Here is a 72,089-nt window from a genome sequence, read left to right as displayed (position 1 = left end):
GAAAAATTATATGGGCTTATTTGATTTCCTAATGACTCCTATTACTAAAATTTTTCAACTTCGTCATTTATCTCTATTTTGAAATTTCATTGAGAATCTATACGAAGGTACGTAAATAGCTTTATGTTTGTCCTTAGACCGTATTTTGTTTTCAATGACATCCGTTTTTCTCCCAGAGATCACTCGCTAGTGGAGAAACTTCCTGGTATTCAGGTAAAAGATAAAAAAAAGTTTCTGCTGAATCACCTCTGCTTGAATGACTACGGATATTACTTTAGATAGATTATCAGAGAGATTCATCTACGACTGGTTGGGGGGATTAAAAATTAGCAACAATAAAAAATGCGATATTTATAACTTCCGTATCCACGATATGTATACTTTTAGGGCTTTGTTCGCGGAAATCGTTATATTTCAGAGTGTCGGGAAGGATTAAAATTTCATTTCCCAGCAAAGTCTTTTTACACGCACTAAGACATTCGAGGGTGCATGCTTCTCGAGATTTTGCGTGCAAAGTACGACTGCGGTTGTGGGAGAATTCTGTTGGGTCATTTGAACAATGTTACGATTTATGAGACAAATGTTCATAGTTTCCTCTATATGTAAGTTATTATTTGATTAACTGTCTCTTTTTTGTTCAACGGATTTTAATATGTTTGAAGGTTTATAGGATTTTCCTTTGATAAACACGCCTTATTTTGCAGGATGTAAGATAATATTTTGTATACCCCTAGATGGATCTTACAATTACACTACATACAGATCAATGTTTTTTATAACTATAGAGGTATCTGTAAGCGCTCGCTTCTCCGGACTTCTCATTAGGGAAGTTCGAACAACAGACGGTGAGTCCGTAAATACAGGATATTACGTGTACTAAAGGAATAAACAAGATATTCTAATTTTTACGGCGCGTACAGTCGGGCTTTATCCACCACTACTTATAATAACTTAGGTATTAAAAAAAAAATGATAACCTGCTCTGATTACTTTATACGGTCGTGTGTTTCACAGGAAAAATCCTTTTTAATTCAAAAAGATATCGGTATGTATGATCCAACATCGCTTTTCCCCACTCTGCTAGAGTCGCTTATTGTGTGGAATTTGCTTTGCTTTGAAAACTTCGGCAGTTTTGACTGACCTTGACCGCTTGACTAGGTGACACAGTCACCGAGTTTGCTTGTTTGATTCTGAACGGGCTACTGTTTCTATTTCTTTTTGTAATAATTAGGATCCTTCTCTTTATTACCATCGGCAACGTATTGTGTGTTTTTAGCATTATGTTGCTGGTTACGTATAAAGCAATGAATGACGAACTATTAGGAACTGAGCGATTACTAATAAGACAAGTTATCACTACTGCATTCAATATTAACTGTTTGTACTTCATTCTTTGCTAAAATTTGAAATAGTGAGGGATCCTGGTCAGCGCATTTAGCCTGATGAAAGTTTTTTACAGACATGTTATTCCTTGCAATCCAGCCATATTTTTAAAGTTAAGTTGAGTCATTGAGGTTCGATATTTTATATAACTCAAAAAACTCAAGGCTAAAACTGCGATCGGGACTTTGCAAAGGAGCATTTATTGTCATGACCCGAAATAGTGTTACCTCTAATTTATATAGATTTGTACGGGTGTTCCACTTGTTTTTTTGTGTGTTTTCTAATCACTACGGTGCTTAACGACCCTATCCATGCATCTGTATAAATACAGACGTCCACTGCGTAAACGCATATTCACTGTTTAATAGGATTTGTTACGTAAAGGATTAATAATCACCCAAAATGATAAAATTAACATAGTATATGATTATGATATTTCAGTAGAACTTCTGGAAACAGACACTCAAAGATAAAAAACTCGCAGTAGCGAAATCTCAATGATGTAGATAATTTCTGTAAAAAAGTAAGATTAAGAATGTCTCGTAACTTCAGCCACAGGAATAACGAAATTCGACCTGCAAAGGAAACACTCAAAGTTACTCCAAATGAATAAAAAATTGTACTTAGCTTGCTTTTGTGGGAAGTCGCGGTGTTCCGATAACGACACACGGCCTTGGTCCTCCTTCTCTATTTAGCGGATGACCTGGTTTGGCTTCAGTTTCCCCCGTGCGCGTTGTTTCGATGATTCGAGCCCTTGAAAGATCCGATGCTGCAGACGCGTTCGGTTTGTTTCTTGGAGTGCCGGAAACGCTCACTAACGATGTTTTCTTGAATGATTCTAATGAGAGACGAAGCTTCCGTTGCCGTAGGAAAAGGACACGTCGGTTTTGTTTCTTGAAGTTATTCACTAAACGATGATACTAAGTTGCTTGACGAATCTTGTTGTTTTCTGAAGTTGCTCACTAACGATGATACTAGGTTGCTTGAAGAATCTGCTGCTTCCGTCGTCGTTGACTTCTTATGATACATGATTTATTATTCTGGTTTTTCTTCGTAGGACGTTGTAGAGTTCTTCTGGTACGCTGGCCACCAATATTAGGGCTTGTGCCTTGTATGATAAGGCGCCCTATGAGGTAATGTTAGACTTGCGATAATCTATACGCTAAGTCGGTTGGTATTGCACTTCCATCTTCAATGGAGTGTCTGGGGGTTTGTAGATCACTTACGAAGTTGGTATTATCTTGTTAGTTATTACGACGATGTGTTAAACTCATGGTGAGGAGGTTCTTGTAGGAAACACGAAATATAAAAATATATGTATTCTTCTGAAGTTTTACATGCTGAAGATCAGATATGATTGTACAAGTCTTCTAATAACGATAGCTTGATCGCTTCTGCCAATGATGATGGCTAATCCTATTCCTCTACATGATAAAGCTTAGGTAAAGAGGTACAGGTCTTCTAATGACGATAGCTAACTCTGTTCTGCCCGTCTACCATCTCTGTTACAAGTTATGAAGGAACAGACAGTAGTTCGAACATATGAACATACATACAAATGACATAGTTTCATACGAACACACAATCAAAATGAGACACGCTACAGATCACGTAGGCCGTTTGAATCATAGGTCGGGGTAGTTGTCTCAAGCAGGGAGCTTGGACTGTTTCAAAACAAATGAATGACCGCAGATGATGACATGTCAACTTAGCCTACATACTTATTGTATACGTCATCTTTAGCGTCTCTAGTCTGATCACATTCCTGCAAGCAATCTTTTATATATATGGACTAACATTCCATATTTTTATTATGTAAACACTTACACTAATACACTTGAAAGTTTTATTTACTCCCAAATGTCCTTGCTCATCATGTGCTAACTTCAAAACTAGTTCACGAAGCTTCCTAGGAACTACTAATTGTTCTGTGACTTCCCCTTTACTACCTGACTTCGGTCGAACATAACGACACAAAACTTCGTCCTTTAAACAAAAAGTTTCCTTACACACATCATCGAGATCATCATCCAGCTCACATTCAAAAATTCGGGTTAGTGTCTCATCCTCTCTCTGCAACTTGACTAGCTCATCCTTATCCAAAACGTTAGAGCCTAATTCATCACCGTAACTAGAACTAGATACCGGTACATTTACTACGTTACTCTCGACAGCTACGCCTTCTGTTTGGCTCTCACTGGAGGTCCTCCAGCAGGCTGTGAAGTTTCTTGAATATACTGCAGCTCCCGTAGTTTGATTCTCAGGATCTACAGTGCCATCAGTGTAGTATGTTTGTGCCCCTATGGTCTCAGTGTTTCTGATTGCTTCATAGGCTGCCGCTCTTAGCTCTTCTGTGCAGTCCTCTTTTGCTCTTGGCAGGCTTGTGTATTTGTATATTGCAGTGTCCTTCTTCCAGGGTGGTAGTTGTTGTGTGCCCTGTGTTGTGTCTGGACCTAGTTGCAGCAATGTTTCTGCCATGCCTAGACTCTTGATGTTGTCAACTTGTCACTTTGGTCCTTACCATAGGAACTCGAAGTTTGAATCTCTGGGTGTTTGGCAAGTTCCTCTCTTGCTCTTTTCTTAGAGATGGAGTCTCTTTCTGAGAAGAACATCTTGGCCATTGTGTTTGCATTTCGCTGTGCAATCCTTTCCTCTAGTTTTGGCAAGTTAGTTTCAAGCCTGAGGTTGCACAGCCTTGTCCATGTAGGTGCTCCTAGCATGAGCCTCATTGCATTGTTTTGAATGACCTCCAGTGATTTTTTCTGAGCCTCTGTCAGCCTCATTAGAGCGTACGCAAGTTGAAGGTTTTAGAATGGACACAGATTGATCTATTTATATACTAGGTACGAGGATTACTATGCAATATTATAGACCTCACATTGAATATTTTTAGATTAGTACAAGACTTATTAAAGATAATAATAAATGCATCTTGATCAACTACTAAAAATACTTTATATATTAATTTCTCTCCATTACATCATTTTCATAATGTATTGTCTTCCAAAGGAATGCCACATTGGTAGATCTAAGCGCGTATTCCGTGACGATCTAGACTGTGGCAGTTGACGTTTTTCTACATAATTTTACCTCCTGAACGAGAATTTTAAGTAACATTTTTTCTGCCGGCTGTAATTAACCTGTAATTTACCTTTGAACACTATTCTACTGTAAGGGGGACCCAATGTGAATGCGGGTTTTTGGGTGGGGTAAATCACTTGGAGAATTATGTCCTACAACTCTACCCTACGGTAAGGGGGACCGATGGGAATACAGGGTTATGGGTGGGGTAAAACACTTGGGGGAAGGTTTTGCCGTGTTATTGTGTTATTTCCTCTTATTTATGACATTTGCAACACGAAATACAAGCTGAAATATCAATTACCCCCACAAAGTTTGCTACAAAGGCACTACCATCCTGAATCCTAGCTATTGTGCTACCCCCCTTACTAAGAATCCCATTTCCTATATCTACGCTTACATCATGCATCCTCAAAAAATCCATCTCTATCAAAAAGCAAGCTGGCATATAATTTTCTCCCATGGTTATAATATTATGTGCAACTTCCAAATCTCCTAACCTAACCTTTAACTGCACCTCGTCCCACACCAAAACACTTCCTTGTCCCAACCCATGCATCCTCACACTTGTACACCGTCTTTTCACTTCCCAATCGCATGTCTCCAGTTCACTTACCACTGACCCACTCACCAAGGAAGCTTGTGCCCCTGTATCAACCAAACCACAGTATTCACTATCATTTATTCTGACCATCGCCACCATTTTCCCTCGAGTCCCATGCACACACACATTCACTGCCAAATCCTCCTGGTTATCCACATCACAATCATCCTCACCACATTCATCCTCAGCCACCTCCCCACTTCCGTACTCCTGATTCAAAACCCCTTCATAGTCCCCTTTCCTTACCAACCAATTACAACTGTTTTCCCGGCACTGAATCCACAAAACCCCAAGCTCACTACCTGTACTTATCCTCCCTCGATACTTGACCAGTCTGTCCCATCCAAAATACAAAAACACCTTTATTCTAAACTACTGCTAACACCAATTTACGAAACATTTCCTCTTCCCCACCTTGTTCCTCCGCATATGCCACTCCTTTTGCACTTCACTCATCAACCTCACTTGCAACTCATTTGCACTACCAGGTACCTCTTCAACCAGACCTCTCCCTTGAAAATCTTGCAATGCTGAAAACAAACATTCACACACTCTGTCACCCCATTCAAACCTCTCTTTTACAACCAAACCCTTAGGCACCACATTCAGACCCCAGTCACCCTTCACGACACCATTACCCCTACCATGCATCCTAGACATTGCATCAGCAATCACATTTTTACTCCCTGGCACATATTCTAACCTAAAATGAAACTCACTAAAATCTTAAATCGTCCTTGCGATCCTAGCATTCACACTCTCCTTCATGATCATATACACTAATGGCCGATGGTCCGTCCGGATAACAAATTTTACCCCACACAAAAACACTTGCAATGTTTTCACACAAAACCTTATTGCTGCAAGCTCTTTCTCAACCACCGAATACTTCCACTCGGCCTTATTAAAAGCTTTACTTACATACACAATTACTCTCAACTGTTCTTCCCCATTCACTTCTTGCATCTGCGCTAAACACCCTCCCATTACTAACCTCGTTCGCATCAGTATACAGCTCAAGCTCCCTCGCATCCTCACTATAGTCTGGAAAAGCCAAGGTTACATCTCTAGCAGCCTCCTCTTTCAATCTCTGAAATGCTCCCACCATTCGCTCATCCCACTTTAGATAGTACAATTTTCCTTTCCTGTCCATTCAGTCAACGGCTTCCCTATACCCGAACAATCCCTAACAAACTTCCTCCAAAACTCAATCAAACCCAAAAAACCCTTAAAATCGTGCACGGTCCGGAAGACTTTTCACTCTTCCTTACGCCACTAGCACTCACCTTATGACCAAGAAATTCCGCTTCCCCAGCCAACCACATACACTTATCCAGCTTCACTTTCACTCCAACCTCTTCCAACCGCTCTAACACCTTCTCAAGCTGCTCCATATTCTCCTCAATAGTTTTGCTTACAATCAAAATATCTATAAACACAGTCACCTTCCTTCTATCAAACCCAGCCAAAATCCCATTCACTGCCCTTTGGAAGGCAGCAGGCGCATTAGCCAACCCAAAACTCAACCGTTTAAACTGGTAGTGGCAACTACCACTTGAAAAAGCAGTAACAGGCCTTGCTCTTACCAACTTGTTCGCATCCACACCCTCAACCACATATACACAGTTGTCACCTTTGACAATCTGAAGACTGTCCGGCCACGCAACTTTCACACTAACAACTTCTCCTACTTCTTGCAGCACCTTTACACTCTCCTCTGCAATTAACGGCACCCCCTTCCATATTTTACTGGTTACCTCACCATTCCTACCTAAGTACAATTCTCCACGTACGTTCTCCTTCATGTCACACTTCCTCAAGAACCCATACCCTAACAAAATATACTTATCACTCACTCCCTCAATCACATAAAAGTAACTTTCATCCACCACTACCCCTCCAATTTCTACATTTTCACGCACCACTCCCAACACAGGCATACCTAAATTTCCTACCTTGTACCTCCCCATTACACTCCATGATTTCACACTTATTCTGCAATTGTTACATCCATTCTTAAAAAGAACATGGACACTGCAACTGGTATTAATTAAAGCAACCAAACACACCCCTTTGCATCTCATTTTTACACTCACACATTCATGAGCTCTATCCCCAAACCCCTTTTCATGTAACAATCCTTCACGCAGATGCATCACTCTTACTACTCGCATACCAGAGGACCCACCCCTCTGGATCCCCTTTTCACTTAGTTTTCCAAATTCCCAACCGGACTCATCCTCTTTTGCCTACACACACTTGCCACATGACCTTCCATTCCACATTCAACACATTTTGCATGCTGTTCTTTACACATCTTAGCATAATCCCCATTCTTCCTGCAGTTGCCGCAAACCACGTTCATACGGGTACCCGAACGTCCACTAACTATGTGCCCTGTCCACACTTGTAACATTTAATATCCCTATCTTTTTTACACTCACTCACCAAGTGCACCATTTGCTCACACCTAAAGCACGCTTCTAAAGCCCACCAACATTCATTCTTCTTGTGTCCTGGCTTACCACATCTGTAACGCTGCAGTTCTTGCTCACAACTAACTGACCCTACTCTTCCCACACTCATACTCCTATTGCTTTTAGGGCTAACTCACTCACGTTACTTGCTCTAACGTTCCTATCAACCACTCACTCTGCCATTCGCCTTGGCCCTTCTAAAACTGCCTCCCTATAGCTCTTAAACTATGGCATAACCTCAGCTACTTCAGTCCTAACACTAACACTTCTACTCTCTTTCATACACCTATCTAGCTCATAATCCTCTACTATTTCTTAGATGTCGTTCCACATTAACCTTTCATTCATCCACCGCATTTTCTCCTTATATTTTAGATTTATATACTCATATACATTCTCTGGTATAGTTGCCAACAACTTTTGCACTAACTCCTTACATTCATTTATCCCTTCGTCCCCAAACTTTTTTCTAGCTAATTTTTCTAACCTACAGACATACAGTGACAATGACTCACCAACATTCATTCATGCCTCTTCAAAATCTTGTTTTCTCCTATATCTAACACTACTCTTTATCCTCTTTGCCTGTTCTACAATCCTGGTTTTCACACTCTCATACGGCACATTCCCTACACTCATTACCCCATACATACTCAACTAAAATCCTGTCAAAAAGCTACCTAACTCTCTTGTCCAAACTCTCTTGTTATCCCCATACTTAGCTTCACAATACTTCTCGTATTCCTTAAAAAAATCCCCTGTGTCCCTACTACTGTATTCCTCGTATTGTGCACATCAGGGTACCTCTCTCATATACACAGCCTTTCGTACTTCCCGCTCACTCTCACTCTCACTTTCGCTGCTTCCATTCTGACCCTTCTTTCCCTCTTCCGAATACAGCGAGTCCACTTCCACACTCACGTCCATACTCTTGACTACGCTCTTCTTACCCTTCTTCTTTCTACCTACCTGTTTCCACTCACTGCTATCCAAATCACTCTCAGCCCTTTCCCCAATGTATTCCATCCTAATCTCATCCTGTCCGTCACCCTTACTAGCCTTTTTTCCATTAGTCTTCTTCTTTTCCTCAGCCCCCTTCTTATTCTTGTCCTCAGGTTTATCCTTATCCTGTCTTCCCCTTCTTTCCCTTACCTATCACAACCAAATCACCTTTGTCACTCGTACTTTCATCCACTCACTCTTCCATGAATCCCTTCATCATCTGGATTCATCATTACCCCAAATTTTTTGTCCATTTTCTCAACTATTCTCTCTTCCGCTTCTTTCACCTCTTATTTCATTTGCACTCTTTAGCATTCCTTTCATTTCCTCTAACTCACTCTTCAGCTCCTCACACTCCACCCTCAACCTCTCATTCTCTACTTCCAAATTTTTGTTAGCTTCCCTCGCCAACCGCAACTCACCCTTCAGCCTCTCCATCTCCTTCAACCATTCCATCCTCACTTTCTCCACTAATCACACAACTCAGTACCCCAGTTGTTCTGCAGTTGCTGCACCAACAGTCCCTATTCGGGCTCCAAAATATAATGTGGTGGGATCACAAATATGAAGGTTACCATACTAACCTAGCCCAACTTGTAGGCCGTGTTACGCCGGGGATTGGCGACTGGACCCACTTTCCTGAAAAGAAACCTAATATAAACGTTACTGTGAGGTGTGGACAAAGAGGCAGGTAGAAGTGTACTGACTTCATTACAGGTAAGGGAAATTCAAATATACAGCATGTGGGTGGAAATGTGGTATCCGACCCGAGAGAGAGTAAAAGTGGGTCGGTGAGAGCCGATTTGTGTTTCTTGCGAGACATATAACATAGAATATAAAAGTACATAAAATATGATCATACAAGACGATTGTTGAATTATATAAAGAGAAAATTGAGATAAGGCGTTGTCCTTACATTACCATACCTAACCCACCTAACCTAACCCAACTCGTGGGCCAAGTTACCTAGCTAGTGGGGTGAAGGGAAACCTAATATAAAGATTACCATATTAACCTAACCCACCTAACCTAACCTAACCTAGCAGGAATTGTTACGTGGCCAGATCCCCATTAAAGGAAACCTAAAATAAAGGTTATCATACGAAAAGTAAATAAAGATCATCAGGAAATACAGATGGTGATTTACCAAATCTGAAACGTTTGTATCAAGAATGTGTTGTAAAATGGTGTAACAAAAATAGATGGACGGAAATAATGGAAAGAGAAGGGGGTGACTTGCGTACAAATCATGTATGAAATACCCCCAAAACACTCCTCAATTTGATGTCACTGACAGAAATGTATTAATAATAATAATAATAATAATAATAATAATAATAATAATAATAATAATAATAATATGCTTTTTTTCAGCTCAGGGCCATATACATGGAATATACAAAATACAGACAGTAACATACACAATCTAGATACATGAGGCAACATGATAAAAAAAAGAAAATGAATAATAGGGACTCATCCACAAAATAGCTGAGGTAGCATAAAAGCTAGTAATCATAATACTGGTAATAACAGTAATAATATTGGTGAGAAAAAAAATATGCATTGAGAGTAATAACAGTTAGTGCACATATTATATAACTTAAATTTCAACTAGAGACCTTAGGTGGTTACAGTAATCAGGTCCAGAGGACTAAATACAAAAATTGAATGTAAAAAAAAACTTTAACTTGATAGTAATCACAGTAATAATGAAAAATTAAAATATCAGCAATAAATGTAATAATGACAAAATCTGCAGATGACATCTTGCAAATACAGAGATTAAGTCCTTTAGGGGACAAAGGCCTCATTTTCATATCTTTCCCACAATTTAGATCTTCTTGCTTCACTCCTTAGGATGCTTTGTGTGAGGTTATTTGTTTCCACTACAGGGATTCCTGTAGTCCTTTGATTACGTCCCAGATTCTTGATAATTTATCATTTGTCTCCTCAATTTTTTCCGAGTTTTTTCCAATTATTTCTGAGAGAGATTTTGCTGTTTGGAAGGCATTTTCTGCGGTGTAGTACACAGCAGGTAGGCTTAGGTCAGCAGGACCCTTTGGAGGCAGATTGTAAGGGTCATAGGCGTATTTTTCCACCAAGCAGGTCCTTAGGGACTTAGTGATATATGATATTTTCTTGTGAGAGAACAAGTTCTTCGTGGATTGCTCCTTGAGAATGCTTTCTGGTATCAGATCTTTGCATTTTGTATATGCAACGTTGATTTCCTCATCGGAGAAGGCATCACTGACAGATTGTATAGCGGACTCGACGCCGGAATGGTTCGATTGGTATTGTATAAAGTAAAGACACTTATTCTTGAGTACGGAACTTGTATGTGGGGCACAGTGTCAGGGTCACTTGCGCACCGGTTGGAGGTTGGTCAGATGACATTTTTGTGGTAAGGGAAGGGTCAAGCACTAACACATACATTGCATTCTTTTACCCATTTCCCAGGACCAATAGGCCTTGAGTAGCTGTGATTTGAAAGATTTCTAAGGCACTGATTGGAGCAGAAAGAATATTAGTATATCTGCCGGGTATTACATGGCGACACTATTAACACATTGCTTACTATAAGAGGTATAATCACCAAGGGCGAAAAACCCTTCTTTTCTGTGAAGAAACGCGAGAGAGACCTCCAACACGTCCGCCCCCACACACTAACACGCAGTAAGCATCTTCTCCTCCCAGCCCATAGGCATTCTTCAGGGGCCTGTCCTTAATTGTAAAGTAATGTTGGAAGATATATAGGGCTAAATTATAAAGTGACAACATGTCAATGCATGAATTAAGCAAAAACTTGTAAAAGGAAGAGGAGGATATTTGCTTCTATAAACTAGTCAAAGAAAATAGATAGTTACTCTAAAAAGTGTCTTACTTGTATCAGCTGCCCAGTCCAGCATGTAATGATGTAAGGTCCGTGTACTCTCTGCTCAGAAGGAAAGCGTAGGATGAAGGAGATGATGGAGAGCCAGTCACTCCACAGTCATACTCATTCATACCGAAGCAACGAGGTGAGATGCAACCTTGTCCAGTTAAAGGAGCTAGTTAAACTACATAACTTGTTGAGCAGCCACCACCGGTCCTGAGGAAAAAGTGTCCAAGGACTTGTGGGAAATATCCTGAAGGTAATGAGAGGGGAAAGTGGTCTGGTGTGCCCAGACCTCCTGCCTTCAAAACCTGATGAAATGACAGGTTCTTATGGAATGCAAGGGACGGGGCAATGCCCCTGACCTCGTGAGCTCTCGGACAAAGTGTATTGGTGTTGTCTACACCAGCAGCCGAGTACGCCTTCCTGATCGTCTGATGAAGCTAGGAAAAGACACTGTTCTTGGACAATTCTTTCTTAGAACTTGTGGTGCTAATGAAGAGTCATCAACACTTAGACTAGAGATGTCGAGTTGTCTTCTGATAGTGCCTTAGCACTCTAATGGGACAAAGCAGCATCTCTTCTGAATTATTGCCAACAAAGTCACTTAGGGAGGGGATGGTGGAAGACTTGAATCTAGGTGTCAGGGACCAATGGATTCTGAGTCTTCACTACGAAATCCAGGACAAAATCGAATGTAACTGATCCCCATTCCCTTGAGTGTTTTACATCAAAAGAAAGATCACGAAGTTCGCCAACTCTCCAACGATGCCAGGGCTAGCAGAAAGACGGTCTTGAGGGTATAAGGACTCTCAAAGGGGATTGTACAGTGCATGAGTCAGGCTCTGTAACACGAGAGTCACATCTCACACAGGAGGCCTGAGATCCCTGAGTGGGTAAGGCTTCTCAAAGCTCCTCATGAGAAATGATATCTTGAAGGAGGAAGAGAATCGATACCCTTCAGCTTCAAGACTAGGCCCAGCATGGCCCTATAGTCTTTCACAGCTGAAACAGAGAGGAGTTTCTCTCAACGAAGGAAGAAGAGGAAGTCTGCAACCTGCCGAAGAGTGGCGCCGACTGGGGAGATACGTCATCTATGACACCAACTACAGAAGACGACCCACTTTCCCTGGTATACTGCTGCAGAGGACTGTCTGAGGTATCCTGCCATCTCTGTTGCTGCTCAGCGAGATAAGCCTCTTGCTCCTGAGAGATGGCAGATAACCTCCAGCTGTGAGGACACAGGGAAGTCACTGCCTGATGGTACCTTCTATGTGCAGTTGTCACAGAAGGTTGTGCCACAGAGGAATCTCTCTTTGTGCCCTAGACAGAAGAGCCAGAAGGTTGGGATACCAAATGGTGGATGCCCCCTAGAATCATCTGAAGATTTGAGGTGGTCAACACTGTTGATCACCATGTGAATAAAAATGGGGGAAAGGTGTATACCTCGAGGTTGTCCTACGGGTGCTGGAATGAATCTTCTGCAGCTGCTCATGGGTCCAGTACAAAGGAGCAGAAGGTCTCCAGCTGTCTGTTGTACTGAGTGGCGAAAAAATCTACAACTGCTGGATGCCTCCATAGGCTGAACAACCTTTCTGCCCCATCTTGTTGCAGGGACCACTTGGTTTCTATCACCTGATTCTGGTGTCCGAGCTTGTTTTCCACTACATTCCTCTTGCCTGGAATGTATCTGGCTGACAGCTCTACTGAATGGGCTATTGCCGACTCGTGCACCTGAACTGTCAATTGGTGAAGCAAGAGAGGCAAATCCTCTTTGCTTGTTGACGTATGCCACTACTGTGGTATTGTTGCTCACCAGTGCCAGCAAGTGTCTCTTATGACCCTGAAATTCTTGAAGAGCATGGAAGCCTGGCTTGAGTTCCAGGAGTTGATGTGAAGGTGCTTGTCATAATGGTTCCACACTCCTGCAATCAGTAACTCCTCCAGGTGTGTGCCCCATCCCTCAGTCAATGCATCTGAGAACAGAAGCATGTCTGGAGGGGAAGTGCAAAGATCCATTCCTGTTCCTGTCATTGACCCACCAGTCCAAGTCCTCTCTCACCTCCTGCGAGAGGGGGGACAGGAGAGGACTAAGGGTTGTGGGAGAGTGACTAGTACTCTCTCAGTCTCCACTGGAGAGACCAAAGGTGAAGATGCTCATGAGGGACCAGCTTTTCCAGAGATGACAGGCAACCTATCACGACTTGCTATTGCCAAGCAGACTGCTCCTGCCTAGACAGGAACAGCTATGCTGACTCTCTGAACCTGCTGATACGAGAGTCTGAGGGGAAGGCTCTGACTCTTCCTGCTACCGTGTCGATCAGCATGCCCAGATACTTTGTCCCCTGCTTGGGCTCGAGATCGGACTTCTTGAGATTTATCACTATCCCTAGATCGTGACAAAACTTGAGAAGACGATTTTGTCCTGTAGCATCTGCAAGTGAGAATTTGCCAGGACCAGCCAATTGTCAAGATACCTCAACAGACATATCCTATGCAAAAGGTACCCAAGCTGAGACCAGGGTGAATACTCTCGTGAACACCTGGGGAGCTGTTGAAAACCCAAAACAGAGTGGTCTGGACTGGCAAACCGTCTCCCTGAGGACGAAGCAAAGATGCATGTGGGAAGACTGATGGATAGGTATCTGGAAATACTCATCCTTCAGGTCCACTGTGAGCATGAAAGCGTTCTCCCTGATAGAGGCAAGCACAGTTTGCTCTCTCTCCATCTTGAACCAAGTCTGGGGAATGAATCGGTTTATGGGAGAGAGGTCTATGACTGGTCTCCATCCCATTGATGCCTTCTCTACAGAAAGACTTGGCTGTAAAACCCTGGAGACCAGCCTGACAAGGTTTCTAAAGTGTCCTTGTTTAGCATCTTCTGCACCTTTTGCAACAGTGTTAGGTGTTTCTGTGATCCTTCGAGGTAGGATTGCAGACGGACCAGGTGGTTGGTGAGAGGTGGCAGAGGCTAACCATTCAGAAGGTTTGAAACAGGGCTTGCTTTGTGGGTAAAGTTCTGTATTTTTATATTTTGTTTTTAGCTAACCAGGGAGAAGTGTTGGGTCAGGACTTGCCTTGCAATTGACTAAAGTAATGTTTTACTGTATTCTGCTGTAAGCTAACCAAGCAGAAGTGTTGACACAAGACTTGCTTTGTAAGTGACTGAAATATTGTATTACTGTATTCTGTTGCAAGCTAACCAGGCAGAAGTGTTGAAACAGGACTTGCTTTGTAAGTTACTGAAATACTGTATTATTGTATTCTGTTTTAAGCTAAGGAGGCAGAAGTATTGAAACAGGACTTGCTTTGTAATTGACTAAAGTAATGTTTTACAGTATTTTGTTGTAAGCACCAGTATCAGCTATCAAGAGATGATCTAGTTAATGGACAGCATCAACCATCAAACAAGCGTCAGTTCCATGTGGCACCTCACCAACAGGATTGTGAAGAAGAAACCCCCAAGTGTCCTCCACCACAGCCCTGCTCAATATGCACAGGACCTCAATAATGAGTGGTCAACACAGTCACAAATCATCAACCTTCCTGCTCATATACAAGACTCTCTCTCCACACAAGAAAACCACTGTGCCCTCCATCTCAGTAGTGCCTTACTGAGGACTGATGAAGAGGACGATGTACCCATTATTGAGGAAGAGTTACGATGTGCCTTAAGCAAGGAATAAGAAGTCAGCTCCTGGTGATGATAGCATCACCTATACAGTACTTTGCATGCTCATAAAAATACCTGGCAACCCTCTCCCCCAGCTCTACAACCTCTGCCTCAGCCTAGGATATGTGCCAAAAGCGTGGACTCATAGTACAATTGTGGCAGTCCCCAAGCCTGGCACTGATAATATCCGGCCTATCTCCCTCACCTCCTGTTTCTGCAAAGTATTCGAATGTATTCTCCTCTCACTCCTTATGTTCCGACTGCAAGAGAAGCTTTCTCCCAGACTATATGGCTTCCTACCCCAACAAGCAACGCATTATTGTCTTATGGAGCTCTACGCTCGTCTCTTCCCGACCAGTGCTGTAGCCTTCATTGATTTGAACAGTGCATTTGATGTCACAAATAGAGACATCATTCTAGACCAGCTCATTGATTTTGGAATCAAAGGAAACCTTTTGAGATGGATACGTGGTTATCTACAAAATAGAATCTCTCATGTGCTGTTTAAGGGAGCAATGAGCACTGCAAAGGAACTTGAACTCGGTACTCCACACTGTGGAGTACTTAGTCCATTTCTGTTTAATATTCTCCATCATCGACTTCTTTCCCTACTTCCTGACACTGATCACACAACCATCACTTGCTATGCAGACAATATATGCATTCACTCAGGATCTCCAGATCACTTGCAACCCTTCCTCTCCTGCTTCTACAAATCAGCATCCTCCTGTGGTCTCATTATCTCCCCAGAAAAAAGTAGAATCTTCTCCCCCAAGTCAGCAAGGTATCTGCCAGAATTTACCATGGGGAACGATGTTATACCTCTGTGCATGCAGCATCTTTACTTGGGAGCGCCATTGCGGATAACACCTTCCATTCCAGCAAGACAGTGGGTACATCCCATGGCTCAAGATCTGCTGGCCAGGTTACAGCGACGCCTGACTCCTGTCAAATGGCTTACCAATTATTCTACAGGAGTATCTATCCTAGTCACCAGAACCATATACATTACCCTAATCCTCTCAGTGGTAGATTATCTTTCCCCTGCACTATGTCAGCTCTCCAGATCAACTCTACAGCCTCTCGAAAAATTCCAGAACCAAGCAATGAGTCTCATCCTAGGCTGTCCAGCCTCCCTAGAATTGTAAATATGCAACATGAACTCCGTCTCCCACTACTTGTTGAGAGAATATACTTTAATGTCACCTATTGCAGTATCAAATGCTTGTATTACCCTCACCTTTCTCCCCACTACTCTCACATCATCAAGACTTCTCTGGATCTAGATGCACCTCGTCCACAACTATGCCAGGAAGACGTATACTAGTCAGTACAGTCTGTTCAAGCATTCAGAAGCTTAACATCAACATCAATCTCTTACACTCCTGTTTCCAAGACTAACTTGCCTCAACTTCAACGACAACGTGCATTGGAGACCATCAGCAGACTGTCCTCGTCCCTCAGCATAACCCACCATTACTACAGAGACGGTTCCCTGCAGCAGGACGGCAGTGCTGGTTGTGCTGTTTTCTCCCCAACCTTAGAACCCTCGCAAGAGGGCTGGACAGGCCGTCGCCTCCCAAAGTCATCAAGCTCCACATATAGTGAACTACACAGACTTCTAGATGCAGTTACTTTAAATCACCCGGAGCAGAAACAACAGCTTGATTATTTGTGACTCGCAGCCAGCGCTCCAAGCCCTCTCATCACACAAACCAGCATACCAACACCTGATTACCCAAATATTCAAACTAGACACAGCCAATATGAGCTCATTGGTAGTACACTTCCTGTGGAATCCCTCTCACGTAGGACTTCTGGCTAACAGCACCATTGACCACATGGAAAGCAGTTTCTTTAGTTCAAGATTGTTTGAGGTTGGCATCCTCGACATCCAGTGGCCTCTGGATGTAAAAAGTTGGGTGTCTGTTGCGAAAAAGGATGGATACCCCTTTTAGCGACAAACCTGCTGCAACGTCAGGTTAATTTGAGTGAGAAGAAGAATGAATGATGAGTGTGGGCGGCTATGTGAATTTACTCATGGATGTATAAAAAAATGTAGCTAATCCTTATGAAACTGTGTGGAGGAGGAAAGTGAATAAACCTTTCATGAGATTTATATTTCATAGAAAACTGCAATGCAAGATTAACCTTGTATATAAGATAAAAACAAAGTAAGCCGCTTACCGAAAAGCATTGCCTTGGGAAGAATCCCTTGAGCCAACTTGAATTGTAGTGCATGATGTAAAACTAGAGTTTACCATCTACCTTAAGCAAATTGCTAAATCTTGTACTAAATGAATAAAGATGAGACGCAATAGAGTAATGCATCGATTGTTCCAGAATTGTTATGCCATGATATCACCAAGTTGTGCTTTAGGACGACGCAGCCCACAGCAACCATTCCTTTCGCAGGTGCCAACCAGTGCAACAGGTAAGAGGGCTCGTTTTCTCCTCTCCAAACAGCCAGAGTTGTTACTTTGTTACTTAATTTTTCATGTTAGAGTGTAAGTTTATCACGAGCTATCCCCCACATCCTGTGAATAATGAAGCATATTTAGGGTGTTTTGTGTCAGATTTCTTGATATTTTTTATTTGTTGGTCCACCTCAAGGACATAGAATTTGCAACGGCTAAGTGCACGTTAGTCCATTGAATTGTCGTTTTAAATGTTTCCTGTGCCTTTCCTGCGTGTAGTTAACTTGTTAATAAGTTTATTTTTGTAATAAAATTGTATAAAATTGTAAACCTTACTTCCTCAATCCCTCCACCGGGTTGTAGACTCTAGTCCTTCAGACCTTGTTATCGCCCAGACCACTGGGCTAGAATCTAAGTAAGTAAAAAGTGAAAAATTCACGACATTTGGTCCTTCGATTAACCAAATAACAAGGGCTCTGGTGCTCGGAAGGCATTGAGTAGGCAATGGTATTTAAAGTGGCCCGGATAGGACACTCCCAGTTACCGCTGAATCTGCCACAATGTAGTGATATAGATAAAGAGATTTATTGTAAACCAGGGGGATTTATTACCCAATTTAATGATGAAAGTTTGCAATTCTGGCAGAGTCGGTATGCCTTGGTAGTGATCTATCTGGGTGACAATGACCTGGCTGAACAGGCTCCTAAAGCCGTCTGGGACAACCTGAAAGCGCCCATTGAGCGATTGAGGAACCAGACTAAAGTAATTGCGATCTGTGATGCAGAATTGAGAGAATACTCGAACAAAAATCATTTCCATATAGCCCCAGAAGACTACAAAGCAAAAGTGCGAAATTTCAATGCCCATCTAAGAAAGTACTCTTTGAAACGACATGAGTACGGTGTTAGACATCTTTCCATGAACACAGAATAAGACCAGCAAGAAATCTGACGGTGTTCATTTTACAAGTCCAGTAAAGGCAGCTTGATGAGGCTAATAAGAGGAGAGCGCGACCGTCAAGCCGAGTAGGAGTCTGTAGTTGCCACAATCTTGTATTAACCTTTCACCCTCTTTGTAACATAAAATCGCTTTTTTTTTTTTTTTTTACCCCTTGTAGTAAATAATCATCATGGCAGTTGCCACAGTAATCCAAATAGAGGCAACGATGGGCCTCCTATTGGACCTAATCCTAGAAGCTCAATGCAAGCTGATTGAAACGCAAACTGCGACCATGTACCGGAATCTGGTAGAGGGTATTAGAGAGAATGAAAGGCAGCTTCATTCGCTGTACTTATCCAGTGTGGCTAAATTAGAGTCAGGAATAGAGGCTACTTTGAAATTCAGGGCCTCTGTAACACGGTTTTTTGGATTTTGCTCCTTATCAAAGCATCGGATGTAGCTGAAAGTTGACGTGTATATTTTACAACTACACACAAATTTTGTCAACATTATCAATAACCTAAACCCGATAGTTTTAATTTTTATAGAGTAAAAATGATCTAGCCGACGCCATGGCCAATGATTGCGAGCCAAGAGTCGAAAAACATTCATTACGTAAGCAAGGTAAACATCGTTTTACGAAATGTTGCCCCGCACATCCACCAGACAGAAACCCATTCACCTTATTCCATCGGCTCTGAAACCCATAGTAGTTAAGAATGGCTAACAGGATTTGGAATTGTCCCCGTGGTTGCAAAACTGCATTGGTCTTACGACTTGCAACTTTATACAGTCAAGAGAAAGCCCGTGGCCATACTTATTACAGCCTGAATAGGTAATTATTCAGTTTCTAGTTTAAATCCAATGTTTATGGTCTGATTTGTATTTAGTGTAACGTGATTATAATACTTGTAATGTCATTCAGGATTTTGAACATTTACATTAACTATTCACTATGCCACCAAGAGAGAGAGAGAGAGAGAGAGAAAAGAGAGAGATTGTATGTAAACAGTCTTTATATAACTATTTTTGTTAAGATAAGATTTTTATCCAAATTAAATACAAGCTTATGTGTGCTAAAATCTCAAGCAGACCAACGGATCATCCGATATGATATAATTTTTTTTCTTCTTCTTTAGTCTGTACGACCATGTTGGATATAAAGACTTTATGAATGGTGGAACGATACATAGATGTGGGTGGAGTATCTGTGCTAGCGTAATAATACTACTGTAGCAGTAGTGCCGCAAAATTAGTAATAGCGGCAATATACATGAATTAAGCGTTTAGGCCAACTGCTGGGATCCCTGAGGATCATTTGGCACTTCTTACAACTACTCGAGAAATGAGTTTATATAGCCAGAAGTTAGATTTTCTAATACAACAATGTCCATGATAGCCTTCATTGTTATTCTGCATTATAATGAGGCCAAAGTGGGTGGAGCCTCATGAAGTCCTCATTCTGACGATAATTATTGGTGAAGGTTTAAAGCCAAAATACGGAACCCTCTATTTTTTTTTTTTTTTTTTTTTTTTTTTTTTTTTTTTTTTTTTTTTTTTTTTTTTTTTTTAGTAAATAGGTAGGTAACCAATAAATAAAGATTGCATGACATTGGATACAGCAGTTATCAAATCAAGCTTGTCTATTATGTCTTTGAAAATTACCAACTATTCCCTGCATCTTGTCAATCTGATTGTGACCTACAAAGTAGATTATAATTTCTTAGGACACTTATTTTGGGAGATAGACTAATAATCGAAGTGTTTTTGTATTTATTAACATATTTTGTTGGTTTGTTCATTATGACAATTATCAGTGCAGAGGGTTCAGAGTTCATAAAGGTGTACTGCTTTGCTTGTATTTAAATTTTTTTCATTGATGCCAGAGGTATAGCCTTTGTTACGTATAACCAATCATCCATCGAGAAAGAGGGAAGAAATGCTGTCATAAGCAACGTAACGGGTGCGTTCGAAACCTTATTTCTGACTAAGTTGGCCCGTCTTAAAAAAAAGCCACTTTTAGATTATAAGTACCAAATTTATTCAACCTACGTAATGCAGAGCACAGTCAAAATTTATGTGTAGATATAATGTGTATTCTGAATAAGCGTTATATCTATAAAATGCATAGATAAAAAGTTATTGCCAAAAAACCGTGTTACAGAAGCCCTGATTCTCAAAGTAGGTTATGCCAGGTAATGAGTGAGGCAACCAGAGCAATTTCTTTGCCGTTGCACCGAATTGACACATTAAAACCCGATGTGAAACCTGAAATGAATGTAAACCCAAGACCGAAAGTTAGGGCCTGTCTGTTTTGTAACAACAGCCATTCAGCACACGAGTGCAACAAACCGCTAGATATTGCCACGAGACGCCGTCAGTTGATCCTTAGGAGAAGGTACTTTAATTGTCTAAATGTAGGGCACAGAAGCAAAGAGTGCCATAGTAAGTATTCATGTAAGTTGTGGGTGCTAAGAACCATAATTTAATTTGTGATAACAGGCAACCCCCCACCCCCCGCCCCAAAACGTCAACTTCACCCTCTGTTGCCCCCTCTCATAATGTTCCTAGTGCATCGCATGTAACTTCTTGCCCGGTGAAGACTGCGACTCTGAAAGGTAGCCAGAAGAGTGCTAACAACCCAAATGCCAAAGATAAAGAATCAAAGCCCTGTGCAAACGCTAAGGTAACGTTGAAAAATCCCTCGCTAGAACTATCTTGTTTGTTGTTGCCAACAGCCACCGCCACGTTACACATACACTGCCAAACCAACTGCATCCGATTGTTCCTCGACACCAGAAGCCAGCGCAGCTTCATATCAACAAGAGGTTAAATCTCCCCATCCTGGGTTGAGTAGCATTAAACCTAGCTCCCTTTGGCTTTGCGGAAATCGGGGGACAATTCGATGTGGTAGCATGCAAAATCGAAATGGGAAAGTGAATGATTTGTATGAAGCTAGTAGTACATGATCATGTAGACGTGCCCATTCACAACATAGGCTACACTAAAATAAAGAAACATCTCGTAAGTAAAGGTTATCACATTGCCGACAAAGAAACACGACGTGATAAAGTAAATGGAGTAGACATACTCGTAGGAGCCGATTATTTTAGCTACTTCGTCCTTGGGTCAGAATGAATCGATGGGATCAACCTTTATGTAACCCATGGGGGAATGTCACCAGTCGGAAAAGTTCCACAGTGGGCACTCGAAGGTGCTAACCACACACACTACACGCGCGTGGGATAGCAACACGCGAAACAGACTTCGACGAATGGTGGAGACTAGACCAAATCGGGATCGCTCCTTGAGATCAGTATACAGTACAAGAAACAGATGCCATTACGAAGGTAAGCCAAAGTGTTGTCCATACTGATCATGGCTATCAAGTGAGTTTCCCGTTTAAATCCGAAGTTAGGCCAGACATTAACTATCAAAATTCCGTGGCCCAGTTAGAATCACTCAATGCAAAATTTGATTGGAAACCCCAATATCACGCAGATTATGAAAGGGTATTGCAATCTTACATAGAAGAGGAATTTATCGAGAAATTAGAATCCCCCAAAATTGAAGGATATTACATGTCCCACTTTGGGGAGAAAAGGAGAGCTGTACCACCCCCTTACGCATTGTGTTCAATGCCTCAGCGAAATCCAAAGACAGGCTGTCATTAAATGATTGCCTTCTATCTGACAACAACTTAGTAGAGGCATTGTATAACTTATTAGTAATGTTTAGATTTGGTCGATATGTCTTAATTGCAGATATTAGCAAAGTGTTCCATCGCATATTGTTAGATTCCAGTGATGCCAAGTACACACGATTCCTCTGGCGTAAGGTGCCTAATCGTACGGCAACTTTCGCCTTTTGGGTAGTGGTATTCAGCATCACTGTGAGCTCCTTCCTCCTGCAACAAGTCCTTCGGATTCATTTGCAGAGGGAAGGATGGCCGGACTTGCTTAGTCAATTTTATTTGGATAATTATATCCAAACTTTCAATGAAATGCAATCGCTGATGCAAGAACACAAGTACACAAAAGAACTCTTAGAATGAGCCAACATGCCCTAGACTGGCTGGGCCAGTAATGTTAGAGTTGGATGAGAGAATGAGTTGGGATGAACCTGTATGTGTGTGAGTGTGTTGGGAGTGGAATAGAACAGGGATGAGGATAAGGTCCGTGTGAAGATGAGTTGGGGAATCCAAGAGATGAGGGAAGGGTGGGTACCTATGACATGCAGGATACTCTCACTTCTAGTGTCAAATTTCGACCCCTTAGGCTTGGTTATTCCTCTGTTTGTGAATGGAAAGTTGTTTCTACAACAACTCTGGGAAGATGGTGTAGGATGAGATGATGTGCTAGATGATGTTAATGCCCAAGAAGCCAGTAAGTTGTTGGAAGAGTTCCAGTCTGTGAGTAAACTGGGGATTGAACGATCTGTGGGCTCGAAGGGTTTGGAGTTACAAGTATTTTCTGATGCGTCGAGTAAGGCCTACGGGGCCATTGCATGCGTGAGGCAAGAGAACGGAAAGACCGATCTTCTAACGAGTAAAATGCGAGTTACCCCCCCCCCCAAAAGATGTTAAAATTAAGGATCCCTAAGTTAGAATTGCTAGCCTTGTTGTTGGGATGTAGATTAACTAAGCATCTGAAATCACTGATAGATCCGTCAACTGTCACTTTGTGGACGGATACCAGAGTGGTAATTGCTTGGATGAATAGTAATAGGGATAACAAGAAAGTATTCATCAACAATTGGGTGGGGGAGATTCTTTTTACCCTACAGGATAACAACATGGTCTTGAAGCACGTGCCATCACGTCAGAATCCAGCTGATATCGTGTCGAGACTTGAGAGAACTGAAACAGAACCAGTTGTGGCTGAGTGGCGCCCCCTTTCTGCATTGTGTTGGAGAACCAAAACTGTCAGAAGATGTTTGTGTGTCAGGGCCCGTAAAATGGGGAAGAGGTCACTATGGTAGAACCCAGCGAGACATGGGAAATTATGGAACGGGGAGTAGAGTTTCCTGTTTTGTTGAGAGTTATGAAATTGGTACGTAAATTTCTGAATTTAAATAAGTCCCCTTTCTTGTTAGTGAGATTACAACAGTGAAAATATTTAGCCAGTACCTATGCTTATTTAGAAACTAACGTTAGAGTTACTAAAGATGAGATAAATTTTATAAAACAGTTAAATCTCTGCCTTGTAGATGGAATTGTGTACACGCAAGCTAGAATTCTTTATGAGAACCGTTGTAGAAAGTCAAATGTTCTATTGCCTACCAATGGCACCTTAACTTATTAGCATCGCAGTTATACGCACTGTGGTGTCAATGAACTCATGGGTCTTTTCCATCAGGAATGTTGGTCGTCCAGACTGAGAGTCAGAGCGAAACAAGTCATGGGGCAGTGTAGAACCTGCATAATCACCTTCGAGCCCCTACTGATGCAGCCACCACTACCCAGAGAGAGTGAACATTAGTCGCCTGTTCGAGTATGTCGGACTAGACCACACGGATAATATCCACACCACTGAGGGAGCAGGACACATCCTGCTCATAACCTGTATGACCACCAGGGCAGTATACCTGGAGTTTTGCGGCAATCTGGAAGCCGTAACCTTCATCCTGGCTCTGTGACGATTCAGTGCGATCCATGGCCCTTTTTCACTCATTGTCTCGGACAACCAGATGCTCAGATCAGAAAGCCACTTCCTGCAGGGATTACATGAAGAGGACGACGTCCAGGAGTTCCTGAGGAGGACTGGCATTCAGTGGCGTTTCCAGATGCCACGAGCACCTTGGGAGGAGGCTTCTTCAAAAGGTTGATAGGAGTAGCGAAATGCACTCTTGAGGTAGCCTTCCAGAAGTCATTTCCAGAGGAGCACATGCGAACGTTGGTGAAGGAGGCGGAAGCCGTGGTCAACAATCGACCACTCATGTACAGCGGAGACAGATGAGAGGATTAAGTCTTCACACCCTCCCACCTGCTGCGAGGGCACCTCATCAATCTTATGGCCCCTTTACTCCCTCCAGAAGACCTGAACCAAAAGTTGACCACCCGCAAGCTCAGAGACCGCTATCTCCAGTTGACAGACACTCTGAAGGCGTTTCGCGAGCGCTGGAGGAGAGAATATCTTTCCGCCCTACACTCCAGACACGACTCTCGAGCTGGGTAAAGGACTGATCTTCGCCCGGGAGACGTCGTGCTCGTAAAAATCGAACAGTGTAAGAGGGCTGAGTGGCCCCTTGGTAAGATTACAAAGGTATATCCCGATGACGATGGGGTTGTTCGATCTGCCAAGGTGTCGTACGACAGCACAGAAACCCTGCGAGCCATCACCCACCTCATTCCCCTGGAAATTACATCCGCCGAAGACGATGATGAGGATGCAGCCCGAGACGAAGCAGCAGTAGTCAAGGACAGCAAGGATGGGACAGACGGTATTGGGGACGTGAGCGGGAACATCGACGAAGAAGAGGGAGAGCGAGGCAGATCCAGGGAACACGATTGCATGGCGGAAGCTCAGGGTGGATAAGGTGCCAATGATATGAGCAACAGGCACGCAAGAGACACTAATATTGTATCTTCGGGCTGTCGTCCTCTGGATGGACGAGTTGACCCAGAGGAAGTGCAGTTCGTGTGTCCTAAACGGAGAGCGGCAGTGATCCAAAGAAAACGACTGTGTAAAACATAGGGGGAACTATGTAAGGTGAGTTTGCATCAGGAGGAATTTGAAGGACGATAGAAAACTGTAGTTGTAAGTGTTTAGGAGTAACTAAAGTGTTCTTGTTTCAGCTCATCAGGCTACACCAGGAGGTGTTTGAGGTTGTTGTTTGTTCCATGTAGTAAATTTGGGAGCCACTACAGACCCGGGGACGATCGATTTTCGCGGGAAAAAATATCTGAGAATAACGTTTTTGGCCCTTTTTTGTAATTGACCCAGTAAAAATAAAGCCTGAAAAACATCAAACGGTAAAGGGGGGACCCATTGGGGAACCGGGGTTTTTGGGTGGGGGGAAGCGGCATAGGACTTTCACTGCGCATGTAACTCTCAATTCCTGGTTTTGAGACCCAGACCTTTGACCCTTAAGGCAAAAGTTTGACCTCTTACTCTGCATTCAAGGTTGACGTAGGCTAGGCTAGCCTAGGACCACTTACATTGCAAAACTTTAGAACGACTAGCCTACATGTAAAACTTCTAGACTAGGCTACCACTAACCGACATAGGTTCCGACCCCTTACTCTGCATTCAAGGTTGACGTAGGCTAGGCTAGCCTAGGACCCCTTACATTGCCGAACTTTTGAAAGACTAGCCTACATGTAAAACGTCTAGCCTAGGCTACCACTAACTGACATTAAATTAGAAGCTTAGACAACACAGTAAGGCCGCAGCGGAACAGCGCTTCGCGCCTTATCTGCATTTTTAAAGATTCTTGGCAGGCGAGACATGTTCTGGCAAGAGGTAATGTTCCGCTGCGCGCGCTAACCACAGAGGTTACAGTAAGGCCGCAGCAGAACGGCGCTTCGCGGCTTATCCACATTTTTAAAGATTCTTGGCAGGCGAGACATGATCTGGCAAGAGGTAATGTTGTGCTGCACGCGCTAACCACAGAGGTTACAGTAAGGCTGCAGCGGAACAGCGCTTTGCGCCTTATCTGCATTTTTAAAGATTCTTGCCAGGCAAGACATGTTCTGGCAAGAGGTAATATTGCGCTGCGTGCGCTAGCCACAGAGGTTACAGTGAATTAGCCACAGTACATACAAAAAAACACGACTAGCCTATGCTATAAATCCCCCCATAACTGTAACATTGAATACCTTCCTCGTTCGCCACGGCCTTACTGTTCGAACACGTGCTTCGGTACTGGCTTCGAACTAACCGAAACAGTACTGTTCGAACACGTGCTTCGGTACTGGCTTCGAACTAACCGAAACACTAGTTTTAAGGCTAACAAACATTAATATACAACTTACCTTATTCTCATTTCAAAGTCGCTGCTGTCCGACAACCATGAAGGGGTAGATGAAGGCATCAGTCTTGGCCTCTTTGGAATGGGTGAGGGATCACGTGGCTCGCTGGTAGAAGGTCCTGGTCTTATTGTTTCGGGCCGGGAAATCCAATTTGAGATGGGGGATGTCGGGCGGCTTTTGAGCGGATAGATACGTTTGATCAATTTCAGGAACGCCCGAAATGGACATGGAACATCTTGTAGATACCGCTTCTGGACACAGTACGTAGAAAAATAGCTTTCGTAAAGTTCTTTCTGCGTACCGTGTCTCGGTAGCGCGCTCCGTTTAAGGACACGCCACTGCGATTCTATAGTGTTCATGTATACATTTGGGTCGTCAGGGTTAACAAAGCTAACGCTGTGGTTCACGACATTATGCGCAAAATAATGATCCCGGAATTTGCTGTACGACTTCCAGCAATCAGATATGATTGTGGTTTCTGGAAGTACGTTATCAAGCAACACCGGGATCAGAGTTTTGGCAGAACGGTCAGGAACCACCTTGAAAAAGGTCTCACGTGTCTGTCGGTCAATGCCACCGAACACCCAAGATCCATCTACTTTTCAGCCACGGTTGTAATTCCGTTTCCCAAATTTAGATTCGTCGATCTCAACAATATGACCAGGACCACCGATTTTCTTATTATCAGCACACAGGATTTGGCAACATACATCCCTAAAAAAATTATACCAATTCACCATCTTGCTTGGTGAGACGTACCCGCGTGAAGTCACAATAATCAACAGATATCACAAGTTTAACATACGACTAGAATTTGAGAAATATCTAGAAGTGTTCGTGAACTATCGGTGATAAGATTAGTGTGAAAATAGTAGGATAAAGCGTCTTCTAAGTTAGTTTATCAAGTGTAATACTATAAATCAGAACAAGATGGCAGTAAGTTCCAACTGCGGGAAAAGGTGGCGTAATTTGGCGTTTTTAGCAGATTCGCAATACGATGAGGTAGCAGGAAGGGAACTGGCATTTCTCATCTATGAAATCAGCAACAGTCCTAACCAAAAAGATACAAAAGCATTCATAGATATATTAGAAGGATATAATCCTTCAAACTGGAACAAATCTAATGAAAACATCTTGAAAATAATTGAAGAAGTTCCAAATAAAATCCAAGTGGTCAAGAGACTCATAAAGAAAATATACATAAACCAACATATTCCGACAAAGAAAATGAATAAGGTGAATCTTGTGAATATACTAATTGATGCATTAGGAAAAAGAATGCCAAAAGCATGCAAACTGTGTAAGGTTTGGTATAGCATAGTCAATCCACAAAACCTAATCAGAAAATGTGCTGCATGCAACATTCCGACCCATCCACAGTGTGCTGAGGTAATACAAGATTTGAGAAAAGATACAAGAATTTTTTTGTTCAACATGTCTATCATGGATAGACAATGTTATTAAATCAAGATTGAATGTACAAATAGTTGAGGATGAAGAAGAAGAGGAAGAGGAAGAAGAAGAAGAAAAAGAAGAAGAGGAAAACGGAAGAGAAGTAAACAAAAATGAAATGACAGAAAAAAATAAGGAAAAACAAAGAACAAGATAAAGTATGGATGCAGAGATACTCATTGATACTACATATGAGGCAATAAAAGCAGCATACCTACGAAGAAATAAATTACGATATGACAACAGAAAAGCAAATCCCGAAGAGGCTCTACCCAGATCTATACAATGACGGGAAAGAGGAAAAAATAGACAAGAAAGACAAAATCTGCAACCTTTTGAAAAGAGGGAATTGCAGATTTGGAGAAAGATGTTACTACAAACATCCTAAGATATGTCAAACTATGAAATATATGGTAAATGTGCATACTTAGATGGATATGGGGATGATTGCAGAGATCTGCATCCAAAAATATGTAAAAACCTAAAAGAAGGAAAAGGATGTAAGTTCGACAAAAAATGCAAATATATGCACCCTGTAGCCATGAATCATAATCAAATAAATAACCAACCAAGTAATAAAATCCAAAATAAGAAAGAAACAAATAAAGAGAGAAATCAAGAATATCAGGTAAAAGAGAAAAGCAAACCACCAATGAGATATGCAGAGGTGTCAGCAAAAAATTTCAAAGCATCAGCTCCGAAATTCTACTCAAGAGATAATAACTGTATTTATTATGCAAGAGGATATTGCAGAAACGGAGAAAATTGCAGATTCAGACACAAAATTAATAATTATGATGAAGGAAGATCAAATATTATGGAAAAGTTGGATTTTTTAATGTCAGAATTTTCTGGAAATGAAAAAAAAGAACAACATACCAGAACAGGAAAGAGACATGGGAAAATCCTTATTACTATCAGTATTAAATGAAGGAGAAAACACGCAAACCATCATAGTGATGAATGCGCAGGGTTTAGTTACGAGTAACTCAAAAAGAAAAATAGAGTACTTAGAAGAACTAACCCAAAATGAAAAGAAAATAGATATAATGAATATAAGTGAAACCTGGTATTCCCAAGAGACTGGGAATGATGATCAAATAAAAGGGTTCCAAACTTATAGATCAGATAGAAAAAATAGGAATCAAGGGGAACCGCAATATATGGGAAAGACAAAAAACAAGGAAAAATATATGAGAAATATAGTAACTCAGAATGTGAACTAATAGCGGTAGAGAATTTGAATCTGAAAAATTGATGAACATAGTAATATATAGACCTCCTAATACTAAAGAGTTTGACTTAATAATTGAAAAATTGGATGATATATGTAGAAATCACAAGGACTGGACTATTCTCCTATCTGGTGACTTCAACTTTCCTTTCGTAGAATGGAAAGAACGAATAGGAGATTGTGGTTGTACTTATACATATAAAAAAGAGAGTAATAGTAGTGCAGAAGATAAGAGGCAATTTGAAAAGCTATTAGATATGCTACTAGAATACAACATTCAACAAATAAATCACCTGCCAACAAGAAAGGAAAATACTTTAGACCTAGTATTTGTGAACGAGATGAATTATGTTAAAGAAATAATAGTTTATAATGCGAGTATTTCAGACCATAATGTCATAGAATTAACAGTTCATTCCAAAGCAAGTGAAAATAGAGATAAGCAAGAAATGAAAAAGTGGGAAGGATATGGAAAATACAACTTCTACAGTAAAAAATATAAAATGGTCAGAAATTAATGAAGAATTAAACAAAGATTGGGATAACATTTTCGTAAGTGATGACATAAGGGTAAATACGGAGATATTATATAAAATATTGGAGATAATAGTGGAAAAATATATACCGAAGAAGAAAAGTAAACATCATTCATGCATACCAAGAGACAGAAGGATCTTGTTCCAGAAAATCAGAAAGTGGAAAAAAGGTCTTGCAAAAGAAAAAAATGCATGGAAAGTTATAGAACTAAAAAGTAAGATAGAAAATGCAGAACAAAAGATTATACAATCAAAAGAAAATGAAAAACGGGACTTGGAAGAAAAAACCCTATTAAATATCAAGCAAAACCCAAACTATTATACTCATATGCGAAGAAGATGAATAAAAGAAGAATAGAAATAGGCCCTCTGAGAATTGAAGGGAGATTAACGAATGAAAAAAAGGAAATTTGCAACATACTGGCAGAACGATATAAGAGAGAATTCACCCCTAGAATAGATAATGAAGATAATGATATAGAAGTAAGGGATGAAAATAGTGAATATTTAGCTGACATAGATATTAATGAAGCTGATATTGTGCAGGCTATTAATGAAATTAAAAATGGAGCTGCTGCAGGGCCTGATGGAATTCCTGCTATTTTGTTAAAGAAAGTAGTTCATTCTATCGCAAAGCCACTTGCAATATTATTAAGACAAAGTGTAGATACAGGCAAGATATATGATGAGCACAAATTAGCATATATTACCCCTACTTTCAAAAGTGGATCAAGACTAGAGGCAAGTAATTATAGGCCTGTGAGTCTAACATCACATATTATGAAAGTGTATGAAAGGGTAATGAAGAAAAATATTATGAAACATTTAATAAAAAATAATTTGTTTAATAAAGGACAACATGGTTTCGTACCCGGAAAAAGTACACAAACCCAACTGTTAGTCCACCGTGAAAACATATTCAAAAATATGAAAAGTGGAAATGAAACAGATGTGGTTTATTTAGACTTTGCAAAAGCTTTTGATAAAGTAGACCATAATATATTAGCGAAGAAAATTAGAAAACACAATATCGTGGATAAAGTAGGAAGATGGTTAAAAGAATTTTTTACACAACAGAAAACAGATAGTTATTGCAAACGACGAGAAATCGGAATGAAGCCAAGGTAATATCCGGTGTGCCGCAAGGTACGGTGTTAGCTGCAATACTGTTTGTTATTATGATTGAAGACATAGACAATAATGTTAAGGATTCGGTAGTGAGTAGTTTCGCAGATGACACAAGAATAAGTAGAGAAATTACTTGTGATGAAGATAGGAACGCTCTACAAAGAGACCTTAACAAAGTATATGATTGGGCAGAGGTAAATAGGATGGTATTTAACTCTGATAAATTTGAATCAATAAATTATGGAGACAGAGAAAGAAAGCTATATGCATATAAGGGACCTAATAATGAGACAATCACAAATAAGGAAGCAGTTAAAGACCTTGGTGTGATGATGAATAGGAACATGTTATGCAATGATCAAATAGCAACTCTGTTGGCAAAATGTAAAGCAAAAATGGGAATGTTGTTACGGCACTTCAAAACAAGAAAAGCTGAACACATGATTATGCTTTATAAAACATATGTTCGTAGTCCACTTGAATATTGCAATATGATATGGTACCCACACTATCAAAAGGATATTGCACAAATAGAGAGTGTACAAAGGTCCTTTACAGCTAGAATAGAAGAAGTTAAGGACCTAGACTACTGGGAAAGACTACAATTCTTAAAATTATATAGTCTAGAAAGGAGAAGAGAACGCTACATGATAATTCAGGCATGGAAACAGATAGAAGGAATAGCAGAAAATATCATGGAACTAAAAATATCAGAAAGAGCAAGCAGAGGTAGATTAATAGTGCCCAAAACTATACCAGGAAAAATAAGGAAAGCACACAGGACATTAATCCACTACGCACCAGCATCGATAATGCAGCGTCTATTCAATGCGTTGCCAGCTCATCTGAGGAATATATCAGGAGTGAGCGTAGATGTGTTTAAGAATAAGCTCGACAAATATCTAAACTGCATCCCAGACCATCCAAGATTGGAAGATGCAAAATATACCGGAAGATGTACTAGCAACTCTCTGGTAGACATTAGAGGTGCCTCACACTGAGGGACCTGGGGCAACCCGAACAAGATGTAAGAATAAGAAACCATGGTGTTCGGCGCTAGAGGCATAACCAAATCCGTGACAACACTGTGGGATTTTCTTTGTGAAGCAAAATATTAATATAATAATTGTTTCTAGGGACAAACGCGACTTTTCAAAAAAGGATCCGTGCTGAACTAATACCTTCTTACCGCACTTGCTGTTTTGTACATCGCCACATGTATATTGGTTGGCCCGTGGCCTCGCTGGTCCCATGTTTCATGAGTCGTTGGTTTCCTATGTTGCATGTTGTACACAACCCCGAATAGTCCCCAAGTAACCCTTCCCTGTATAACCACTTCACAAATTCGTCGGTGTTTCGTAAAAACTCGATAAGGATACCAATATACAAATGTGTATATTGATCAAACTGGTCAGCAGTAACACTTTTCGGAAACAATACGGAATGAGTTCTATCCATGGCGGCGGTGTAGAACAGAAAGGGCAAATTTTGTGACTGCAGGTATGATTGTCTGATTCATATTCATGGGACACGTTTTTATTGGTTGGGAGGAAGTTAATCCATGTCCCTTGGGAATGACCTGGGTCAACCTGATACAGGATTGGTTTGGTTTAAAATTTCCCGCGTTGGGGGCGGGCTGACGTACAGCGCCTGTCCGCGGCCAACTCAAGAACTACGGGAGCTCTGACCGCCGTGTCAGCCTTCACATCAAGTGGGTACTTAGAAAAATTTAAGTTTCACGGGAAATATTGGCTGATGGTATTTTAGCGTAAAATGGTCGGATAAGTAACTTTTCTGGTATATTTTGGAATTCTGGACAACTTTTATTCTATGCATTTTGTTATTTGGGGTAATGGTTCTGGAATTGTAGGATCTGTCCCCGGGTCTGCGAACTACCCTAAATTTGTATCATTGAAAGGTGATCACCTATATGTAAATAAGTTTTTTGAAATGTATATGATGTATTTGTTCCGACCTGTCTCCAACGGCGAGCGCTCGTCACATTGGAGTCAGGTCGGCCTTAGTCGTCAAAGTTTCCCTCCCACCTTCTGATCCTTCTGAATGCTCAGCCTTGCGGCCAAAATTTTTCTGGGTCGGAGGATTTCGCAAAAAGTGACGTATTCTTTCTTTTAGCGACAAAGCTGCCGCTTCAGCAAGAAGAATCTATGAAGTGTGCGAGCTGCTACGTGACTTAAATCACGATTATGTAAATATGTTGCCAACTCTTATGAAACTGTGTGGAGAAGGACAGTGAAATATTTTTATATAAAGTTTATATGTTTTATAAAATTTTGAAACAAAATTAACCATGTATATGAGATGAAAACAAAGGAAGCACGCTTATCGAAAACCTTCGTCCACGGGAAAATCCTTCGTTTGCTGAAGTTGCATCACAGCATGTAAAATTAGAGTTCGTCATTCACCTTAATATTAATGAACATATCTTGTAGTCAACGTATAAAGATAAGATGCAATAGCGCACAGCGTCAAAAGTCATGTACTGGTACGCCATGACGTCACGAAAGTTGTTCGCTAATGCAACGACATAGAAAACGTTCATTCGCTTCCCAAGTACCAAAGATGGCAGGTAAGACGTACTACGGCTCGCTTTTTGCCTCCAACACACACGGTGTCGTTACTTTGATTGAATTACTGTATCGTGTAAGCTCATCGCAGGGTATCACACGCATTCTTTGAATGATTTGAGTTTGTATGACCAAACATTAGGTGAATAAGCAGAAAACGTCGATTTTAGCATGTTAAATTCTTAACTTTTCCTATTTTGGAATTCTGGACAACTTTTATTCTATGCATTTTGCCTCACAGGCGTAGAATTGCCACGGCCGCGTGGCACTTAAATTCTTTGTGTGTGTGTGTGTGTGTTTTTTTTTTTTGTGGTAAATGTTTTCTGTGAACCTATTTGCGTAGAATTAATGTTGGACAAGTGTTGAATGTTGTTAGAGTTTATTTTTTAAAAATAAAATTGTAAAATCTGCAAACCTTTCTTCCTCAATCCCTCCACCGAGTTCTAGAGTACAGTCCTTCAGACCTTGTTATCGCCCAGAGTGACGGACAGGGCGGCGGCCTAGACCAGCGGGCTAGAACCTAAATAAACTAAAGGCGAATAATTTGCGACAAATTATATCCAGTGTAATTTGAAGTTGAGTGATTTTTTCACCCTTTTGAGTGGCTGCGTGACCAGGTTAAGGTTCACTTTGAATTAGGGGTGCCGTGTCACCTGTTCCCATGTCACCATTCAGTTCATTGTTGTAGTTATTAAATTCTATTTTTGTGATAAAATTTAAAATTAATTCAACGACTATTACTCCTGATTGTCCTCGCGTAAGGGTTGGTTCTTAGGCCTTCAAACAGGTTTGTCCGCCTCATACCATCGAGTCAGCTTCTATGCAGAGTAGGGCGTCAGCCACACAGCCTTTTCGTGGATTTTCTAGTGTTAATTGTCGTCGTCTTTGTCCCCCTCCAACATCCCCGCCCACCCACACAAAAACCCCGGTTCCCAACAAGATCCCCTTACCGTCTTCATAGGCTTTTGTATAACTTTTACTGCACGTTTTCGAAAATCAGGCCAAAACATATGCGCTAGCTTTGTAAACTTAGGAGCGCTTACAGTTCAGTTGACCACGGGTTTCGTCTGCTATGGAATCGGTGGAGCAATACAAACAAGATGGCGGACGCTTTGTTTTGGCGCCCGGTTTAAAAACCCCGAAACCTATAAAAACGATAATGGGGGACCCTTTTGGGAACCGGGGTTTTTGGGTGGGGGAGTACATGCGAGTAAATGAAAACGGTAAGGGGGGAGCCATTGGGAAACCGGGGTTTTCGGGTGGGGGGAAACCCAGATGACGACAATGAACACGAAAAACAACAAAACCCTAGCAGACGAAACCCGTTGCCAAGTAAACTGTAGGAGCTCACGTACCAACAAAAATGTAGGAGGTCCCGTCCCCCGTTGTGTTAGGCTAACCAAACGACGGCAATGAACACTAAAAACCACGAAACCCTAGCAAAAAAAACCAGTGGCCAACTAAACTGTATGAGCTCCCGTTCCAACTAAACTGTAGGAGCTCCTGTTCCAACTAAACTGTAGGAGCTCCTGTTCCAACTAAACTGTAGGAGCTCCGGTGATCGTAACCAAACGAACCAACCTAACCAAACTTAGGCCGCGTGCCCTTACCTGGCCGGGGGGCGAACCCCCAGTATAGTATATTAAGTGATTGCCACCTAACCAAAGGAACCAACCTAACCATAGTTAGTCTCCACGTCCTTACCTGGCCGGGGGCGAACCCCAGTATAGTATATTAACAGTGATTGCTACCTAACCAAAGGAACCGACCTAACCAAACTAAGTCTGCATGTCCTTACCTGGCCGGGGGGCTTCGCCCCCCTGGACCCCCCTGTGTAGTAAGTTAACAATTATAAATATCTAACCAATATAACTTGTCCATACATATGGCTGGCACCCGTATATCCTTACTGATAACTAAACAAAATGAATATTTCCGAGAATACATTGGTTAAAGTCAAGGCCACGTTGTTTGCTCGAACACATGACTGCGTTCGAACACGTGGACTTCTAGCGAACGTGAATGTTCGGATGTGTTGAGCGTGCCTGACTTCAGCAAAGCGGAAATAACAATGGCGTGCTTAATTTTGGCAAAATAATTAAAATAACGTGCATTTACATTGATAACCTTACCTTGGAGATGTTGCTAGTCGTCCAATGATTGGCCGTCCCCCCCCCCCCCACCCCCCCCCCCCAGAAATATAGAACTTAATAAGAGAAATCCGAGTCGTTCAAATCTTCTGGGTAGAGGATTTTTTTTTTCTTTCTTGGCGGGACGGTTGTTTTCCAAGATGACTGAACAAGGGGAATTTGTGGACGAGGCACGGGTGGAGGTGACGAATCCGTTTGTACAGCGGGAGCGACGTCTCGTGATTGTTTGTTTTCAGCGACATTGGCCTTCAATTTGGCGGGTGTTGAAACTACTTTATTTAATTGATATACACGTTTAATTAAATCTAAGAATGCTTTAAATGGACAATCAACTTGAGTTAGGTAACGTTTTTTTACACAATACATAGCGAAATATGAATTATACAAATTTTTTACTGTACCACTTCTAGGTAAGACATTTCGTTTCAAAACCCGCCAAGTAGATTCTATCGTGTTTGTGTGTATGTTTTTCTCGTGTGGGTCTACAAAATGCAATGTGTGAATAATGTTTTTGTGTGATTTGAAATGTTGACTTAAAGTGTGATATGATTTCCATCAATCAGAAATGACAATTGAATCAGGATGTATGTTATCAATTAAAATAGGAAGAAGTGTTTCTGTAGTCCTGTCTGGTACAACCTGAAAAAATGTTTCTTTTGTTTGGCGGTCAATCCCGCCGAGAACCCAACAACCATTGACACGTCTGCCTTTGTTGAATTTCCTTCTACCAAACTTGGACTCGTCAATCTCGACCACGTGACCAGGTCCGCCAATTTTCCGATTGTCCATCACCAGAATATCGACACAAACGTCCCGGCAGAAATTAAACCAGTCCACAAGAGTGTTGGGCGAGCCGATCCTCAGATTAAGTTGCATATATTTCTGGGAAGCGTTGTGAACCCAGCCGTGGATAAGCACTAAGATGCTCTTCAGGGAGAGATGGGACCCCGAGAAGAATGACCCGTGGAGAATTGAGATGTATTTGCGGCAGTGCCTTGCGTTGCACCGCCATTGAAAACTGTCCCCTTTTTTGAAGAGGCCGACGGTGCCTTCATTACAGGCCTTACACACGCCACTAAAATCCCCCAGTAGGCCTGTTTTCATTAAATAACTAACTAGGGATCGTTCGTCTTGACACAAAATGTATATGTCTTCCAGCGTGACGGGAACGGCGGCAGCGAACGCCACGTGTGCGGAACACGACAAATTCTCGGCAGAAGAAGACATGGTAGTTATGACGAAGCACTGAACTGGCTGAGAAGCAGGAACAGACTGAAGGGTCGAGGAAGGTCGGGCAAGGTCCGTTCCAGGTACTAGTTATCCTAGCGGATAACTAGTACCTGGAAAATATGTATCGAAGAATGTAAAAAAATGTAGGTCATACAGATGAGTTGGGCAAGGAAAGAAATATCGAATAATGGGGAAAAAAATGTATCTCCTACAGATTATGTTGGCACGGGTAAAACTATCGTGGGCAAGAGTCAAAATATCGAATAATGAAAAAAAAAATGGAACTCCTGCAAATTAGTTGGGCAAGCATGGAAAAAAAAAATAGAATAACGAAGGGAAAAAAATGGAGCTCTTACAGTTCAGTTGGGCATGGGTGAAAATATAGAATACTGTAAATTAAATTGGAGGTCCTAAAGATTAGTTGGGCAAGATTAAAAATATCGAAGAGAATCGGCGGACTAATACCAACAGGATGGCTGCCGTTTGTTGTGGCTTTCATGTTGATGCATGTTCGGGTTCGGTCCTGTGGGTTGGGGTCGGGTTTGGTCGGCTGCGGGTCATCTGCGAGAACTACTTACCTTGGCGGAGGGATTACGGACCGGGCAAAATGGTGTTACACGGTCCGGTCAACTGAACTGTAATCTACCCTAAACTTATACCATCGATAGTCTTGGCCAACTAAACTATAGGCGCTCCTGCATGATGGCATTAATGAAAATAAAACAATTGCAGTTAACAATCATAGAAAAAATTTACCATAGTGTCTGACGTAAATTGCGCATCCGTTTTCTTTAATGAACGCAAGGGCTTTAATGAACGTCGGAGATTCCAAACGGTATTCAGAGCCAGAGTAGAATGAGTTTATTGCTTAAAATGTATAATCTTCATTTATATGGTTATTGGATGACAGTAGTTGTATGAATGAAGTGAAATATGTGAACATTGAGTGTAAAGTAGGTATTTTTCACCTACTCGTGAAACATTCTCGGACCTTGGGCAGCTCAGCTCTCTCTCTCTCTCTCTCTCTCTCTCTCTCTCTCTCTCTCTCTCTCTCTCTCTCTCTCTCTCTCTCTAAATATCATGAAGAAATGCGAGTATTCTCTCTTTGAATTTATGACTTCCAAATGAAAAAAAAAGCGTAATATCAAACCCGACAATCCGAGTGACAGCACGACCGTATTTATGGACTGTATTGGTTACTATTCACAGCTCTATATTTCTTTCTGTTCAGTAATCTGCAGTCATAATTGAAATTTAAACTCATTCAGTAAATGAAATTTTTCGTTTAAATAAATATTCATATTTTCTTAATAATTATTATCAAATAATATTTAACATAAAATGTCACACTTATTCTATACAACATTATATATTTGATATCAACATTCCTCTCTTATCGGTGGACATTATTTTGCATTTTTGGAATCTTTGGAGAATTGTCATATTGAAAGTTTACTATTCAAGGCGTGACATTCAATTATAGTGCATTCGAAAATTACTGTATCTACCACAATAACGTGTCGAGGTTTTAATAAATGATATTTGTATTCCAGAGGCTTCCGAGCATGTTGAGGCGATTAATTATTGCCAACCATTTGGTAATGAATTTTATATCTGCACAGTAATTTAGCCACATAATATGGTTTGTAGCGGTAATCTTATCAAATCTAACTGAAACAAAATTTCCTTAAAGAGTTTCTGGTTGAAGATATTTGTAGAGTTCAACAAAATATAGAAAGCGTTTTTTTTTAATTCCTCTTTCTTATTGCAGTTAATAATATAATTCTCTTACAGTTTTATGAAATATGCTGTATTAACCTCTATGCTTTCTTGGTTCCCATTAATAGCAATGAGCCAACCAACAGATGCACTTGACTGACAGATTTTTCTATTTAAGTCTCCTCCAGGTAATAAATATGGCCACTCGTTGAATAAATAGAGATAATGATGAGACAAGCATAAAATTTGGCACAATTGTTGGTATTTACCTTGGAAATTGATTTAGTGCTTTTGATGGAGAAGTAGCAGTTATCTTGTGGGGGCCAACTGTTATTTACATCGTATCTCTACACAACAATGAAGGGGACTTTGGGAATTCAGGGTTTGGGTGGGGGACAACACTCGCACACAAAGCGGCCATGTTTGCGTCAAGGTCTAAAGAATACCAGGTCAGACCGTCTCAGCGTTACTGCGCATATATGTGACGTTACTGGTATGTGGACATAAAAGAGAACCAAGAAAACAATAAAATGAAGGGTCACTATGGGTGTGAGGAATTCCTCTCACAACGATTTTATTTTCTAATATTTTTGAGTATTCACTTGTTTCCATGCTATTTGTCTTTTATTATAGTTATTAGTGTCTGTCTCATAAGAAATTAATGATTGATTTTCACTGCGTATTGCCGTCTGTCAGGTAATCACAGACAGGAACTATGTTACTGTATTTGTATTCATGTGAAAACCAAATGCATTCGCATGCCCATATATTTTGCAAAGATATGTACGTCTACATTGCATGACATAATAAGGGTGAAAGAACCACATCTATTCGAGAATGACACTCTTAACATTATTTTATCTGATTTTGCTATGTTCTAGTACGTAGTATCTGTGGTGCGGTTAGCACCGAAAAGATGGTTTTACACAAAGACGAAGTCTTTTGACATAACGTCGGTAGACGTTTTAGTAACGAAGTATAATTACTGTTTTAGTTATGATAATTCATTTATCTTTATATATGTGAAATTGTTCTTGGTGAATGTATTGCGCATATTACGTATGGTAAGAGTTGGTGTCATTGGGTCTTGTTTGTGCCTCTCGCCAGAGAAGCCATTAGGAGAGGTCAAAAGATCGGGAGGGGAAAGAAAGGGTAGCAGTTCGCCCCTCTGAACGCTCCTTTGCGTGCCCCTCTAGGGGTGTGTATGGGTATGTGCGTAGTACACTGTATGGGCATGATATCGCCCAAAACTGTATTGACACACACCACCAATTAATTCACTACATTTAATAAATATGTTGAAGTTGCACACTATTATATTTGGAATTTATTTTTGACAACGAAGTTGATAATTATTGTAGAGTTTTTTATGTTCATGAAAACCTTGTACGTCAGTTCTACATTCGTGGTAATTGAATAACTTGTCTCTTTTCCCCAACAAAACCCGAATGCAGGACGGAACGAACAGCTTCTTGGCTCAACTTTTGAGGTCACCTGTTATCTAGTGTTGTGTAGTGATGTGTGTGTGGATTTAGAAAGGGTGGTTGCCCTGATTCTTTGAATTTTGTCGTAATTTGTTTCATTTGAGTGCCATTGATTTACAATTCCCCTTGAGTGATTAATTTCATTTGTCACTTATATGTTATTACTCTTTGATATATTTAACTTTTAGTTATTAAATTAGTTTTAACTTTACATTTATCAAATGCGTTTCAATATCCCTCGATTTTATTTCATTTTTCCTATGTTTCAATTTTGTGGATGGTGAATATGAATTGATCTGATAAACCTTTATTGTGTTCATATCTTAAGGTTGTGCAAATAACTTAGAAACGAGATAACACAGCGGTCCTCTAAGGTCTGAAAATCAACCTGTGAGTACTCGCAACATTTAGAGAGAGAGAGAGAGAGGCACGTACCTTTCGTCGTATCTCGTGTAGCGATTTATGATCTGAGTTCATGTCTACAAGGACTGCTTAGTAAGTGAAAGTACTTAATTGTGCTACTATTCATTAATGATATTGGTGTGTTATCCTCGTTAATAATGAATTGGGTTGAGAGATATCTCCCCGTAATTTAGAAACCGCAAAGGGAGTTTTGTGGAGTTGTTACGTAAGGCTTTTAGCGGTTTTTGACCAAGTAACAACGTTAAGCATATCATACAGTCCACTATAAGTCCATCTTTTTCGCTACAGCTTCTCTCCCTTCTTGGTCCTTCGAACCGGATGTTTAAACACTTCCGAATTAGTTATTCTGGATACTGAACACATTATTTTGGACTTTGTAACTTGGAATCAGATCATTCTATATCACCATCGTTTGTTGTTGGATTGTTTACAGCCCCTTTCCCTGAGTTAGAGTCATTTTATGCTGGCACATTGTTTCTTGAACAACCACACACACACTCACGACAACCTAAGATAAAAGGTCGACAACTAGGTGAGTGTCATTCTCCTTTTTTGAAGGTAGATGTGGTTCACATATAAGTTTTGCGATGTAACGAAACGATGTGTATTCTTCCGTCTCATTGCAATTTGACTTTTGAATAACAGTTTTGTAATACGGTATTGACCAGTATGATTTTTGTAGAACACAGATTGTTAACTTGAATGTTTTTCTGTGTATCAGTGTTTTTCGAAGAAGTGTTGTTACTTCGATATTATTGAGATTTATTTTGTAATTGTTATAGTCAACTTTGTATGTTTTGTAAGGTGATTTTGCCTTAAAATTTTCACCATGGATGCAGACAATTGTAGTAATGCACTCATTTTGTATGAGGCTGCTATAAGTGAAATCGAACGACGTTTGAATGAGGTAAAACGTGTTGAACAGTTGTCTACAGCAGTAATTAAGCTGCGTTTAGGGTCCCTTCAGAAAGCAGCTGATTCACTACACACAGCCGCTTCTGAATATTATAAAGAGATTAAGGGTCGAGAATTAGTAAATGCTATAACGAGGACTAACGGTTACCTCTCTAGCGCGGACAACGAAATCTCCAAACTCACCGATCGGTTAGCAGCACCCACACCCGCGCCCACACCTGTTAATCCGACACCTGCGGTACCTGCTACCCCTAGTATTCCGCAACCTAAGTTGCCTCAAATTACGATACCTACTTTTGATGGCAAAATTGAGCAATGGTATCCTTTTTGGACTGTTTTTAAAGCAGTTATTCATGATAGGCAGGACATGAATGATGTCATCAAGTTTACTATGCTGACTAGTTATCTTAAGGGTAAAGCACGCGAAACCGTTGAGGGTTTAGCTATAACTCCAGCTAATTATACTGCAGCGATAAACTTACTGAAAACTCGTTTTTCCAACGTTGGGAAATTAGAAGAGAACTTAAGAAATCGGCTGTTAAGTTTACCGCACCCTGAGCATGATGCAGAGCAACTAATGGATTTCCTCATGAAATGGAATAGCATCGTTCATCAGTTAGACGCTTTACCAGGTATTACGAGCGGCGACTCTAATGAGAAAGCAATTATCAAGCGGTGTTTATCAAAGGAAACATTGCAAGCCTTGTATCAGAGATATGATACTTGTGAACTCAGTATAGATCAATTGAGAAAGGGCATTGAGAAATTAATTGAGCGTTTAGGTAGAAGTAATATGCATAACCCCACACCATCACCGTCCAACCCAGTTAAGAGTGGCAAGGATCGTAACACGAGTTCGAAAAACGAGCGTCAAGCTAATTCGCCTAGTAGTGCTTTCAGAACTAATGTCAAACATACCCCTAAGAAAATAACTTTTTCTTGTTGTTTTTGTCAAGGCGAACACAGCGGTAAGGTCTGCACGAAATACAATACTTTAGAGACTAGAAGAGCTCGTATCAATGAATTACAACTATGCTTTGGTTGTTTACGAAAGGGTCATCGTTTATTTGAATGTAACAGTAAGAGTAAGGCATATTGTTTTAACTGTAATGGTAAACATCATACATTCTTATGTGCTAGACTATTACCTAATGCTACGAGCGTCAATGTAAATTCGTCTCAGCAACCTTCTAGCACCAAATCAGGTCATAGTAGAGTTGATAACAAGCCTACAGAAACTGCTCAATCGCAGCCTAGTTTCAGTACTAGTCAGAAATCAGCGGCTACGAGTAACCAGAGTAATTCTCAGAATAATGTTAACAGTAATCAAGTAACTGTGAAAAATGTCGCATCACTTCGACCGACAGCGTTACCGACAGCCACCCTTCTATTGAGTAATGATGGGAATCGGATCCCGGTTCGAGCCTTTTTAGACAGCGGATCTCAAAGAACGTTCATTAACCCAGATGTCGTTGAGAGATTGAACTTAGTGCCCATGAAACAAGTGGAACTTACATTAATTCCGTTTGGAGACAATGTTGAAACCAAAATGTTTGATGTAGTCAGAGTAATGGTTCGAGCAGGTACTAAACGTATCAAATTAAATGCTGTTGTTTGTAATCATGTTAACACTTCCATACACACACCTGGTCTACACAACGTGTATCTGCGATTGCAAGAACGAGGTGTTAAACTGGCAGATAAGAATATTGAATCAGATACCCTCAGTGATATAGGTTTGATTATTGGTGCTGATTATTATAATGCATTTGTGTATTGCCACGATAAATATGATGATGTATGTTTGCTTGGTAGCACCGCCGGTGCTGTTATTTTTGGTCCTATACCCAATTGGGCTTTTAATGTTATCAGTGATGATGAAAATGTAAGATCTGTAATAAGTACACAGAGTATAGTTTGCTCGAGAGTCACTGCTTCTGTAAATCCTCTTGACGGTGAGGATATTTCTAGACTGTGGTCATTAGATACGATCGGCATCGGGAAGGATGCGCGATCCTATAACGATCAAGCAGCGATCGAACATTTCAATGAGACTATTGTAAAGACTGATAATAAATATACAATTGATTTGCCATTTAAGAGCGATGCCAGACCCCCTACGGGTTATAGAAAAGCCTTAGGTCAATTATATTCACTTAAGAGAACCTTTCAGTCTAAACCAGTCATGTTTGATCAATATCAGTCTGTTTTAGATGAGTATGTTAAGTTAGGATTTATTGAGGAGGTAAAGTTAGAAGATAACTCCCTGATCGTTGATGGCATTAATCATTATTTACATCACCACCCCCCAGTTTTTAAGGAATCTGCCTACGGACTCCAATAGGATATTTTTCAATCCAAGTAGTAAGGAGTCACACCATGCAAAGTCCCTCAATGATTGTTTACATGCGGGACCTAATCTGGCGACGAAATTGACAGATATGTTGCTGGAATTTCGTCAGAACAAATATGCTGTAGTAGCAGACATAAGTAAAGCTTTCCTTAGAATAGGAATTAATGAAAATCACAGAGATTTCACAAGATTCTTATGGTTTGCTGATAGAGATTTTAAGCATGTCAAGACTTTTAGATTTAAGGTTTTATTGTTTGGAGCTACTTGTTCACCTTTTCTGCTGAATCAGACAATACAATATCATTTGCAAAACCATTCAGATCCCATCGCCAGCTCAGTCAAGAAGTCCTTTTATGTGGATAACTTTATGAAAACTTATGAGAAATGTGAAGATTTAGAACTTGAGAGTAATAAGGTAAACCAAATTATGCTGGAAGCTAATATGCCTTTGGGAGAATGGGCTAGCAATTTGAGTTCATTTAATGATAAACATACCCCAGATACTGTCAACTTGAATGCAGTAAAACTACTCGGTCTCTTGTGGGATACCTGTAATGACTCATTGAGTGTAAAGATGCCTTCTCAGATTGTTATATATTTGAATAATCTAGGAAATGTTTGTACTTTGACTAAGAGAAAGGTTGTGTCTCTCCTTTCAACCATCTTTGATCCTTTGGGAATATTGACCCCCGTAACAATTAAGGGAAAACTATTTGTGAAGAAATTGTGGGAACTGAAAACTGACTGGGATGACGAACTGATGATGGATTTAAAGAAAGAGTTCGATGAATTGTTAAACCAACTCAGTTCTATTGAGGAGATCAAAGTCCCTAGATCTTGTTTTAATAAAGGAACTTGTAGCTTACATGTATTTGTTGATGCCTCTCATGTGGCTTATGGAGCCTGTGCGTATGTTGTTAGCAGTAAGCACACAAGTCACTTGCTAATTAGTAAGTCTCGAGTAGCCCCGAGCCCCTCACTCACTATTCCCCGTCAAGAATTACTTGCTTTGACTATAGGCATGCGCCTAGCTGTTCATTTGCTAGAGATTTTGGGGGAAAATTTTTCAGATTGTAGCCTACTGTTTGGAGTGACTCCCAAGTAGCTTTGAGTTGGGTATTTTATGAAAGATCTAAAGAAGTGTTTGTAACCAACAGAGTAAAGGAAATCAAGGACTTGAAGTCCAGTCATAACATCAGGTTGTTATATGTTAAGAGCGAGGATAATCCTGCTGATTTAGTTACACGAGGTATTTCAATGTCCCTTTTGAGTAAGTCAGGTTTGTGGTTTCATGGCCCGACCTGGATTATTGACAAAAATAAGTTTCCAGAACAAGAGGATGTAGTTTACATCGAGTCTGTTAATGTAAATGAAATTATTGTAGAACCAGTTTTGAGAAACCCTGATGATGATGTACTTGTATTTAAATGTTCTGAGTTCTCCTCATTGAAACACGCATTAAGGATTGTAGGTAGATTGATCTTGTTTGGAAGAAGAATATTTCCTGATAAATTCAGGGAAAGTAATAATTTACTTGTTTTAATCAGAATCATGCAGCGTCAAGCTTTTCCAACGTTATATTATGCGTTGACTAATGGGTTACAAACCAGTTCTAGTGTTCCCTCTGAGTTAAGGAATCTTATCAGACAAGTGGACTTTATGTTGATAAAAGTGGTGTCATTCGGTGCCAAGGAAGACTTCATAATGCAGAATTGCCAGAATTCGCTAAGCATCCAGTATACGTCGCCAGCCGACACCCCTTATGGCAACTTATAGTGTCTCATTATCACATACTCGACTTGCACTGCAACACGAATACACTTGTGGTTATATTGAGACAACAGTTTTGGGCTGGAAAAATGAGACAGTCCGTTAAGAAGATCCTGAAAGAGTGCTTATTGTGTAAGAAAGCACAAAATCAACCTCTAAGTCTGCCTGGATTTCCCCCGTTACCACCCGAACGACTTAAGCATCAAGTCCCTTTTTCCTGTGTTGGCGTCGACTATACGGGAAACATTAATGTGGCTGAAAATGAAGCTGAGAACGAGAAGGCGTATGTCTTGTTGTTTACATGCGCTACGTCAAGAGCGGTTGCCCTATATGTGTGCAAATCCATGAATGCACAAGAATTCCTCTTTGTTTTTAGACAATTCGCGGCAAGACACGGACTTCCGAGAGTTTTAATAAGTGATAATGCGCCAAACTTCATTGCAGCCAGTAAGTTTCTAAGAGATATCAGCGAAGAGCCCGAAGTAAGAAATTATCTGACGGATCATAATTTAGAATGGAAGTTCATAACACCCCGATCACCTTGGAAAGGCGGCTTTTACGAGAGACTGATCGGAGTGGTGAAATCGTGCTTACAAAGGGCCGTGTACAGAAAAAGAGTTTCGTTTATAGAACTCAATACCATCGTCGCTGAAGCCGAGAACATCATCAATAACAGGCCACTAACATATGTCAACGAAGATAACGCCGACATCGTGCTCACCCCTGCTAGACTCTTATACGGCAGAGCTATTACAATGGCTCCTCCTTTGAACAAGTTCGTCGACGTACCTTTCAATGAGAACGTCGAATTGAGGGAGAACTATGCAAGACTGTGTGAGACGATAAGAAAGTTTGAGAAATTGTGGCTACTTGACTATTTGTCTTCTCTTAGAGAAAGGCACAGAAACATCGAGTCTTCAACCATCTGTCCATTAAGCATAGGAGATTTGGTCCTTATAGTAAATGATAATTGTAAAAGACACAAGTACCCTTTGGGAATCATCGAGAAGCTCCACGCAGGTCCTGATAATGTTATAAGGACAGTCGAGATAAAAACAGCAAGTGGAAATTTTACAAGACCATTGAATCAAGTCATTCCACTCGAATGTAATGTCAGAGAGGAATCAACAACAGAAAGCGGACAGAATGAAGTAGGCGAGACCAGCGAGGCCTCAAACGAGGCTAGTCATATAAACATGACAACAAAGAAGACGATGGAGAGGGCCGAAACCAAGGACGTAGGAGACGGCCTAGAGAGTGTTGCAGAGGATGACCCTACGACCTCAACAGGTTCCCCACCACCAGTGATGTCTGATCGTCGGCCCATGAGAAGAACTGCTGCTAAGGCCGACGAACAAAGAAAACAGTTGATTCGAGAAGGAGCGTTATAAGGACACTATACATGTGTCGTATGAATTTTTTGGTGGGGGAGGGTGTGAGGAATTCCTCTCACAACGATTTTATTTTCTAATATTTTTGAGTATTCACTTGTTTCCATGCTATTTGTCTTTTATTATAGTTATTAGTGTCTGTCTCATAAGAAATTATTGATTGATTTTCACTGCGTATTGCCGTCTGTCAGGTAATCGACAGACAGGAACGATGTTACTGTATTTGTATTCATGTGAAAACCAAATGCATTCGCATGCCCATATATTTTGCAAAGATATGTACGTCTACATTGCATGACATAATAAGGGTGAAAGAACCACATCTATTCGAGAATGACACTCTTAACATTATTTTATCTGATTTTGCTATGTTCTAGTACATAGTATCTGTGGTGCGGTTAGCACCGAAAAGATGGTTTTACACAAAGACGAAGTCTTTTGACATAACGTCGGTAGACGTTTTAGTAACGAAGTATAATTACTGTTTTAGTTATGATAATTCATTTATCTTTATATATGTGAAATTGTTCTTGGTGAATGTATTGCGCATATTACGTATGGTAAGAGTTGGTGTCATTGGGTCTTGTTTGTGCCTCTCGCCAGAGAAGCCATTAGGAGAGGTCAAAAGATCGGGAGGGGAAAGAAAGGGTAGCAGTTCGCCCCTCTGAACGCTCCTTTGCGTGCCCCTCTAGGGGTGTGTATGGGTATGTGCGTAGTACACTGTATGGGCATGATATCGCCCAAAACTGTATTGACACACACCACCAATTAATTCACTACATTTAATAAATATGTTGAAGTTGCACACTATTATATTTGGAATTTATTTTTGACAACGAAGTTGATAATTATTGTAGAGTTTTTTATGTTCATGAAAACCTTGTACGTCAGTTCTACATTCGTGGTAATTGAATAACTTGTCTCTTTTCCCCAACAAAACCCGAATGCAGGACGGAACGAACAGCTTCTTGGCTCAACTTTTGAGGTCACCTGTTATCTAGTTTTGTGTAGTGATGTGTGTGTGGATTTAGAAAGGGTGGTTGCCCTGATTCTTTGAATTTTGTCGTAATTTGTTTCATTTGAGTGCCATTGATTTACAATTCCCTTGAGTGATTAATTTCATTTGTCACTTATATGTTATTACTCTTTGATATATTTAACTTTTAGTTATTAAATTAGTTTTAACTTTACATTTATCAAATGCGTTTCAATATCCCTCGATTTTATTTCATTTTTCCTATGTTTCAATTTTGTGGATGGTGAATATGAATTGATCTGATAAACCTTTATTGTGTTCATATCTTAAGGTTGTGCAAATAACTTAGAAACGAGATAACACAGCGGTCCTCTAAGGTCTGAAAATCAACCTGTGAGTACTCGCAACATTTAGAGAGAGAGAGAGAGAGGCACGTACCTTTCGTCGTATCTCGTGTAGCGATTTATGATCTGAGTTCATGTCTACAAGGACTGCTCAGTAAGTGAAAGTACTTAATTGTGCTACTATTCATTAATGATATTGGTGTGTTATCCTCGTTAATAATGAATTGGGTTGAGAGATATCTCCCCGTAATTTAGAAACCGCAAAGGGAGTTTTGTGGAGTTGTTACGTAAGGCTTTTAGCGGTTTTTGACCAAGTAACAACGTTAAGCATATAATACAGTCCACTATAAGTCCATCTTTTTCGCCACAATGGGAATTGTTTGCCCACACCCATTCTCTCTCTCTCTCTCTCTATCACGACGACCTTGGGTGAGAAAGGTCCCCGTTAATCTTCAGGTACTGCTGAATTAAAGGATTGAATTCGGTCTAAGAGAGCTTCGTTGTTTTTCATTCTGGTGAAGTCAAATACTGACTGATGACATTTTTTTACCTGAACCTCAGCCAGATGCAGCCTCGTGACGTCATGCGCGAGATTGTCCTTATTTTGGTTGGAAGCGGTCTGACCTGGTATTCTTTAGACCTTGGTTTGCGTTATGGTAGAGGCCGATCGGCCGCCTTCAGGGAGTCACGGGAGGGAGCATTTGAGGGGAGGTGGGTCACTCGGGGATGAGGGTGCACAAGATACGAGTTGGTATAAGGGAGTGGGGGTTGGTTGTTAGGTAGAGAATTAGACGTAAATAACAGTATCACAAGACTACTACTACTACATCACCAAAAACACTATAACTAGGAAAAATCAATTTCCAAGGTAAAAGCAGCTGTGCCCTCAATGCTTAGAAGCACAAAACCATCTGTCACGAATTATTCGCATTTAACTTACTTAGGTTTTAGCCCGGTGGTCTGGGTGATAACAAGGTCTGACAGACTAGATTATAACTCAGTGGAGGGATTGAGGAAGTAAGGTTTACAATTATACATATTTATTTATTTAAAAAACTATAATTACACTCAACACTTTGCCTCACATTTATACATGTTAATTCCACATAAAATGGGTCACAGGAAACATTCATTACGAAAATACAATGAATCTAAGTACCAAGTGGCCGTTGCAATTCTACGCCCATGAGGCGGACTAAGAGATAAGAGAATCAAGAATCTAACACAAAATCCATATATAATCAGATTATTCACTTTACATTTAGCCATACGAACTCGAATTAGACTTCATTATTCGAAGGATGTATGGGATACCCTGCAATGAACTTACACTATATCATGTTAACTGAATCAAAGTAACGACTCTGGCTGTGTCAGAGAGGAGAAAGTGATCTGCCTTACCTTTTATCTTTGGTACTTGGGAAGCAAATGAAATCTATGTGCGGCATTGCCCTCTAGCACAACTTTCGTGATGTCAGGGCATAGCAATACCTGATGCTTTACTCTATTGCGTCTCATCTTTATACATTAACTACAAGATATGGTAATTCGTATTAAGGTGAATGACGAACTCTAGTTTTACATGCTGTGTTGTAACTTAAGCAAACTCAAAGGATTTCCCCGTGGACAAAGGTTTTCACTAGGCGCGCTTCCTTTGTTTTAATCTCATATACATGGTTAATTTTGTTTCAGAATTTTATAAGACATAAAGTTCATAGCAGGTTATTTCGCTTTCTCCCCCACATTGTTCCATAATGATTAGATACATTTTTTACATACCCGCTGCTGAGTACCCGCCATGTCTCGATAAATTTACCCAATTGTTCTCCAAGGGTCACTAATCAAATCTGGCTGATTGGCCAATTGAAAATCCAAGATGGCGGCCATTTTTCAAGATGGCCGTCAAATTAACTGGCCACCAAAATAACCACCCGAAGTTGATGTTTTGCTTAGAAATATTTGTAGTTGTCCAAATTGCATGATCTAAGTGTGCATTCCTATGTTTTTAAGCCTGCTGATGTACATTTTCTAGTTTATAACATGGTTAAGGCACTGTATTAAAAGAGTGATTGTCAGACACTACCAAGGCACATTGGTGACATCACTGCTGTGAAACTCAGCATGGGGTTCAGTGTTAGCTAAGTAGGAAATTTATGTTGGCATCATACTGCAACAACCTACAAGTATCGCAAATGCTGCCTAATCAACCCCAAATCAGGTAGGCAGCCGCACCTGAATGGACAGGACATGCCAGCGCAGGAGAGCCAAACCAAGGATAACAGGGTTTTAGTTATCTGGATGGTGTACAGATTGCACGGGACTTATGACACTGGATGAATGATCAGACTAAATGTATGGCACAGTGCAAGAACCTAGTTGTATCTCATATAGGAAAGCGCCTTTTTTATATTACAGGACATAAGGGGCCTATTATACTGTTACATGCACAGGGTGGTAAAAGGATAAACCCTCGACCCTGAACGTCATTGTAATCATGGATGAGAACTCTACTGGAAGATCATGGAAAACAGACTAGACCAAATGTTGCCTATGTCAGGTTAAGAAAAAAGATCTAAATTCTCCCTAGGCCAATCCTGCCAGAAGAGGGGATGATGGATATACGAACCTGGCAAAGCATATTCCATGAAAGCTCCAAGAAACTGAAACAAAAGAATGCTTCTTCTGCAAAACTGATGGAGGGGAGCTTAGAGAAGCAATGACAATGCTTTTTAAACAGGAAAATATAATTCAACATGCTTCTTGACCCCTTTCTCCCAATGTTTAGGAACAGTAATTGGTGTATGGTAATCGTGCAGCACCACACCTGGCAGCAGATGTATGTGGTGTGGTTTGCAGCTCATAAAGGGAAAGGGTCTTCTATTTACATTGAATGTTGTACCTGAGAAACGTTCCAGCAGCCACTGCTTGAGTAAAGGGAAACTCTCCTCTGTGGGAGAGTATGGCAGTCCATTGGATCTCTCATTAACAACCGGCCCCCCTTGCCAAAAACTTCATTCCCATGAATATTAAAACTGTGATTCGGGAAATTAGGATTCCCCAACCCTGATGATTTGCATGCTCTTGATGACAGAAATAACTTATGTGTTCCATTGATAAAATTCATACGCTCACTTGTTGACATGCTGCCACACTTAATGTTAACCTGACAATACCCCATTACACTCATTAGACATCCACGGTCGGTTGTATGCATGACGCAGTGCCAACACTTAATGCCTCTCAATCAGACCCACCACCCACTGACGTCGTTTTCCGCATAGCCTCTTGTCCGCTGCCAATTCTGCTCGCAGCAATGGTGCCAATCTTATCCTCCGATGCGCCCTTGCTAGGCATACGACTCTTGCTCCCATAGCAATGATTGGCAAAGTGTCCTATTTTTCTGCAGTGAAAACAAGCCGCACTGCCACTACACACAGTACTGCCTTCTTGAATGCCTCGCACTTTGCCATGATTGCACTAACAGTATTGTACTTCTCAAAGTTTTTAAAAATATTCTGTTTTAACCTCTTATTCCATATGCCGCTCACAATTTTACCTGCAGCACATATTCACATAAATCCTCTCTGCACTTCAGAGACGCAACGCATATTTGAGGTTATTTCTCTCAGGGCATAAAAGGCATCCTCTACCTAAGGCATTCCAAGTGGCTGAAGAGAATTGGGTGTCTATTGCACTTTGCAGTTTATCTTCTCTTAGTAGCCCGGCATTCATTACTGCCTCATCAGGGGAAAACCTGCTGATTCTTACCCAATCTTCCGTAGATCACTTCCAGCGTCTAAAATCCTCCGCTAACATCACATAAATGCAATTTTTTGAGGAAATATGCTTGCTGTTCCCCCCGCCAAGTGCTGAATTATTCTCACCTGTTCGTATGGCCGTGCCTAATGCCTGAAATAATGCGTTTAGATCCACTGTTGCGCCATCGCCGATGCCGCTTCTGGCCTCTCTAGGTCTTATTAATCTAGGGGTGCTTTTCAGCGATCTTCTACGAAATCCTCTCATTCTGCATAGGTAATACTCCGTCTGTGCCATATAGGATACTCTATGGGCAGGGTAAGTAAGAGATGCTATTCCCATGTTGATGGTTTATTACAGAGGCTTCTTAATCCTAGGATGGGTACAGGGCAACTGGCGTTCGTGCCAAGTCTTGGCACAAAGGAATTAGGTAATGTGTTGCTAACCATAGACATAACAACACTCAGTTCAGTACGTAGTATTACTGATATCAGTAACATGATACATACTTATCCTACACTTAGGACAACTTATCCTTGAATTTATGAAATGGATATTCTGAATTATTTACTGTGAATAATAAACCAAGAAAAAAAAAAACTAAAAATTTAATAATAAATTCTACAGTTTCATTTATCAATTCATTTTCTATCAATCTGTTGTGAATATCCTTGCTTCCTGGTTTGCAACAGGTAATCCCAAACCATACGAGGTAGAGGGATGGTGCTGGCCCTGCTGCCAACTCACAGTTTCAGAATAAATCAAGGGAATCTGAAATGAGGGAAATCCTAATGTAAGAAGGGACTCCTAATCAAATTAACTTCATAAAATTTCATGTAAAACTTAAGAAATTGACTAAAGTAAAATAAAAAAATATATACTATATATATATATATAGATATATATATATATATATATATATATAAAGTAAACCTCTAAATGCTCAAGAGCAATGCAAATATATGGGCATGTCCATTCAAACATACGTAAAAACAATGAGGCAACGAAACACGAGATTGAGAGGCTAAGCAAAACTATCTGGGAAGAACAAGTAGTTACTGGGTTAACCCGGCAGACCATAAATAGAATATTATGGTTTGAAAAATATAAATTACTACCTGGTAAATATACTATGCTAGCTCCAAAAATATTAATGTTGCCTTTATATGAAGGCCCAAAAGACAGTTATATAATAGGCTTACTTGGTAAATATAATTACATACATGGGTACCAATCGAATATGATTCTCTGATAAATTCCATGGGGAAATTCTGTTAGGACATTATTGTTCAACAATAATTACTGAAATTGAAATCGCAAATGACAAGCACCAAACGAAATTTGCAACGAACCTTCAAATTTTCAGCTATCCTTTCTAGGTCCAAATTAAGCCGAATAGTTGTATTGGCAACTAGATAACACCGGTCGGCAAGTTGTTCTTCGTGGGAAATGGTTGTGGCCTAAGGTGGATAATAGGCAGCATTATTCTCCTCCCCACCCTCGGTACATGGGCCAGGTCACAAATACATTTTAGCTCTTCATAGTTCCTTTATAATGCACTGCACGAAAGATTGGTATGATCGTAATAACGATCTCAAAGTCGCGCTGTGCTAGGTAGTGCTCACGTCTTCACTGTCCCTCTCCTTCCGAGCTACTGCTGCTCCAAGGTATTTTGGGAATGGGGTCGAAGCTGGAAGATAACCAAACTAGGCAGTAACTAGTTACAGGGTTAACGTAATTAACTACCTTCGTTGCTGTTTGCTTGATGCTTGGTATAGTTAAGTTAAAAGAAAATCAATTTACCAAACATTTATTTAAATGATGATGGAAATACATATATTTACCAAGCAATTACAATAGAAGAACAAGGACACCCAAACAGCAAGATATAACTTTAATAATTAATGCTTATTTTAGAGCATAAGGAAGCAATAAAAGCAAACTACATGAATACAAGACTAATTAATAATATTATGCAAGCTAATGAAAATCTCTTCAATTAATAAGAAGGAAAAACTAAGGATAAACATAACTTTCCAAACATGGAGGATAGGAGCTTTAATTATTGAATTCCTAATGCCATTAACTCCAGCTAACTTAAGATAAATTCAGGATTATGTGTCTTTTGCATCTATTCAAGATAAGTAAATTCAAAAGTTGGTTATGCAAATAAAATAACTACTGAAACTACTGAAAAATGCCAATATTCTTTTTTTCAGCTTAAGCCTTGGTTGGGGTAGTAAATCTTTCCTGTTATTTCTGGCAACCATTGAATTAAAGGCACACTTTACAATTTGATTTGGCATGAGTTATATGGACAGATATCCTACCTGACTCGATCCTCCCTTCCCATCCGGGATTGGAAAAGTTTTTATTATTAACAAGTGACATAACTAAGTATACTGTAAGGACAACGCTTCTTCTATATTTTTATTGTATCTCATCATCAAGCCACGTTGTTCCTTTAACCATTCAATAAAGCATTCCGCGGCCTTTCCGCCAATGTATAACTCATGTAATTTCATTATTTGTATGTCTTATTATCTTTAAATGTATGTCTCTGAGAAAACACAATTCAGCGGTCACCGACCAAGTTTTCTCTCTCTCACGGGTCGGACACTACATATCTGTCCAAGCACTGTAGTCATAAACACCCCTTTACCTGTAATACAGTTAGTACTGCTCTACCTGCCGCTTTGTCTATTCCTCACAACTGGTGACCTCCCAGAGCCAGTGACACAGCACTTTGCACCCAGCCTTTAATGGACTAATTAGGGCCACTCACCTTCAGAGACCTTTAACAGGCTTACTACAGCACCTCAGTCTAGGTCTCTGAAAGCTCCCTCTGCAGAACAACAACACCTCTAACGGACTTAATACAGCATACCATCCCCAGGTGTGTGCAGGTGTTTCACAAACGGTTTGGATCGCCATTCATGACTCCCGTCGACCATTTGAGTGAAATAGATAATGCAAGGCTCTGCCACTACCTCGCACACAGCTGCCGCTCAAGCTGTCAGGTTGCCATCTTTCACAACAGATAACCCTCCCGCATGGTTCTACTGAGCAGAGGGCCAGTTCAGAATCGAAGGATTCTCGGACGAGGTACTCAAGGCCAACCTCGTTGTAGCTTAAGAAGAAGCTTGTGTCCACTTTCTCCACACCCGTCCCTGTGAGAGCCGCCCACGCTCTTGACCTTGTCACCAACCTAATGTGCAATATGGACCTGAGGGATGCCTGGGACACTGTGATGGGTCTCCTTCGCCTGCCAGAAATCGGCCTAGACGGGCGAAGGAAAGAAATCAGCCTCAGCTGGGAAATATTTCTCCATCAACTTTCCCCAGAGGTCCGTGGACAGATTCCAGATGCTGATGCCCTTCCCGAATATGAGCTCGTCGAGAAGGCCCAGAAGCTGACTGAGGCCACCAGGGCCGTGAAACACACCACCCCCTCGTCACCCATCTACCAGGTAGTGGAAGAAGCCGAGCTGCCGAAGATCAGCACCGTGACCCAGAAGAAGGCCCCCTCGCAGCTTCGGGGCGACAGCACAGCCTGGTGCTATTACCACAGGAAATTCGGGGGATACGTCAGGAGGTGTGAAAGCCCCTGCTCCTATTCCCCGTCAAAAAACGGTGACAGCGGCCACCCCCTGCACCCCATGGTAGTGACCTCATCAAAATCACACTCCATAGGGTTCTACGTCCATGATGCGATCTCCGGCCACAGGATGCTGGTCGACACCGGTGCAATGCAATCAGTGTTTCCACTGTCAGGAGAGGACCGCAACCATGATGCCACAACCTCCCTCATAGCCACCAACAGGACCCCCATCTGCTCCTAGGTCACAATTACATCTGGCCGTTCATCGTCGCAGACATCAAGGTCCCGCTCCTGGGGCCAGACTTCCTGGGGCAACACGGGCTCCTAATGGATGTGGACCACAAGTGTCGCAGGACAGGCATCCCCACCGTTTGCTCCATCGCAAAACCACAAATACGGCAACCTCCTGCAGGAGTTCCGCGATGTGTTTAAACCAGAACTCCGTCAGGTGGCCGAAACTCTGCTCAAGCCCGGCATCTTTGACCACATCACTACCATGGGGTCCCCCTACAAATGCAAAGTTCTGCCGACTCCCACCTAGCTGCCTACAGGATGCAAAGAGGGCGTTCTCAGAGATGGAGCGAATGGGGATCTGCCGGAAAGCCTCAAGTCCTTGGGCCTCACTCCTCCACATGGTAAAAGAGTCTGATGGCGACTGAACCTGGTAATGACGCCGACCATTAACCCCTGCCAAACATGCAGGACCTGACCGGGGCGCTTCCTGAAGCATAAACCTTTATCAAAATGGACCTTTTAAAATCTTATTTTCAGGTTCCAGTACATCCCGATGACATCCCCAAGACAGCCATCATAGAGCCGTTCGGGTCCTATGTCTTCCACTACTCCACCTGCAGCCTGAGGAATGCAGGAGCCACCTTCCAACACCTGATGGACAGCATCCTGGGAGACCTGCCCTTCTGCGTCTGCTACATCGACAACATCTTAATTTTTTCCAGGTCCACGAGGAACATTTTCACCCAGTTCAAGCCGTGCTGAAATGCCTTTAGTAGAATGGGCTGGTCGTCTGGTTTGATAAATGCATCTTCGGCGCTGAGAAGTTGGACTTCCTCAGGCATGAAATCTGTGCATCAGGTGTGCGCCCCATGGCCTCAAAGGTGGATGCCTCGCAGAAGTTCCAACACCAACGACGATCAAGGCCCTTCAAGAATTCATATGGATGGTGAATTACTGTCACTGCTTCATCCCAGACATCGCCCACACCTTGACACAGGTCCTGATGGGGAACCGAAGAACCTAGTGTGGGAAGCACCACAGCAGCGAGCCTTTCAAGCTACAAAGACGTCCACCTCAGAATCGACTACGAGGACCTCGCTAGGGAGCAGGCTGCTGATCCAGAAGTGACAGCCTACCACACAGCCCTCACTTCCCTCAAGTGGGAAGGCTTGCCCTTTGGACCTTTCGGCACAACACTTGTCTACAACACCAGCACTGACTGCCCCCGCCCTTGATCCCAGCCTCCTGCAGGAAGGCCGTATTCGATGTTGTCCACGGCCTCTCACACTTCTAGGGCTGAACGACGATGCGCCTCCTGATGGAGAAGTTCATCTGGCATGGGATTTGGAAGGACTTGCTGGAATGGGCCAGGAACTGCATCCCTTGCCAATCCAGCAAGGTCAGCGGACACACCAATTTGGTTGTAGGCGAATTTCCACAACCAAAACGGAGATTCAGCCACATACATGTGGACATCATTGGCACTCTGCCCCCGTCCGAGGGCGCCAGATACCTCCTGATGGTCATCAATTGCTCCACCAGAAGGCCTGAAGCAATCCTGATGTCGGAAGCAACCACCACTGCCCCCGCAGAAGCCCTCCTCTCCAGTTGGATCAGCTGTTTAGGAGTGCCGGATGATATCCTGACAGATCATGGACTTGATTTCTTGTTGGAGTAGTGGGCCGCCCTGGCAGCCCTGATGGAAATGTTGCTCCATGCCACACCCGCCTACTATCCCGTGGCCAACGGTATGGTGGAGAACTGGAAGTCGCAGCTACCATGGGTACTCCTCGGCCTCTGCACTGGCCCAAAGGCCAACAGTGAGGTGTCCCCAGCAGAGAAAGTCTACGGAGAGAAATTGGCAGTGCCAGGCAAATTCTTCCCGATGAATGCCAGGGACGCAGACATTCCCCTCGCAAGGCTTCGTGAGACCACTGGGAAATTCACACCCTGCCTCAAGACTTTCCCTGACAGCACTAAGCACTTCCAGCACAAAGCCTTATCATCCTGCAAGCACGTCTTCGTCAGGAACAACGCTCACTACCCACACTGACGAGACCCTACCAATGCCCCTACTGTGTCCTCTGTTGTACTGACAGAACGGGGGAGGAATAAAAAAAGAAAGCACAGAACAGAGGAGGAGGAATAAAGAAAGAAAGCACAGAACAGAGGAGGAGGAATAAAAAATGAAAGCACAGAACAGAGGAGGAGGAATAAAAAAAGAAAGCACAGAACAGAGGAGGATTTATAAAAATAGAAAGCACAGAAAGGAAGAATAAAAAAAGAAAGCACAGAAAGGAAGAATAAAAAAAGAAAGCACAGAAAGGAGGAATAAAAAAAGAAAGCACAGAAAGGAGGAATAAAAAAAGAAAGCACAGAACAGAGGAGGAGGAATAAAAAAAGAAAGCACAGAAAGGAGGAATAAAAAAAGAAAGCACAGAACGGAGGAGGAGGAATAAAAAAAGAAAGCACAGAAAGGAGGAATAAAAAAAGAAAGCACAGAACGGAGGAGGAGGAATAAAAAAAGAAAGCACAGAACGGAGGAGGAGGAATAAAAAAAGAAAGCACAGAACGGAGGAGGAGGAATAAAAAAAGAAAGCGCAGAACGGAGGCGGAGGAGGATAAAAAAAAGAAAGCAACAGAATGGAGGAGGAGGAATAAAAAAAAGAAAAGCACCAGAACGGTGGAGGAGGAAAAAAAAAAGGAAAAATAAAAAAAAGAAAGCACAAGAACGGAGGAGGAGAAATAAAAAATAAAAAAGCATAATGCAACTGGATGGAACGGGGTTGAGGGGAATTAAAAAAGAAAAGCAAAGCCAGAACAGAGTAGGAGGAATAAAAAAAGAAAGCACAGAACGGAGGAGGAGGAATAAAAAAAGAAAGCACAGAACGGAGGAGGAGGAATAAAAAAAGAAAGCACAGACCGAGGAGGATTAATAAAAAAAGAAAGCACAGAAAGGAGGAATAAAAAAGAAAGCACAGAATGAAAGAAGAAAAAAACAGAATGAAGGAGATTAAAACAAAAAATCGAGGCACAAATGAAGAAAAAAGAGAACGAGCGAGGGAGGAAATGTTCCAGAGGCAAATCTCAGCCATTACTATTAAAGCTACAAAAGTCTCGTTGTCGCAAAAAAATTAGGTCAAATAAAGCACCAGGGTCAGACATAAAGAAGCCAGTTCTATGCAAACTATTCCCACAAAGCACCAACATTCAAATGCAGATTGGGTTTGCTATGAGACTTTATTGTACGAGACCAGAAAGCCAACTGACTCGCAAATGCTTTGCGGGTTAATGCTTGTTAGTGCATTACAGACATATTGCGCATCCCCCCTCAAGATTATACTTATACATAACAAAAATTAAAGGGGCCAATGTCACTATGAATATGAAATGAGCTACGAAAAGAAAAATGTTTTAAACTAACTTTTCAGTACAAAAACATGCAGTTACATACACTGAGTACATTGCGTAGTGGCACTCAAATACACGTAATACATATACAGACAAAAAAAAAAAAAGAGAATAATTTTTTGATACAATTGTACAATGGCATATCATAGCAAACAACAAATCATATCAGCATTATATGAAGTCTTGGACCCACATGGGTCTACTGGCAGCCATTTTGGGCCTACTAACGTCGCTGGGGTCCTGCATGGAATGCGTTACTGGTTCTATGGGCGTAAGGCTTGTGGAGGTGTTTTGCTGAGACGCAGGTGCGCTATGGCCAGAGCAATGACTCTCAAGTGTCGTCTGTTCCTTTTTGAGAGTCTGCTGCTCATGTTGAGCTTGACTGTGTACTGACGATGGGGCCTAGTTTCCGATACCACGCCCGGTCTGTCCTACTGCTTAGTAGCCTGGTTTTGTATGCGTACATGAGTACCTAGTTTGATGGGCAGCAGTCTCCTGGTGGTGTTGAGGGTGTGCATAACTCCTGTGAGTTTGCCACTTGTAGTTCCTTTGATGTATCGTCCGTCTCCAATACCTGTCTACTAACAGGTGTCTTCTAGCCACGCAGCTAGCGACCCGTTGCAAGCTGAAATGGCAACTTGTTCATCTCCCTCAGAGGCGTGTTGAAATACTGGTGTATTGCCAGGGCCGTCTTGTCTGACTCAAGGGCTCCAGCTTTTGACGTGTTTTCTCGGAGGAGCCGCTTTGCCAATTTGACAGCTGCTTCTGCCCTGCCATTGGACTGGGAATACTGGGCTGACGACAGACGGACCTTGACTCCCCATCTCCTGAAGAAGGCAACCATCTCCTTGCTGGCCAAGTTCATACCTCCGTCAGTCGATATTTGTTCTGGGGCTCTCCAACGTGAAAAATAGGATAGAAGGTGATTGCTTATTTTGTTGGCCGTGGCACCACATGGGAAGTGAGCTACTTCTAACCAACCGCTTAGTTTGTCTGCATATACCATGTATACATTGCTTTCTATTTGGAACATATCTGAGACGACTTGCTGGAAGGGGTATTCTGCTGGCGGCGTGTGCATCATTTCTTCGGGAGGCAGTGAAGGGGCGTGTTCATCATATGAAGTGCATTGGGCACGGTGATGCTGAAGGTCTCCTTCCATTCCCGGCCAGTAGACTGACTTCCTGGCCCTCCTAAGCATAGATTCGAGGCCTTGGTGTCCTGCTTATAGGTTAGCGGCTACTTGATGGAGTAAATCTTCGGGGATACCCAAACGTGTGCATCTTTGGTCCTACGAGTAGGTCCCCAGATCTTGGTTGATGGCTAACCTATCCCGAACGCCAAAGAAGGGATAAAGGCAGGAGATTTCTTGTGACTTCTGTTGGGGCCAATCGCCCGCTGCGACCCTAGCAAGCAAGAGCTGATACACTGGGTTGTTAGATGCGATGCTCCTGACGCAGTCTTCCGACACGATGATGTCCGGTTCCAAGGCAGCAACAGTTGCACAAGCCACTGCCACTTGAAAGTCGTCCTCCAAATCCACGTCAGAAGCTTCGTGGGTTGCTCGCATGGTCGGGTACCTTGAGAGAAAATCCGCGGCAGTGTTCCTTTTTCCGGGCAGGTATTTGGTATGAAACTTGAACTGGAGTGTCTTCTCCTTCAGGTTGAACAATCTTGGGACATCCTTAAGAGCCCTATCACCCAGCAGCTTGACAAGTGGACGGTGGTCCATGATGATGGTGAGATTTGGGCACTCAAGTAGGAATAACCTGGCGTTCCGCAAGTACCAGGTGACTGCAAGGGCTTTGCCTTCTATGGGGGCATACCCTGCTTCAGAGGGGGTGAGGTGTCGACTGTCACATAGGGCAAGACGCCAGCCACCCTTGCAACAAAAGGGGCTGTCAGCTGACTGACAAGCTCAATACTGCTGGAGGACGACGAAACCAATGCCTTCCTTGCTCCAATCTGTTATGATTATCGTAATATGCCAAGCCGTCCTTGGCTAATTGACAGACGACCTCCCATGCCTGCTGGAGTTTGCCACATAGCTGGCTATCCCAGTAGACGTTTTTCCCCATTGGTTTTCTGAGGAGGTCCCTAAAAGGCTCCATGATGGGTGCTGTTGCAAGGAAGGGGGCTAACTGATTCACGAATCCGAACCATGACCTAATATCAGGGATGGAGGGCTTCTCTGGCATGTGGAAGTTACGAATGGCATCTAGTCGTTTGTCTGCAGGCTTGTATGACTCCCATCCCAAGTGGTACCCGACTAAGGTCACCTCTTTCTTGCTGAATTTGAACTTCTTGGGCTTGAGTGTAATACCTGCAGAGGCACACGTTGACAGGAATTCATATATGTGCCAAAATGCCTCTTCGATGCTGTGATTGTATAGCAAGGTGTCATCGATGCCTTTATGCTTTCTGGTGATGTCTTGCAGGGCGTTGTCAAACCTTTTCATGTAGGCGTTGGAAGCTGAACAGTGACCCATGGGTGTCCTACAATAACGATACCTCCCCCATGGGGTGATGAAGGTCGTGAGTGGGCGGCTGTCCTCGTCCAATTCCACTTGGTGGTAACCCAGCTGGGCATCTGCTGTAGTCTTGCATGTGTGAATGGGGATGCTCAAAATCATGTCGAAGGGTGCCGGTGTATGATGAGTCTCATGGAGACAGTGGGCACTGAGGTGCTGGAAGTCTACTGTGCGGCAGGGTTGGTCCGTTTTCTTGGCTACCATAACCATCTTTGCACTTCGTTGCATCCCCTGCCGGGACTGGTTCTATCACCCCCTTCCGAACATCTTCATCAAGCTGGGCCTTGACCTCCTCTTCCCAATGCTTAAGGATTGCTGCTGGCATGTGACAGGCATAAGGCACGGCATCAGGTAATAAGTGTATGTGGTACTGCTTGCTCGTCATCACAGGTAAAGGTTCCCTAGTTGTGTTGAAGGTTGTGGATGAGAAGTGATGTAATATCCATTCCTCCAGTCTTGGTATGTTCTCCTCCACAGGTGGGATAGGTATGGTGGCTGACTTCGTTGTCTGAGGGGAGTTAGGCTGTGAGACTGCCTCGCTACGAACGTCAGCTGATGGAATGAGAAGGGAAGGTACTATTCCCAGCTCCTTACAAACATTCAGCAATATATAGAAGTTCTTGGCTGTTGGCACGAAGTAAACCTCCTGCTTCACATGTCACCCACCTTTTTCAATGGTACATTCCATTGATCCGAGGCATCTCACTCGGAGATTAGCAATGTCCCTCAGACCCATTCGAGGTTGCAACTCCAGGGGTTTTATGTGCAAGCTTGAAAGAATTATGGGTCCAGCAATGCAGATCTGTGCTCCTGTGTCTGCTACGGCGAGTGTGGACACCAACCTTCCGCTCCCATAGGAAACACAAGCCTTGATTGTGGGTTTGGGGGAGAGGTGTGTGTCTGCGACATTCACCAAACTCAAGGCAGGCAGCACTTTCTTCATACTTCTGCAGCATTTCTGGAAGTGCCCTACCTATTGGCACCAGTGGCACGTCATACATTTTGCCGGGCACGATGCTCGACCAGGCGAATGACGTCCCCTGCAATTCCCGCAATGCTTTGCACTTGAGTTACTGCATAACACTGTGACGTCTGGCTCTACGTCATCAGTGCCTGTGACGTCATCACTCGAGGTGCTGGCCGACTCCCTCACACTGATAGCTTTCAATGTCTTGGCGTACAGCTTCAAAAGTACAGCACAAAGCCTGAAGGGTATTTACACTTTTAAACGTATCACATCCCTAAAGTACATGCCTTTTTAACACAGGGTCACTGAGACCTACCATTATTTTCTGTAGCCGCCTATATTCGGCCAAGCACTCCCTGCATTTGGGACACTGAGAATCACAGTCGTTGGCCTTTTGAGCACACCTTGAGAAATAATCACTCATAGACTCCTCGCGCTCTTGTGCGAGGGCAAAAAATTCGGACCATTGCACTGCCTGATTCGATGACCGTAACACAATGTTCCTGATGGCATCCAGAGCCACGTCTGCAGTAAGGGCATTCCATTTGGCGTCAGAGTACCAAGCGTCCAATGCACGTTGCAGCGGCGGCACACAGTGTAGTCTAATATGCAGGACAACATCCTACGGCGGGAACTTGTTGAGGTAGATCCAACATGTCATCGAACGTCTCCAGGACCTGAACTCTGCTGAGGACATCACAACATTACGTTTCTAAGGGGCAGCACGTGATCCGGAACCGGGAAGAGCATCCTGAAGGGAATGGATGGCACGTTGCTGGTCTGCAATTAATGTCTGTGCTCGCATCATGGCCCATTGCAAGGCCCTTGGTATTGCAGGAGATGCACGCCTCGTCGTGGCGCCTGGGCTGGTCGATGTATCAGGGGCATGACTTGGTTCGAAAACTCATACATTTGGTTTTCAATGAGACGACGTCTTGGTGACAGGACTTGTACGACACCAAAGAGCTGACTGACTCCCAAACGTGTTGCGGGTTAATGCTCTGCAGTGCATTACAGACATATTGTACATGCAGAAAAACACAGAACAGCTGGTTTAAGTAAAAAACAACACTTACACCCAAGAAACAATATCCCACACTCAGAGATCTTAGGCCAATTGCTTTAACGAGTGTATCATATGAAATTTTCATTGGGATCCTGAAAACCAAAATAGAAAAGCATATTAGAAATATAAAGAAAACAAATGAACTGCCACCAGGCTTTACTACACAGAAGAGGAACTGATTGTTTACATATCTTAGAATATTGCATATAAGAAACATATACAGAAGAAAGGATACATTATATATTTGCGGTATCAACAGACTCCCCAAAAGCTTTTGACTCCGTTGATAGAAAAAAGCTCATAGAGGCAATGATGGCTAATATACTTTTATTTGCAGATCTGCTGAGGGGGAGGTTAAAAATAGGAAAGAATATATAAAAGAATTATGGTACTGTAGAAAGAAATACTTAAACAAACATAAACAAAGAAGGAATAAAAACAGTGGAACAATTTCGAAAGCAAATTCTACCAACTAATACTACTATTACATCGGCCGGAGTACTTACCATCATTTATCCTAATTATCTCTTAATTGATTAAATTATATATATATATATATATATATATATATATATATATATATATATATATATATATATATTTTCATTATTTCCCCAATAAATATATCTAACTTTACCCTTTTTATCAATTAGGTTTGAATCAAAACATCTAATTCAAACAGGAACCACGAACGAGAAGTCCTAAGGAGACGACGCCCAAAACATAAACAAACCGCCATTACCTGAATCCATTATTTGCCTTAATAATTACCATTATATTATCCAGTTTATTGGCGAATGATCTGAATTTTTTATTATATTCACACTGATTACTTAAATTTACCCACCAATTGACTTGTGAGAATGAAAGAAAACAACCGAAACCACTTCTAGACCAGAACAGCCACAAACATAAACAACGCCAAATAGAAGACGCTCAAAATATCAACAAAACTACGCCATTGACTTCCTCAGTAGCGTAACTTCTGTTCAAACGACTTTTATCTGTAATAATAATTGCAGTCTTCATAACCTAGACAATTCATGGTTAATCGTAAAAATTGATAACTTACAAATATAACTGATGATTACTGTAATAATGTAGGCCTAAAAGGACCGTGAGAGTCAGGAATGAAGAGTGCAGTTGGTGTCTTGGGCTAGAGCACTCAATCAATCAATCAGTCATGAAGTAAGTATGGGATGCACGACCTTTGCTCCGGTGAGATATACTAGATGCTCATAGGGTGTGTCATTAACTTCTAGAGTCATGTTAGTACTCTAAGGTTACCCTATAGACCTTAGCCTTCTATGGGGTCTCGACCTAAGACTGTATAAATGAAATGCGTTACTGTATTGTATGATAATATCTCAGTGGGTAGACTCTCAGTGATTGACTCAAAGGCTGATGTTAAGTTTAGGCTGTAAGGTTTGATATAATCAAGTTTCTGTAGGATCTTATTAGGGTAAAACACCGCATGGACTGACAAACTCACCGACTACCACGGCTAGGCCACCCTCAGAAAAAGTACTTTTAACGCATCCTGATACGGGAGGTGGTCATCAGTCACGAGTTGTTGTTGGTGAGAGAAGGAGCTAAAGACCTCTACTCTCCTTTTGAAGTAAGTATTTTCGGTAGATCTAAGGTACTTATCTGCGGCGGCCTAGACTATGGCAGTTGCGGTTTTTCTATGCAGTTTTACCTACTGAACAAGAATTTTAAGTAATATTTATTCGGACGACTGTAATTAACCACCCAGGGGCCAGTACTAAACACGGCTAAATACATTGGACGCCCCAATCCCTAGTGGACTGCATCTGTAGAAATACTGTAGAAATACACGGCTAAATACATTGGACGCCCCAATCCCTAGTGGACTGCATCTGTAGAAATACTGTATTTTCTCCAAAGTTAGAAATTAAGGCCATATTTCAAGATTTAAACAGAGGGTAATGAAAAGGGTGGCCAACGCAGTGCAAACTACACCAAAACGCTTTTGAAATTTTTAGTTACAACTCGGAATATTTAGAAGATTGACGCCATGCTGATGTTTGCGGAGTTGCTTGTGTCAATAAACTTCCCATTTCCTGTGCTAAATCTGCACACCACTTGTACCCATAGACGCTGGGGCACTTTCATCACAACAATCGTACACCCGACCTCTAACCATACTTATCGAAAGGGACTACGGCATTCTCTGCGGCATTTTGCGCTCTTCAATTGTTTATCAGGGTTGTCAACTGGTATGTGTTTACCCTCCAAACTGGGTATGAGACTTACACAAAACCAGAGAAATAAGTGAAATTAGCGTATCTATTTGTAGTATATATACATATTACAGCAATTTTATCTTTACTGCATTACTATGGCAACTAGAATTCATGGAAACAGTTTGTAAATGCATCGGCGTATGTGTGATGCTCCACCAGATTGGCAATGATGAGTCATATTTCGTCGCGTCATCTGCTCGTAAGTATACATCCGAAATATTTGTAATTTTTCGAGATTAATTTGGTTGCAAAAAAGGGATAATAGACATGGATTAAATAAACATTTTGAAGTAAAGTTAAACTAAATAATGAGTAAAGTAAACAATTAAGGGAATAAAGCTTTGCACACATAATCAGTGTTGTCGTCTGCTGCTCGTAACTGCGTTTGCGGAGTGAGTACTTAGGAATCAGGAACAGCAACGTGGTTCAAGTGCAATGTGGAGTGAATTAAGACCAAAATGTGTATAATTACAATCAAATAAGCTCTGTGGAGTTTCAGTTGTGATGGCAGTAAGGATAAAACCACTGATTACAAGGTAAAAATGAATTCAGTTCAAACCATGACCCCGGAAATAAAAAGTTTCATACTTTCACTAATATAGGCAACAAAATGTTGTTTTATTGTGCTGATTACAACTGCAATCTTGAGTAAGATCAATAAATGTTACATATATATGCTAACATTGTTCAAATGAGTGCTGGGAAGGCTGGGAAAGATGGTGGATTGTCCGTGGTTAGACCGGCCAGCCTCACAATTGCTGCCATATTGGATTTCAAAACTGCCTTGAAAGCATATATTACGAAGAGCGTCACATGCTTATTTTAGTTCATATGGGGCTTTCATATATCACATTATGTTGACAAAACTTCAATCTTTTGAATGGTACTTGAAGTTGTACAGGTAATGACCTACTTACGACCTATGCGACATATGTCTGATCGACTTTACGACTATTATTTTCGGCAGAACATGCATACGAACGTACAACACTTTTTCCTGCAGCGTCCGCGCATCTCTCGATTCCCGCGCTCACTCAGTCACCGTCTCAGTGTTGCCTGTAGCTCGGTACTGAATACATCTCTCTCTCTCAGCTGTCTTCATTTTTCAATTGTATTTTTGAATGTTTTCTATTTTTTGCACCTGTATTTTGTATTTTTCAACACTAAACAAATTTTACTGTAGCATCCAGTGCTTAAATTAAACCTGACAAAAGTAACAACAGGAAACAGTATGATGCATAGAGAAACAGGTTTGCTATGAACGTAACAATACATAAGACGCAATGTTGTGTACGAGACGTTACAAATGGTATAAAAATTCCAAGAAATCATAACTAGGAAATACAATAAGTAAATTAACTAAAAAAAAGATGAATTTTTATAGGAACGTGACAAACGAAGCATTATGAAACAGTATGATGCATGGAGAAACAGTTTGGACAAACGTTTGGCGAATGTAACAGCAAGGAGTAGTAATGTCGTGTAGAGAGACGATACAAATGGTATAAAAATATAAAAATAATCATAACTAGGAAATACAATGAAGTCTAAAGAAAACAAAGATAGCAAAATAAATTAACTAAAGAAAAGGTTGAACCTATAAACGTAGCAATATGAAACAGTGTGATGTGTGGAGAACGGGTACGTCTGACAACTTTGACAAACGTTAAAAGTAAGGCGAAGTAATGATGTGTACATACGTAGGTGTGAGATGTTACACATGCTACAAAAATGTAAAGAAATCATAACTAGGAAATATAATACACATTCTAAAGAAAAAGACAGCAAAATAAATTAGCTAAAGAAGGGGTTGAATTTTTACATATATGAACTTGTGAAAGGGTATCGTAAAGCACTATCGTAATATATGACAATAACAATATGCACTAAGAATGGTAATACAATGGTTTTAATGATAATGAATGTTAAATAATAATGAATTATGACTTAAATATGATAATATAAGTAATAATCTAAGAAAATGTTGAGAAAATATGACTTTCAGATGATGTCAATATCATTACACAATATGTATATGTACGATAAACTCTACGGTAATTTAGCAGATATCGACTTGCGTCCAAATCGTGTTACAATTGGCTTTGCAGAACCAATTGCGGTCGTAAGTAGGTCACTACCTGTAATTGTATTCTTGTTTCACTAATTAATTATCAAGTGAAGAAGGCCTGGCCGGCGTGATGACGATGGATTGTCTGTGATTGTTTACCCTATATACTGTTGGCTACAGGATGCCAGTATTGTGTATCCTGGCCTACTTTATCCTAAGACTGTCTGATTCAATGGTACTGTATGATTTCTCAATGATTTCACGGAAGGTTTGGGTCCGGCAATTTAATCTGTAACCCTGTAGCTAAGGCTAGGTTATATTTTCCAGTTGATCAAGAAACAAGAGTAGAGGAGGATTTATGCTAAGAAATAACTCGTGCAAATTGTGTCTTTCATCAATTTTTGTCATTTCTTTTTACAGGTATTCTTCTACTTACGATGGGGTTAGGTTCCAAAAAACCCATCGTTTGTTGGAAAAATCATACTTTGAATGTAGCCTAGCCTACACTGGGGTAATCATTACCATCCTTACATATATGGTAGCCTAGCCTATGCTATGCAGTATACTCTATGCATATTTGGTTTAGTAATTGTTTAAATCAGCTAATTATCTAGGTTCGATGCAGATTGAATTATGATAATTCACTACAAAGAGAAATTGAATAACACTAACAAGAGTTTGCCCAGCTATACTATGGTGTATTGTAATCATACACAGTAGCCTAGCCTAAAGTATACTACAGGCAGTCCCCGGGTTATGACGGTCTCGGCTTACGACGTTCCGAGGTTACGACGCTTGTCAATTATATTCATCAGACATTATTTCCAGGGTTACGACGCCTACAACGCTCATCTGGCAGATGAAATATGACACCAAAATGCAAAGTAATCAATATTTGAAAGTTTTTTTGATGAAAAATGCCATAAGAATGCAGTTTTCATAGTTTTCAATGCACCCAAAGCATTAAAAGTAAGGTTTTCTTAGGATTTTTGACGATGTTCCGGCTTACGACGATTTTCGGCTTACGATGCGTCTCAAGAATGGAACCCCCGTCGTAACCCGGGGACCGCCTGTATATACTACAAGTACGGTATAGTAACTATTTATATCAGCTAATTCTGGAGGTTCATTGCATTCTGACATCCAATAATTCAGTGTTAAAAGAAATTGAACATGAAACGCTGATCAGATTCAGTCCGACATTCTCATAATGGAATGGTGTAAGGCTGCTGATGGCTACATATAATTATAAAGTACAAACATAATGAATATGCATCTTTTCCATGGATCTTTTAGAAAGTTATATATTACTTCACTGTATCCAGTAATGTTGTATGTAGCCTATTCTCATATACTAAGATAATGGTCATTGTTTTGGTTTGGAAATCAGCTGATGGCAAATACGAGTTTATTTCGATGTACTTAACCCAATTCTGAGCTAATTTTTTCTAGCTTCTAGTTAGCATAAACGAATATCTAGATACTTTACTTATTTGGGACAAGGTCATTTTTCGTTATACGGCGTGTTTTTAAGTAAAAATATGACTTGAATATGTTTTGTGAACTAAATGATTTTCTTTGTAATAGATTATGTTGGGGGTGTGTTTAGTGTGTAAAAAATTGATTCCATTCGCGATTTTCACTTAATTTCATTGTGGTACGAGCTTTACATTCTTTATCTTTTATTGGCGTGAAAACAGCAGTAAAATGTTTTTTTTTTCAGGCCAGGTACTTTTGATTAAAATAGTTTTCTTTCAGTTTTATCTCCAGTTGTGTTTGATGTCATATCAAAGTTTACGGGAGTTTTATCCTTGTTGCCGATGCATGACAATAATCATTAGCAGCTTAAACAATGTTTTCTCAGCTTCAGCTACAACTTGCAGATTAAATTTAACAGTATATTACCGTGCTGATCTTTTATCCATAGTAAATAAAAGTTATTATTTAGAAATATATCAGTCATATTCTACATAACGTCACTTATAACATAACTATGTACGGTAATTGTTTACTATCATATGATGGTTGAAATACAAGCAAAACGGTTGTTGTTATCTGATTCGGTTGTACTTAGCATTAAAGTAGTTTCTCATCCAGTTGTTCATGGCTGTACACATTTACGCAACGAGCATAACGTTGAAACTACTTTTATCATTCTCATTTACTTTTTTGAACGTATTTAACTAGAAGATGGGATAAAGACATGGAGATAAAGAAGTTAAGCTAATGTAATTTGGTCTCTGTCGCTGCCTGATTGTATGCTGCTCCCTGCACCCATTGCAAGCAAAATTTAAAAATAGTTTTCAAAATATTGTCATATCAGTATTACAGTGGACCCCCTGTATTCGCGTTCTCCAGATTCGCGGACTCACACATTCACGGATTTCTCTGGAGAACGTTTCCCTGCATTATTCGCGGAAAATTCGCGCATTCGCGGTATTTTTCTATGATAAATATCCACAAATTCCTGGTTTTTTTATGAATTTCATTATAAAATACACTTTTTGTGATAAAACTATTAAAAAAACCAAGTATGAAAATTTTTAGTGGGTTTTTCTTGAGTTTTAACTAACAAAATAGGCTGTTTTTAGCATTTTCATAGGGGTTCCAAACATTCGCGGGTTCTAACTATTCACGGGGGGGTCTGGTATGCATCCCCCGCGAATACGGGGGGACCACTGTACTTGCTAACCCCATCGTAAAGTCAGATTATCATAAGACAAATAATCGTATCTTGAACTGCCTGCACAGGCGAGTTCTCCAATTGTTGCTACAAGATATACAAACCCTTTATATAAGGAATTACTTTCAGCGTAGGCTGGAATACGGCCGTTCAGTTCTTGAACAAGGTGGTTAGGCTGTAACTACTATCTGGCAGGTGGGTAGGCCCACCTGCCCAGATGTAAACACTTCACTTTGCTTTTGGCCGTCTTCTGATGAAGACGTATGTTTGTGAGCTTTTGCTGATTAGCCATTAATCAAGTTTTTCCCTTAATCACATTTTTCCCTGTGGGGTGTTTCTTTTGTTATTTTGAATTAATATAGTAAATATATACTGTTTGATGCTAATAATTAATATACAAACCCACTTTTGTTCCTACATGATATACAAACCCTCGTCCTATACACAAGGAATTACTTTCAGCGTAGGCTGGATTACAGCTGTTAAATTCTTGAACAAGGTGGTTAGTCAGTAACTACCGTCTGGTAGGCAGGCTACCCGGATGTAAACACTCCAGTATTAATTGCTAACTGCATTGTAAAGTCGGATTATCGTAAGACAAATGATTGTATCTTGAACTACCTGCAAAGGCGAGTTCTCCAATTGTTGCTACATGATTTACAAACTCTTGGTCCTTTACATTAGGAATTACTTTCAGGGTAGGCTGGAAGAAGGCCGTTCAATGCTTGAACAAGGTGGTTAGGTAATAACTACTGTCTGGCAGGCGGGTAGGCCCACCTGCCGGGATGTAAACACTTCACTTTGCTTTTGGCCGTCTTCCGATGAATAGTATGTATGTTTTTGAGCTCTTGCTGATTAGCCATTAATCACATTTTTCCCTTAATCACATTTTTCCCAGTGGGATGATTCTTTTGTTATTTTGAATGAATATAGCTATATTATTATATATATATATATATATATATATATAGATATTATATACTATATATATATATTATACTACAATGTCGTTTGATGTTAATAATTACAGTGGTACCTCGTTTGTCAAATGTTTCTTATGTCAAACTTTCCGTTTTTCGAACAAAATTTTCTAGAAAACTTTGTATCGTTTGTTGAACAAATGCTTATACTTCAAAATGACTAATTATCTAATTTATACTTGTATTCGATGGCCACTGGGTCTTACAAGTTAAATTGTATTAAATTTATTTTTCATTTACAATAAATAAAAGTATACAGGATTTAATATAAAATTTAGCTTTCAATATAATATTTACCATAAAAGATATATAAAATTGTACGTAACTGCGGTGACGTCACGCCCAGTTGACTTGAGACCGAACGAAGGAGTATTGATATGTTGAGAAGAGAAGGAGAAGAGAGAGTTAAAATA

At 41.1% G+C, this 72,089-nt stretch overlaps 2 protein-coding genes and 1 long non-coding RNA gene across 3 annotated transcripts; 2 read left to right on the top strand and 1 right to left on the bottom strand.

Annotated features, from left to right (window-relative positions):
- Window positions 1–15,421: 15,421 nt before the first annotated feature.
- Window positions 15,422–16,243, top strand: LOC135214534 (uncharacterized). Its single transcript, XM_064248908.1, has one exon. It carries the CDS (start codon window positions 15,422–15,424, stop codon window positions 16,241–16,243), a length of 822 nt encoding a protein of 273 aa, XP_064104978.1.
- Window positions 16,244–34,698: 18,455 nt separating this feature from the next.
- On the bottom strand, window positions 34,699–35,508 carry LOC135214546 (uncharacterized). Its single transcript, XR_010314391.1, has 2 exons — window positions 35,157–35,508; window positions 34,699–34,968 (listed from the first exon to the last, which is right to left on the bottom strand). It is a non-coding gene; the product is annotated as an uncharacterized LOC135214546 (long non-coding RNA).
- A 5,685-nt stretch (window positions 35,509–41,193) lies between these two features.
- Window positions 41,194–43,623, top strand: LOC135214533 (uncharacterized). The gene has a single exon (XM_064248907.1). It carries the CDS (start codon window positions 41,194–41,196, stop codon window positions 43,621–43,623), a length of 2,430 nt encoding a protein of 809 aa, XP_064104977.1.
- The last annotated feature ends 28,466 nt before the right edge of the window (window positions 43,624–72,089 follow it).

The sequence above is a fragment of the Macrobrachium nipponense genome, chromosome 46 (genome assembly GCF_015104395.2).
Source record: "Macrobrachium nipponense isolate FS-2020 chromosome 46, ASM1510439v2, whole genome shotgun sequence".
NCBI lineage: Eukaryota > Metazoa > Arthropoda > Malacostraca > Decapoda > Palaemonidae > Macrobrachium > Macrobrachium nipponense.
The sequence above is the reverse complement of the archived record's forward strand: the minus strand, read 5'-3'. Positions and strand labels throughout refer to the sequence as shown.

What these genes read in the sequence shown, in the direction of transcription:
- LOC135214534 (XM_064248908.1), top strand. Translation starts at nt 15,422, where the DNA reads ATGGAGCTCTACGCTCGTCTCTTCCCGACCAGTGCTGTAGCCTTCATT.
- LOC135214533 (XM_064248907.1), top strand. Translation starts at nt 41,194, where the DNA reads ATGGATGCAGACAATTGTAGTAATGCACTCATTTTGTATGAGGCTGCT.